Here is a 72089-nt window from a genome sequence, read left to right on the forward strand (position 1 = left end):
CCCGACGGAACCGAGTAATTTGGTGTTCTTCCTCGAGTGCTTAGTGTCTAATGGAAGACGAGCACTACCGTGAGGCATTAGATTAGGCGGTTCTGCCACACCCATCCGATCTCTTATATCTAAAAAGAAGTGCTTTAGGAAATGGAGGTGCAGCAACAAATCTCCTATACATATTATTTTTAAGAGGTCTCCTAAAAAAAGAATGTTTTCTCCTAAATAAAGGAGACAACCCTCTCCCATATTCCTAGAGAAATATAGGAGATAAGTTTTAGATAATCTGTGAAAGTAGTGCTCTCTTATATCTCGGCTGCTTTGTGTTAGTGTGCCACTAATTCGTTTCTTGTTGGTGAGAAGTTACCATTTTTGTTGCCACTGCATATTTGTAAATTGTGATTGCACTCTTCTAGCTGCACATTGTTGGATTGTATGTTTTCCGCCGGAAGATGTGAAATCTGGCTGGCTGGAGTTGCTTGCTAGGATGACTAAACATGTATATGTTTGTTAGTGTAACAGAAACCTTCGCATTCCATTACCGTGTCTGATCTGATAGAATGTTCAGATGAACCATGAACATAAGATGATGATCAGGTTCCACAACACTTCCATAATCTTCATAGTTTTGATTTGTTCTTAGAGTAACATGCATATCTCTTGTCAGGTTCCAAAGCTACACCAAGTATACATATATACTAATATAAAATTAATATGTCCCAGAGGCAATTTTTATGGATCTGTAGATAACGTTCTGTTGCTCGAAAGATACTAATAAGACTTAATTATGGCAATCAACTTACCCAAAGGCACAATCTCAAACAAACATACTCAGAAAAAACTTAACAATAATAATCATCAAATAGTCAGTTAGCACTTACATCCAGAACCCGTCGCGCCGCTCCCCTGAATCTGCTGGCTGATGATGATGCTTATCAGGATCAGCTCAATCACCAGAAACACCATAGGAACGAAGCAAGGTCTTGCTAACATCAATCGTATGAGAATGGGAGCTTCAACTCCTAGTTCTTGTCAATACCTGTCATGAGGGTAAAAAGGCAGGCGCGTTCTCTCATTCTCAGTTATCAATTATGTATTTGACGATAAGGTTCTAATGAAGAAACTCCCGCTGAATGGTCACTTGCTCCTGTTGAATGGTCAAATAAATGCTAAGCACGAGACAAATAAAAAATGGAAGAAGGGAAAAGCAGCTTCTTGGGACTGATAAGATTGGATATGCTATCTGTCACTGTCCTTTATTTGGCCAACAGAGTAACTGATCTCATGCATGATCCACTACACTCTAGAGAGTGTTGGTAAGTATTATTGTTGGGACTGCGTGACTGTTCCTCTCCGTGACTCGATGATAGGAGAAGCCAAGAAGGTGATCGACCAACCCCGCCCCAGCCTCAACCATCTCGAGCACTCATCTCCACAACAGTGCAACCAGCTGACCACCGCTTGCGGCCCACCCGGCCAGCCGCCCCCGGCCCCTCCTCTTCGTGACTGCGCGTGCGCGTGCCCAGTCGACACCTGCTCGCCCGGCTGCGCCTGCTGGATGCTGCCTCTGGCTGCCTGCTGTGGAGCCGCAGCCACCCTCCTCTCACCAGTTGTGTTTGTGTACTAGCACGCACTGCAGAGTTCATTTGGTGAAGAATGAAACAGGATTCATTCAGAAATTTGTTCTGCAAGTTTGCTAGCATGGTAGTGGGGCAGCTCCATCATCTGTGTAGAAATGCTCTTCGCGAAATCTAGCAGTGGTAACCTATCAAATTAGTGGATCATTAATTTGTTCCTAGCCTTCTCGATCTTATTTAAACAACCCCCCCCCCCCCCCCCCCCCCTGCCCGTTTCTAAATCCGCCAGTGAGCGTCGACAACTCCAAATAAAGCCAAAGGCTGACCTTTGAAGAGTAAAGAAGGTCGTCCAATAAAAGAAGAGTGAATAAGGTAATGGTTTCTCTCCAAATATGCAGTGACAGATCGAATATTTATATTATTCAGCTTTAAAATACAAATGCATACAGTATTAGGATATTACCAGAGCTTCTGTAGAAATTCAGATGTGTACCGAATATAATCTAGAGACTGGATCAACTGGGATAGAACGTTGAATTTACAATTAGGCCGATGAGCAACAACCAATAACTTCTTCATGTGTCATTATTTGGCATAAGTTCCTAACATGGCGGACGATGGCACCGCGGTGCCGGAAAAGGTAGTGGGCAAGCAATTGGATTATCTCCGTAGGTACCTGAAGATGGATCCAAAAGCAAATCGTCAAGCATGTGATCTTCATAGTAAAATATACTAGCGGTCCCTAAACTTGGCAGAGGATGTCATCTAGGTCCCCAAACTCTTAAAATGCATATCTAGTTCCTTAAACTTGGCACATGGTAACATCAGTGTTTGCTGACCTGGTGGTCCACGCTGGCACCAGCGATGCCAGACCAGCCCCAAACTTGGCAAAATGTGTCAGATTACGAAAGCTACACCAAGTTTATGTATAAGAATATAAAATCAAGACTGATTACCAAAATCCATTATTAGGTTCCAAAGCTACACCAAGTATCTACGTATGCTAATATAAAATTAACATGTCCCTGAGGCTGTTTTATGGATTATAAATAGATAGTGTTCCGATGCCCGAGAGGTACTATAAATATTATACACTTTCGACACGCTTTGCAGATCCAATTGAAGCGCCATGAAAAAACTAAGACGAATAAGAAACAACTTATCTAAAGCAACAATCTAAAACAAACGTTAAGAAAAAAAAACACACAATAACAATCAAATAGTCGCTTAGAACTTACTACAACTAGGTCGCGGGCTCACCGCCTGAGCCTGGCTGATGATGCTTATCAGGATAAGCTGAATCACTAGAAACACAGCAGGAAGGAAGTAACGCCTTGCTAGCATTGTTCTATGAGAACAGTGAGCTTCAATTCCTAGTTCTGATGGGCGAACTGGGGGTGTATGGTCAATACCAGTTACAAGGGAACCACCGCGTCCATAAAGCATACAGCTCAACCGTATATATATTTGACGATGAAGCTGAAATGACAGAACTGCCCCACATCCAAAAGCTCCCTTGCTTCTGCTGAATGGTCAAATGCATCAATGGCACGAGACAAATAAAATGTGGAGAAGGGAAGCAGCTATATCACTGTCCCTTTGGCAAGAAGTGTAAGGGTTTGTTTAAATACACGGTGTAAAGTTTTGGGATGTCACATCGCGTGTCACATGGAGGTATCGCATGGGGTATTTGGATACTAATAAAAAAATAAATTACAGAATCCGTCAGTAATCCACGAGACGAATTTATTAAGCCTAATTAATCCGTCATTAGCACATGTGTTACTGTAGCGCCACATTATCAAATCATGGACTAATTAAGCTTAAAAGATTCGTCTCGCAAATTAGACGCAAACTGTGCAATTAGTTATTTTTTAGACTATATTTAATACTCCATACATGTATCCAAACATTCGATGTAATAGGGAGTAAACTTTAGGGGGACGAACTAAAAAAAATAATCTGCAAGCTCCTTTCGTCTAATTATGGTGTAGAGAAAATCCGACTCATGAAAGTGGCAGTAGACATATTATATTAGTACATCGCGTAAAAAATTGATCTACATCGCGTAAAAAGTTGCACCACAGAGAGCGTCCCCGTGTCTTCCGCCTATTACCGTGTCCGTGGATGACCGCTTATTGTCGGTACAGCTGCTGCTTGTGGACGGCCTTGTAGACATCGATATCGCGACCAATGCACGGAGACTAGCAGGAGAGAATAAGAGTCCAGTCACATATCCATCACAATATGAAATCACTAACCTAGGCTACAACTGATCCAGACGCACATCAGACTGAGACAGTGGCCGTTCGGCCTGATGATGGCCCCTCAAACACGGTCAAATTGAGTACATCGTCCAGAAGCACGTGTTGAAAATTCATATATAATAATTGCACTGCGTCAACGAGACTGGGGTAGTATCTTCATTAGCCGGAAGGAACTAGCGTAATTCCAAGAACGAACAAGAAAAGCCGTCACTGTTTAGGTAGGAGGATGGATGGATGTGGTCCAATGGCTAAAGCTCTGCCAGCTTCTTGTAGACTGGCGATATGCATATTGATCCATCGATCTCTGCGTCCTGCCAGTTCGCTAAGTAGACTCACTCTACCGAGGGGCAGCTAAGGTTGGTTCCTGCCAATTCCCTCGGCGGAGAATATTGACCAGCGACTCTTTGTAGCAAGATGTTGAATAATGGCTTCCATGTTCCATTGCTGACTTGCTGTAAATGCAGAGGTTGACAGGCTTGTATTTCGTGGAAAAAGCAATAGCACAAGACAAAACCATATATTCTAATTTCTAAACAGTGAAGCTGGATTTGTGCACTGCAATAATTTCTAAACAGGCATGGAGCTCTATATAACATCATCATATACGATTATCCCAAGGCAGAACAATTATCCATGCATAGAGACATGTTTCATACCATTTCCATCCTGCCACTACTTGCATTCATCTCCTTTCTTCACTTCCTGGCCCTGTGTCAATATACATTATTAGCCGCAGCCCTCAATGAGTCCAGTGCTCTCCTCTGTCTCAAGTCTCAGACGCACGACCAATCAGGTGCATTAGCCTCAATGCGGAGCCAGGAATTTGCAGTTGGGTATGCCACATATAAAAAAATTCAAAGCAAATATGCAATATAATGGACCATAAGTTATAATGGCCATAACAAATTCATAATAATAACCAAAGTACAAGTTCTAAACATAGTGCCATTGTCTCTAAAAATTAAGGAATATTACAAAATACTAAAGGCTACTACAATATAACTCTTCGATCCCCTTTTTGGAAGAGATTGATGATATCCTCATCTTTCACTTGACTGAAGAATTCCCTCTCAATAAATGTAACCAAACAATTGTTCAAATATTCATCATCCATTTTGTTCCTTTGCTTGTTCTTCACATAATTCATCGTGGAAAACACTCTTTCAACACTAGCAGTGGCTACAGGAAGAATTAGCACCAACTTAAGAAGCTTGTAAACAACATAATATTGTTCATGTTTTTTTGTCTCCACAAGCTTAACTGAAAGCTCACATAGGTTCTTCAAATTTTTAAATATTTCATCTACGCATATGAGTAATGTACACAGTAAGCTGCCATGGAAGTTTTGATAATTCATCACTTGTGAAATCCTTAGGATAAAACTTTGTAGCAAGTGTAACCAACTTGCCTTGATCATAAGCAGCAAATAAATCAAGTGGACTAAATGCTGCCATGCAAGAAAGTAGTTTTTTGTTTACCTCATGAAATCTGTCATTCAGTTCTCGAAGTTGCCTATCATTGACGCTCACAAACATATCAGCATGAAAGCCATGATAGTTCATTGCACCATTATAGAACCCTCTCTTAGGCCTCCCAACAGGATAATAAGGATCTTCCATGTCACCCATATATGGCCATGCAGCCCGAGCCCATCGGCCCAGCACGAGGCCCGTTTTTTTGGCCTGGCCCAAGCATGGCCCAGTCCGGTGGTGAGCGGGCCTCGCCTGGCACGGCCCAGAGGAGCAGGCCGTGCCTGGGCGTTACCCCAGGCACGTGGGCCGGCATAGCATGGCCCGCTCCACAGCATATGGCCCGGTGGTGGCCCGCTCATGTGGACGATGGCAGCAGCAGCAGCCAACAGGCCGGTAGCACGGCAACAACCCTAACTTCATTTCCCCCTCCCCTCAGCCCCAGTCGTCGTACTCCATTCGCTCTTTGTGCTCGCGTTTGCCTGCGCGCAACCGCCTCCCCCACCCACCTCACGCAGGCGTCGCGCTCAACCCGCTCACCTCGTCCACGTGGCCCGTCCGTGTCGTCCTCCACGCCACCACCGGCCCTGTCTGCGTTGTCCTCCACGCTGCCGGCGGCCCCCTCGGCCTCTTTCTGCGCCCTCGTAGTGGTGGCTTTGAGCGGAGCGGCCTCGAGCACCGACGACCTCCTCGTCTCCTCCACGCTGCCGGCGGCCCCCTCTCTCTCTCCGAATCCACCAGATCTCGCTCCTCCTCCACGACAGTGACCGGTTGCGTGCGGCGGCTTGGCTACGCAGACCGGCAGTGACCATGCCCTGCGCGTGGAGGTCGCGCGTTCGCGCCTGGCTGCGGCTGCGTGGAGCACACCGCTCATCGTCTCCTTCCCCTTCTCTCCTCTCTTCCTCCCTCTCGTCCACGGCCACAGGCTCGCCGCCCTTGGGAGCGACGACCGCGGGGCGTCGGGCCACTGGCCGTGAGGGCTCCTGCTACCGCCGTGGCGCTGCCTCCCCCTGCCAAGCGGGCCTTGGGCCGGCCCGAGAGGCTTCACAAGCCATGCTTACCGGTGACACGAAAACAGCCTAGCAAGGCGTGCCTGGGCTGTCGGCCAGGCACGAAGCCCAGCTCGGCACAGCGTGCCGTGCTGGGCCTGGCATGGGCCCATGCCGTGCTGTGACGGGCCGGCCCGTTGGCCATCTATAATGTCACCATCATCCTGCGCTTGCACAAAAACTACCTGCAGATTGTTCTCAACCTCAACAGGAGGATTTGATGTAGATGTGGAAGCTGTTTTTTTTGCCTTTGCAGCTTTCTCCTATAATGCAAATATGCTGCTAGTACCCTTCTTCTTCATCTACATTACATTTACAAAGAACAGAATGTTAGAAAATTACTAAACAAAGTAGCATGCAGCACAGAAGTAGCAAGATCAAATAAATTAGAGGAGAAAATGAAATCTTTACCTACCTGCCTGCTGCAATTGCGACGACAATGCGCTGCTGCCTGCACGTCACCGGCCGCCCACCACCGTTGAGAAGCAGATCGAGATGTGCCGCCGCCCCTCCGCCGCCGTAGCCGGCAGCCCACAGCAGCAGATCGAGATCCGCTGCCGCCGCCGCCGCCGTCGCGATTTTTTTATTAGAAGAATGGGAGTCGCGACTTGTGAATGGGATGCACCGCTGCAGGCCTTGGATGCCGACGGGAGCAATTCTGGCCGCTTGGGCCTTGGCCAGGTTGGCCTGCTCGCTGCTACCGGTACGTTTTTGACCTTTTGGTCCAATTAAAAAATAGAATATACATGTATACTATATGTATTTTTTTACCTAAATCTTGGGTATTCCAAGGAATACCCAGGCATACCCTTGGCGCCGAGAGACGACTCCCGAGCGTTCTGCGAGTGGCATGGGGTGACATGCGGCAGCAGACATCAGGCATATCGAGTCATTGCACTGGATCTTGAATCCGAGAACATCACTGGTAGCATATTCCCTTGTGTCGCCAACCTCAGCTTCCTTGAAAGGATCCACATGCCCAACAGCCAGCTTGATGGTCAGATTTCTCCTGACATCGGCTGGCTAACCCAGCTTCGTTACCAGAACCTCAGCATGAACTCCCTTCGCGGTGAGATACCAGAGCCACTACCAGAAACAGTAGGTATGCCGAGTGCCTGAGGGTTTACCGAGTGCATTCCATCGGGCACTCGGCAAACCTACTGTATGCCGAGTACCGCCGTGGAAACATTCGGCAAACATATTGCACTCGGCAAAAACCCTCTTTGCCGAGTGCCTTAAAGTAAACACTCGGCAAATAATAATGAAACACTCGGCAAACATCAGGCACTTGGCAAAATAGCAGCACATGCGCCGGCCGTGCAACGGCCGCCAGCTGGAGTGCCCTGCTGTTAGCACTTTGCCGAGTGTCCGTTAGTGACACTCGGCAAAGACATTATTTGCCAAGTGTTTTTTGTTGGCTCTCAGCAAAGACATTATTTGCCGAGTGTTTTTTGTTGGCTCTCGGCAAAGCCTAAACTTTTTTTACCTCCGCTACCCTCAAAAATTTTTCTAATCTCTACATACAGTACGTGGTACTCCATGTTAAAATTTGATATATTTCTCGGTCTGTTTGCTATAATTAATTAATTTATTTCATTTAAAGGATTTTTTTTGTATAACTCAAATTTGAACCGCAAGTGATTCAATTAATGGAATAAAATGAGTGGAAAATGATATTCATGTTCTTGAGTCCAATGTGAGGCCTTATGCGGAAATGAAAGGAAATTTCGAACATCTTATTCACGAAACACGACCACGAACGTGTGGCCAAATGGTTTTTAAATTCTAAAAAAAGCAAACGAAGTCGGAAAAAATTGAGATTTGTCAAGATCTCATGATATCATACGTGGGGGCCATGGTAAAAAATTGAGAAGGTTTTGCACAATCTGTCATGTATGATGTTTACAAACCGAAGTATCTTAGAAGAAGAATCGTAGCGTTGAGAAGGATTCAGTAAGATTTGGAGTCAAAGTTACGGTTGAATTGGGGTTTGACTTCAAAACTTTTTGTATAGGCAATAGAGAACATAGATTGATTCATGTGTAATTTTGGTAAATTTTTTAGATCCATTTGATAATTTTAATCTGTTAAGTGCAATTATTGGATTTTAATTGATATACATTGAATTTGAGCTACAACTGCATGAAATAATAAAGTTTTTTTCTCTCCTGACCTTGAAACATTTTCTACTCTCCACATATAACATGTGGTACTCCATGTTAAGATTTAGTATATTTCTAGATCCGTTTGCTATATTTAATTAATTTATTGCATTTTAAGGAATTTTTTGGTATAAGTCAAATTTGAAATGTAAGTGATTCAACTAATATAATAAAATGAGTATAAAAATGATATTCAAGTTATTGAGTCTGGTGTGAGGCCTTACCTAGGAAATGAAAAGAAATTTCAAACATCTTGTTCAGGAAATACGACCACGAACGTGTGGACGAATGGTTTTTAAATTCTAAAAAAAGCAAACGAAGTCAGAAAATCATGAGATTTGTCAAGATCTCATGATATCATACGTGGAGGCCATGGTAGAAAATAGAGAAAGTGTCGCATAATCTGTCACGTATGATGTTTTCAAACCGAAGTATCTTAGAAGAAGAATCATAGCGTTGAGAAGGATTCGGTAAGATTTGGAGTCAAAGTGACGGTCGAATTGGTGTTTGACTTCAAAACTTTTGGTATAGGCAATAGAGAACATAGATTAATTCATGTGTAATTTTAGTTATTTTTTTGATCCGTTTGATAATTTTAATCTATTAAGTGTAATTATAGGATTTTAATTGATATACATTGAATTTGAGCTACAACTACATGAAATAATAAGTTTTTTTCTCCCCTGACCTTGAAACTTTTTCTACTCTCCACATACAACATGTAGTACTCCATGTTAAGATTTAGTATATTTCTAGATCTGTTTGCTATATTTAATTAATTTATTGCATTTTGAGGAAGTTTTTGGTATAAGTCAAATTTGAACTGTAAGTGATTCAAATAATATAATAAAATGAGTATAAAAATGATATTCAAATTATTGAGTCTGGTGTGAGGCCCTACCTAGGAAATAAAAAGAAATTTCAAACATCTTGTTCAGGAAACACGACCACGAACGTGTGGCCGAATGGTTTTTAAATTCTAAAAAAAGCAAACGAAGTAGGAAAATCATGAGAGTTGTTAAGATCTCATGATATCATACGTGGACGCCATGGAAAAAAATGGAGAAAGTTTCGCACAATCTGTCACATATGATGTTTGTAAACCAAAGTATCTCAGAAGAAGAATCGTAGCGTTGAGAAGGATTCGGTAAGATTTAGAGTCAAAGTGACGGTCGAATTGGGGTTTGACTTCAAAACTTTTGGTATAGACAATAGAGAACATAGATTGATTCATGTACAATTTTGGTAATTTTTTGGATTCATTTGATAATTTTAATCTATTATGTGCAATTATAGGATTTTAATTGATATACATTGAATTTGAGCTACAACTACATGAAATAGTAAGTTTTTTCCTCCCTGAGCTTGAAACTTTTCTACTCTCCACGTACAACATGTGGTACTCCATGTTAAGATTTGGTATATTTCTCGATCCGTTTGCTATATTTAATTAATTTATTGCCTTTAAAGAAATTTTTTGGTATAAGTCAAATTTGAACTGCAAGTGATTCTAATAAAATAATAAAATGAGTAGAAAAATGATATTCATGTTATTGAGTCTAGCGTGATGCCTTATCTGGAAAATGAAAGGAAATTTTGAACATCTTGTTCACGAAACACGACCACGAGCGTGTGGCCGAATGGTTTTTAAATTCTTAAAAAACAAACGAAGTCTAAAAATCATGAGATTTGTCAAGATCTCATGATATCATACATGGAGGACATGGTAAAAATTTTTGAAGGTTTTGCACAATCTGTCACGTATGATGTTTACAAACCAAAGTAAATCAGAAGAAGAATCGTAGCATTGAGAAGGATTCGGTAAGATTTGAAGTCAAAGTGATGGTCGAATTGGGGTTTGACTTCAAAATGTTTTGTATAGGCAATAGAGAACATAGATTGATTCATGTGTAATTTTGGTAATTTTTAGATCTGTTTGGTAATTTTTTTATTATTAAGTGCAATTATAGGATTTTAATTGATATACATTGAATTTGAGCTACAACTGCATGAAATAATAAGTTTTTTTCACTCCTGACGTTGAAAATTTTTCTACTCTCCACATACAACATGTGGTACTCCATATTAAGATTTAATATATTTCTAGATCCATTTGCTATATTTAATTAATTTATTGCCTTTAAAGGATTTTTTTGGTCCCGTGTGAGGCCTTATCCATGTGTAATTTATTACCAAAGTTGCCTTTTAAGGATTTTTTTGGTCCCATTTGACTTCAAAACGTTTTGTATAGGCAATAGAGAACATAGATTGATTCATTTGTAATTTTGGTTATTTTTAGATCCGTTTGATAATTTTAATTTATTAAGTGCAATTATAGAATTTTAATTGATATACATTGAATTTGAGCTACAACTGCATGAAATAATAAGTTTTTTTTCACTCCTAACCTTGAGAATTTTTCTACTCTCCACATACAATATGTGGTACTCCATGTTAACATTTGGTATATTTCTAGATCCGTTTGCTATATTTAATTAATTTATTGCCTTTAAAGGATTTTTTTGGTATATGTCAAATTTGAACTGCAAGTGATTTAAATAATATAATAAAATGAGTAGAAAGATGATATTCATGTTATTGAGTCCCGTGTGAGGCCTTACCCGGGTAATGAAAGAAAATTTTGAACATCTTGTTCACGAAACCCGACCACGAATGTGTGGCCAAAAGGTTTTAAAATTCTTAAAAAACAAACGAAGTCTAAAAATCATGAGATTTGTCAAGATCTCATGATACCATATGTGGAGGCTGTGGTAAAAACTTAAGAAGGTTTCGCATAATAGGTCACGTATGATGTTTACAAACCGAAGTATCTCAGAAGAAGAATCATAGCGTTGTGAAGGATTCGGTAAGATTTGGAGTCAACGTGACGGTCGAATTGGGGTTTGACTTCAAAAGTTTTTGTATAGGCAATAGAGAACATAGATTGATTCATGTGTAATTTTGGTAATTTTTTGGATCTGTTTGATAATTTTATTTTATTAAGTGCAGTTCTAGAATTTTAATTGATATACATTGAATTTGAGCTACAACTGCATGAAATAATAAGTTTTTTCACTCCTGACCTTGAAACTTTTTCTAGAAAAATCAAATATATATTGTTCAGTGAATTTGAGAAGGTATTTTCAAAGTATATCGGAACAAATTGAGGAAAACACGTTATGAAAAAGAAGGAAAATGAAAAAAAATAAGTTTGCGAACTTTGCCGAGTGTTAGACCTGGGACACTTGGCAAATAGCTTCATGAACCCCACACACGTGCAGTAGTTTACGATTTGGAAATTAGAAAAAAAATAAAATGGGTTTGCCGAGTGCTCACGATCTAGCACTCGGCAAACCTGTAGTTTGCCGAGTGTCAGAACTAGGACACTCGGCAAACAGGTTTACGGGCCCCACACACGCATAGTCATTTAGGTTTTGAAAATGAAAAAAACAAAACTGGGGTTTGTGGGGCACTCGACAAACCTCCCTTGTAACCACCCCAAGTCCCACACCCGGCCGCACACACACGCACACACTCAAACACTTTGCCGCGCCCAAGCGAGACCACGCCGTCGCCCCCGCCGCCGATCCCACGCCCGCGCTCGCCCACACCAGCCCCTGGCGCTCGGCGTCCCGCACCCGATGCCTGCCCCCACGCGCCGACGACGCAGGCTACCGACGCCCCGCGCCCGGCCCCCGGCGCCCGCCCCATGCGCGTCGACGTCGTCGGCTCCCCGTGCCCCGTGTCCGGCCCCTAGCGTCCCGCACCCGACGCCTGCCCCGCGCGCCGACGACGCAGTCTCCCGACGCCCGCCCCCATGCGCCGACGATGCACGCTCCCCGCGCCCTGCGCCCGGCCCACGGCGTCCCGCACCCGGCGCCCACCCCCGCGCTCCAACGACGCAGTCTCCTGGTGCCCCCCGTGTCGACGACGTAGGCTCCCCGCGCCCCGCGCCCGGCCCCTGGCGTACCGCACCCGACGCCTGCCCCCACGCGCCGACGACGCAGTCTCCCAGCACCCCGCGCCCGGCCCCCAGCGTCCTGCACCCAGGCGAGCGAGCCCTGGTCTCTCTCTCTCTCTGCTTGTGAGTGTTTTCTCGCTCCGTCGTTCTCGAAGCTCTCAGTTCTGTAACGAATCGCTGATAAAGTATTTGGAGCTCTTGCCCACTTTTAACTCGCTTCCCTTGTTTCTCTTGAATTGATGCTAGCTCTCTCCGTGCGCGCTTGCTTGCTTTGGCTGGGATTCCATTCTGATTAATTGTTTAGGCGATTTCGTGAAATTAACTTCTCCAATATCATTTCGGCATCTTTCTATACCCGTGCCTTGTAGACATCAAAATTCGGGTTCTAATATGTTGGAAATTGGGAATTCAGGGTTGACTCTAGAGATTTTGGGACCACCTCAGGGCTAGCTAACTGGTTGGTTGGGTTAGACTGGGGGAACTGAGGGGGTGGGGCTTCTCTTGTTCAGTACCTGAAATGGATGCATATTTCTTTTTTGTCCTGTACTAGTATCTTGTTTAGAAATAAACTATGCTTGTTTTACTGCTTCACTTATGCATTATAAAATCTGTTTTGGCTAATTTCTTAAACAGATGTATGCCCTGGTCTGAGTTCAGGACAACACTTGCATTTCTTCCATGATATGCTGATCAGATGTGGATACTAATTTTCTTTCAGTTCAAACAAGTGCAGAGCATTTGTATTTGACAACTTGCCATGTCTGTGCCTTACTTCTTCATTTATTGTGTGCTCTGTATTCCACTACGAACTGATTTTGTTGGTTAACGAGGTCAGGCTTTGGGGAACTGAGGGGGTGGGGCTTCTCTTGTTCAGTTGCCTGATTAATCTAGCTACTTCCAGATTGAAAGCAGTTGCCTGATTAATCTAGATAATTTAGCAACATTTGTGGGGAGTAAGATGCCATCTAGTCTGGGGCTTATGAAACTCAAGCTTTGTGGAACAGATAGTGAAAGTGAAATACTCATGTGCTACTTAATTTAAGTATGTTGCTGGAGTGGTGAATGCATATTAGCTGGAAAATTTATGGTTCAAATATCGTGTCTATTTCACTTCTTTCCAAATCGGATATAATTCCTTGTGCTGCTACTTGGGTAACCACATATAGTACTTGATTGGTTTGCATAGTGTCTAAATTTGATTTATGTCAACATTGCCAGTAACGCGGGATGTCGAAATATGGCGCAGAGCTTTCTTGCACATGCTAGAATTACCAGTGGCCTATTTTCATTCATTCTGAGTGTGTCATCCTGCCAATTGACACCCTGTTCACTTGATCGTCTCAGCCATGCTTATCAGCCTATTGACAAGTTGTTTCAGCATTATTTCTTGGACTCTGTATGTGGTTGTCGGCCATCGTGCCGTTGGTTTGTTGCAGGTGTTGGTTACCTCACCGTGCAGGGGAGGTGCTGCCAAAATTTATAATTGACACTATTATGTTGGTTTGTTGCAAGAGAGGCTATTGCAAGGATCATTCCCCACCGTCCTCGACTCATCACTTTGCAGGATAGCAAGGTGAGGCATCCTACACCCCTCTTTCCATATCATGTTCGTATATCACGTAACCTAGCTAGGCATCTTCCGTTCGAAAGAGATACGGTTGGAAATATGCAAATCTTTAACCGTATCTGTTTTGAATTGTCCACGTTTTTTGGATAGCCCGAGGATGTGTAGATGGAGTTAGTTTCCATGCTCTACTTGGATCCGAGACAGAGTTTCAGTAGCATCTCCCTGTTGTTCTCCATATACACAATCTCCCTGTCAGGACGTGTATTTGGAGAACAACGAAGAGGTGCTGCCGAAATTCTATCTCGGATAGGAGTTGAGCATGGAAACTAACCCCATCTATACATCCTCGGATGGGATTAGGACCTATCTTCACCTATTAGACAGTATAGGAACCTATAGATGCAATTGATTTTTATATTACTTGCTGATATGTTAGAGGATGGATGACCGTGACTGGATGTACACGGGTGCTCTAGTCAGGGTTTGTTCACCGATGAATGGATTGAGAAGACCGATGCTTTCTTGGAACTAGCATTTGCAAGGGTTAAAGGAGCGCGTGGCACTTGGTGTCCCTGTAGCATTTGTGCAAACACGTGTCGACAAACAAAGGTGGTCATGGGTAAACATCTTTGCAAGAATGGATTTACGGCGACTATACCTGGTGGATCTACCATGGTGAATCCGATCGTGTGAGAGACGAGGTCGTGAGACAACGCATCGAGGATTATGATGCTGATGCCGGGGTAGGAGACATGTTAAATGACTATCATGAAGGACACTTCGATGAAGGACGTAGGGAGGAGGAGCCAGAGCCAACCACAAAGGTGTATTACGATATATTGTCTGCGGCACAGCAACCCCTTCACGGGCATGCCAAGGTTTCTCAACTGGATGCCATTGCACATCTAATGGTCATAAAGTCCCAATTTAGCTTGAGTCGAGAAGCCTTCGATGTTATGCTCACAGTTGTTGGTTGCCTGCTCCCAGATGGTCATATCTTGCCAAAGAGTATGTATGAGGCACATAAACTCCTTCGTGCACTTAAGATGCCATATGAGCAGATACATGCTTGTCCGAAGGGATGCATCTTATTTTAATGTTATGTTATATGTTTGTTACCAACTAGTACTTAATCAATCATACTAGAGCACAATGCAATTGAGAAGATATTGCTGATAGTTAAAGGGTTATACTACTTAGGCAGCAGAGAGACCATACATGTTGTTCAATCTTGTCTCACACATGCAATCTCTTCTCCTTTGTGCAACATCAATTGGCGGCATCGAATGAGCCTCATGGCCCAGCGTGGTCGTAGTGGAACTCGTGGCCTAAGTGACTACTTGTGATTTTATTTGTATTTGCATTTGTGGACTACCTGTGACTACTTGTGACTATTTGTGGTTGTGAATGAACCTACTTGTGATTCTAAAGTTTATTTGCATTTATGTGTAGTCGATATATCTATATGAACTGCCTATGATGCCTATTGTGAACTATCTATGATGGATGTGATGTTTATTTGAATGTGGTACGTGGCTATGACCGAACCATATAAAGTGATTATATGTGACAGCTTTGCTGAGTGTTACATCGGCAAAAGCCCTATTTGCCGAGTGCCATGAAAATACACTCGACAAAGAGAGACACATGGCAGTAATCTGTGCTTTCTGGGACTAAAATGGCTTCTTTGCCGAGTGTCTGTGCTGTGACACGACAAAGATGGCATGTTTGCTGAGTGTCCAGTATTTGGCACACAGCAAAGAGGGTAGGTTAGCCGAGTGCCTGTAATTTGACACACGGCAAAAGGAGGAAGCTTTGCTGAGTGTCTGGGAGTTGACACTCAGCAAAGGAGGAAGGTTTGCCGAGTGCCTGGAATTTGACACACGGCAAAATGAGGAAGCTTTGCTGAGTGTCTAGGAGTTGACACTCGGCAAAGGATGCAGGTTTGCCGAGTGTCTGGGAGTTGACACTCGGCAAAGGCGGCGTGACTGTCTCCACGCCGTCGCTTTAGTTTTTTTAGCTGAGCGTCGGTTTCAGCTCTCGGCAAAGTGTTTGCCGAGTGTCCGATAGAAAACACTCGGCAAAGAGGCGTTTGCTGACACTATAGATGTCATGTGTTGTTTGCCGAGTGTTACACTCGGCAAATCTTTTGCCGAGTGTTTTTTGGTCTTTGCCGACTGCCTATGGCACATGGCAAACTCACTGTTTCAGGTAGTGAGCCAATATCCGCAAGTTCACGTCTTGAGAAAATTGACCTTGATAGCAATTCCCTCCAAGGTGAGATCCCTCCAAGTCTTGCTCGGTGCTCATCCCTTCAGACGGTTATTCTTGGCTACAACAATCTTCAGGGAAGCATCCCTCCACGGCTTGGCCTGCTTCCCAGTCTCTACACACTATTTCTCCCCAGCAATAATCTCATAGGAAGCATTCCTGAATTTCTTGGACAGCAAAAACCTGGCCTGGGTGAATCTTCATAATAACAGCCTTACTGGTGGGATACCCCTGCTCTGTTCAACTTCACGTCTCTTTATTACATAGATCTCTCACACAATGCTCTTTCCGGGTCTGTCCCACCTTTCTCGCAGGCATCTTCCTCGGCACTGAATTACCTTAGCTTATACCAAAATAATCTCTCTAGAGAGATTCCTAGCTCACATGGAAATCTTTCTTCCTTGGCTTGCTTACTGCTTTCTCATAATAGTTTAGGAGGAAGGATTCCAGAGAGCGTAGGTAAGCTTAAAACCCTACAAGCACTAGACCTCAGCTATAACAACTTGTCAGGCACCGTTGCACCTGCAATTTATAACATCTCCTCTCTTACTTTTCTTGGACTTGGGACCAACAAACTTGTCGGTAGGCTTCCCACCAATATCGGCAACACCCTTACAAGCATCACACGATTGATATTGGAAGGGAGCAGGTTTGAAGGTCCAATTCCAGCTTCACTGGCCAATGCCACAAATTTGCAATATCTAGATCTCTGTAGCAATGCATTCACATGTGTTATTCGTTCACTGGGATCCCTGACCTTGTTGAGTTACCTAGATAATCTAGGTGCAAATAGGCTTGAAGCTGGAGATTGGTCCTTCATGTCCTCTCTAGTCAACTGCACACAGTTAAAGAATTTATGGTTAGATAGAAACAACCTCGAAGGTATAATATTTACTTGTATCACTAATATCCCAAAAAGCTTAGAGATCATGGTTCTAAAAATAATCAATTCACAGGTTCTATACCATTAGAGATAGGAAAGTTCACGAATCTCATGGTAATTCAGTTAGATAATAATTTTCTTTTAGGGAAAAATTCCAGACACGCTAGGGAACCATCAAAATTTGTGCATTCTGACCATATCCAAAAACCAACTTTCTAGAGAAATCCCAAGATCAATTGGGAAGTTAGAGCGGCTTACTAAACTTCTTTTCGAGGAAAATAATTTGACCAGGTCCATACCTTCTAGTTTAGAGGACTGCAAATTCCACGTGAACTGTTTTCGATATCTACACTTTCTGTTGGCTTAGACTTGTCCAATAACAAACTCACTGGAGACATACCGTTTAAGATTGGTGGATTGATCAATCTGAATTCACTTAGTCTTTCCAACAATCGATTATTAGGTGAGATCCCCTCCACACTTGGTCAGTGCCTTCTTTTGGAGTCACTCCACTTAGAAGCAAATAATCTGCAAGGAAGCATCCCAGATTCTTTTGTCAACATAAAAGGCATCACTGTGATGGATCTTTCCCAGAATAAATTGTCTGGTAGAATTCCTGAATTTTTGGAGTCACTTAGCTCTTTACAGATTCTAAATCTATCCTTCAATGACCTTGAGGGCCCTGTCCTTGGAGGCAGCATCTTTGCTAAACCAAATGATGTGTATGTCTAAGGAAACAATAAGTTGTGTGCAACGTCTCTAGATCTACAAGTACCACAGTGCTTGACATCAAGACCCCAAAGAAAGGAGCATTCCTACATTTTAGCTGTTCTTGTTTCACTTGCAAGTGTAGCTACAGTCACAGTGGCATGTGTTGCTGTCATTATTTTGAAGAAGAGAAGGAAAGGAAAGCAACTAACCAACCAATCATTAAAGAAGCTAAAGAATTTCTCGTATGTTGTCTCAACATAGGAGGTCCCAAGCCTTGGTAAAGGAGGAGGGTTGTGATAGGCATGGTGAGCCAACGTTAAGGACGCGTTTGGCAGCGCTCCGGTCGGCTCCGGCTCCGACCACTGTAGCAGGGTGTCGGCCGCTGGGCGGCCGACAGGAGGCAGGAGCAGGAGCCGCGGAGCCACGAAAACGAGCTTCTCCGGCTCCGGCTGTCGACATGAGCGTCTGTGAGAGAGGAAAAGGAGGGGAGAGAAAAGCGGCTCCGGTGAACAGTGCCGGGTGTCGGCCGCCCAGCGGCCGACAGGCAGGAGCCGAAGCCGCCGAAGCCCAGCCAAACGCGTCCTAAATTTAGCCATTCTAATGGAGATGAAACCCAAAGGGCTTTGGACAAACATAAAGTCCCAACGAAGTATGTCGGGCTCATTAAGGACATGTACAGCAATGTTGTGACTAGTGTTCGAACAAGTGATGGAGACACGGATGACTTCCCGATTAGGATCGGACAACATCAAGGGTCAGCTTTGAGCCCATATCTGTTTGCCTTAGTGATGGATGAGGTCACAAGGGACATACATGGGGACATCCCCTGGTGTTTGCTTTTCGCGGACGATGTAGTGCTAGTTGATGAAAGTTGGACAGGAGTGAATCAGAAACCGGAGTTATGGCCGGAGACTTTGGAGTCCAAAGGTTTTAGACTCAGTAGAACTAAAACTGAGTATATGAGATGTGACTTTGGCACTACTACTCGGGAGGAGGAAGATATTAGTTTGGAAGGTCAAGTAGTGCCTAGGAAGGATACCTTTCGATATTTAGGATCAATACTATAGAGAGACGGGGATATTGATGAAGATGTTAGCCATAGAATCGAAGCAGGGTGGATGAAGTGGTGCCAAGCATCTGGTGTCCTATCAAAAGGGTACCACAGAAGCTAAAAGGCAAGTTTTATAGGACGGTGATTGGACTTGCTATGTTGTATGGTGCATAATGTTGGCCTACGAAAAGACGACATGTTCAACAGATAAGTGTCGTGGAAATGCGTATGTTGTGTTGGATTTGCAGTCATACAAGAAGGGATCGAATTCGGAAAGATGATATACATGATAGAATAGGGGTAGCACCAATTGAAGAAAAGCTTGTCCAACACAGGTTGAGATGGTTTTGACATGTCCAACAGAGACCTCCAGAGGCACTGGTGCATAGTGAAATCCTAAGCCAGGATAGTAATGTGAAGAGAGGCAGAGGAAGACTGAAGTTGACTTGGGTAGAGGCAATAAAAGGAGACTTGAAAGGATGGAATATACCCAAAGACTTAGCTTTAGATAGGAGTGCTTGGAAAACAGCTATTCACGTGCCTGAACCTTGATTGCTTCTACTGGGTTTCAACTCTAGCCTACCCCAACTTGTTTGGGACTTAAAGGCTTTGTTGTTGTTGGTGGTGGTGGTGATTTATTCAAAGCAACAGATGGTTTCTCTCCTAACAGTCTTGTTGGATCCGGAAGATTTGGAATGGTGTACAAAGGTCAATTAAAGGTTGAAGAATGTGCAGCTACCATAAAGGTATTTAGGCTCGACCAATTTGGAGCACCAAGTAACTTCCTTTCTGAATGTGTGGTATTGAGAAATATTTGCCAACGGAATCTTATAAGAGTTATTAGTGTATGTTTACAGATAAGCCTAGTGCTCGGCATTTGTATCTTACTTATCCTGCAAGTTTACTTTTGCATTAGGAATATGCTCAGCATCCACTTTAGTGGCTAGGATATGCTTGAGCAAGTAGAAAAGTAGAAGATGCTCTCTGCCCCTTGCCCATAAAAGCATGGGCAGTGCTATTGTACAAGCGGGGGGGCTATTGCATTTCCAATTCCAACAAGCGGCCAAGGCCAAGCTGCCCTCTGGCTTTCCTTGATCCGATCTGAATCTGAGATCCATCTTGTGGTTCCAAGGGCCAACAACTGGTATCAGAGCCGGGTTCTTGAGAGTCTGGTGAGCAGCCATGTCCACCATCAGCCAGATCGAGAGAGTGCGCGTCGTTGCTGCCACTGCTAGTGCGGTGAGGAACCCCGACGGTGCAGCAGTAGTAGGAGCCAATGATCGCACGACATGCCTTGCTACTGCAGAGGAAGCGGCAGCGGTCGAGACGGCCAGGCAGGGGGCAGCTGCGACTATAGCGCTATGCGTCGAGATGGAGCGTTAGCTAGTCGGTAGGTCACGAAGCCCAGCATGGCATCATCTTTAGTCTCTATCACCAGAGCGGCGCCGTGGACGCCGTGGCCGCTCACTGGTGGCACAGCCGGTGGTGCAGACTGTCTACAATGACTCCGGAGCGGGGATGCCATGGCTGATGCTCACGAGGACCAACTACCATGAGGGTAGTCTACTAATGAAGGTCAAGACGTAGGCACGATAGATCTGGGACACAGTCAAGTTCGGAGATGTCGAGGTCCACAACGATCGTAGAGCGCTGGAGGCGTTGTGCACCACCGTGCCACCAGAGATCGATGCCTCCCTCGCCAACAGGGCATCGACAAAGGAGGCCTGATACTCCATCGCCACCGCGAGCCTCGATGATCACCTGATACGTCGAGCGATGCGGCAGCGGCTGCGACATGAGTGGGAAGGCCTCGCCTTTAACCCCAGTGAGCAAATCGAGGACTTTGCCTTTCGCCTTTCTAGCCTGAAGGAGCAGATGCCACTCAACGGCGACACCGACATCACTGATGCTCACACGGTGGAGAAGCTCCTGCACTGCATCCCACAGAAGTACTCCTAGATCATGCTAGCGATCAAGACGCTTCTCAATTTCGAGGAGCTCTCCATCAAGATCATCGGGAGGATTAAGACAGTGCAAGATCATGAGGAGGCACCCCACAATGTGCTGAGCACCGCCGGAGGCAAGCTGTTCTACACTACCAAGCAATGGCGGGCCTTTGAGAAGAAGAAGAAGGACAAGGCTTCTGGCTCTAGTCCGCCCAGGGAGCGTTGTCGGTGACCACACGGTGGCAAGAAGGAGGAGAAAGGACCTCGGGCTTAGGCTGGTGCTGATGGCAGTGCCGCCACCGAGAGCAAGGCGACCCGAGATGATGCCTGTCTCAACTACGGCAAGACCGGCCATTAAGCCAAGGACTGCCGCCTTCCTCCATGCCATAGTGGGCAGGCTCATGTCATGCAAGTAGAGGAGGGGGACAAGAAGAGCTATGGCAAGAAATAGGGGAGGAGGAGAAAGATTCAAACTTTCCCCTTCCCTCATCGATCGACTCCACCCTGCTCCACCTCAAAGAGCCACGCGCCCACACCTTCCTTGACACCGGCCCCAGCGACGACAAGATCGACGGTTGGTACCTTGACACCGGTGCCACCCACCATATGACTAGTCGGCGTGAGTTCTTCTCTGACTTGGACTCCGGTGTGCCAGGCTCCATCTAGTTCGGTGATGCCTCCGCCATGGAGCTCAAGGGTGTCGACTCTGTTGTCTTCATCGCCAAGACTGGCGAGCATTGGTTGCTCACTAGTGTCTACTACATCTCTGTGTTGAGGAACTCCATCATCAGCTTGGTACAGCTGAATGAGAATGGCTCGCGTGTGGAGATCGAGCATGGGATACTGTGCATCTAGGATCGCTATCATCGACTTCTCACCAAGGTGAACAGAGGCACAAATCGCCTTTATGTTTTCCATGTGTAGGTGGCACAACCCATGTGCCTTGCATCCCGCCGTGATGACCACACTTGGCGGTGGCATGAGCGCTTTGGGCACCTCAACTTTGAGGCTCTGAAGCTGCTCGGCAACAAGGTGATGGTGCGGGGCATGCCGTGTGTCGACTATGTGGAGCAGTTCTACGACACTAGCATCCTCGCTAAGCAGTGGCGGCTCCCCTTTCCCCGCTAGGCGAGCTTCCACACCAAGAAGAAGCTAGAGCTCGTACACGGTGACCTCTATGGCCCTGTGACACCGGCTACACCTAGATGAGGGTGCTACTTCCTCCTCCTTGTCGACGACATGTCCTGCTACATGTAGGTGGACCTGCTTGACACTAAGGCGGTAGTAGCGGACGCCATCAAGTGCCACCAAGCAGCTGCCGAGAAGGAATATGGCCGTAAGCTCCAGGTGCTACGCATGGTCAATGATGGCAAGTTCATGGCATACTACGCTGATGAGGGGATTCAGCGCCACTTCTCTGCCCCATACACCCCGTAGCAGAACGACATCATCGAGCATCGCAACTAGATGGTGGTGGCTACCACCCGTGCCCTCATCAAGGAGAGAGCGATGCTGATGATCTATTGGGGGGAGGCGGTGATGACCGTTGTGCATCTACTCAAGTGCTCGCCAACCAAGACGCTCAACAACAAGATGCCATATGAGGCCGGGCATGGTTGCAAGCCGGCGGTTGGCTACCTACGGGTGTTCAGCTGCATGGTATTCATCAAGGAGCTCAACCATGTTGGCAAGCTCGACGCTCGAAGTTCACCGGGGGTCTTCATCAGCTACGCAGAGGAGACTAAAGCCTACCGTGTGTTAGACCCAGTGATGTGGTGTGTCCAACTGGCTCGTGATGTCATGTTCGACGAAGGCCACGACTGGGCGTGGGATAAGATGGCTGATGATGGATCGGTGGTAGCTCTACGTGACTTCACCGTCGAGTACACGTGGGCTAGAGCGCAGAGTGCACCTCCATTGATGTCTTCGACCACATCACCAGCCTCTTCGACCACATCAACAACTCCGTCGCGCTTACCATCACCAAATCTGGAGGAGCTCAGAAACTGGTTGGCGGCGGTCGAAAGCTCGTCAGCAACCCAACCGACCATTCCAGCATCGTAGCGGACCACATCGGTACCACAGCAGACCACACCAGCACCCTCTCCAACCACCGAAAATTGGTTGACGTCCGCAGGAACTCCACCAGCAGCCGATCTGACCAAACCATCTTCATCTCCGACTGTGGCATCTCCTGCCTCGCCTACTAGTCGACAGTCTAAGATCGAGTTCATGACTCTGCTGGAGGATGATGAAGACCGCCTAGATGCCTACTACGATGATGAGCCTCTGCGGTACCGCATGATGGTGAACATCCTCGGTGACTAGTCTGCTTCGGAGCAGGCAGAGCGGTTCTTCACCCAGCTTCATCTGACGCACATCGGTGAGCCGACCACTTATGCTGAGGCGCAGGGTGATCCAACATGGCGGGCGGCGATGGAGCAGGAGCTCAAGTCCATTGAGCGGAACCACACCTGGGAGTTGGTGCCACTACCCAACGACCACCGCCCATCACCCTCAAATGGGTGCTCAAGCTCAAGAAGGATGAGCAGGGCATGGTGATCAAGCACAAGGCGCGGCTGGTGGCGCGCGACTTCGTTCAATAAGAAGGGATCGACTATGACAACGCCTCTGCCCTTGTGGTGTGCATGAAGTCACTACGGGTCCTCCTCGTTCTAGCGGCTTAGGAGGGGTGGAAGGTCTACCACATGGACGTCAAGTCCACCTTCCTCAACGGCGACCTCAAAGAGAAGGTGTACGTGCGCCAGCCATGGGGCTTCACCATCACCGAAGAAGAAGGAAAGGTGTACCGCCTGCACAAGGCCCTCTACGGCCAGCGATAGGCCCAGCGAGCCTGGAACGCAAAGCTCAACGTCACGCTCAAGAAGATGGGCTTCCAGTAGAGCGTACATGAGGGGCGGTGTACCGGCGGGGTAGCGGGTGCTCTGTCCTGCTCGTCGGTGTCTACGTCGATGACCTCATCATCACCGGCGCTGAAGGAGACAGAGTGGAGGCATTCAAGGCGCAGATGAAGGAGTTCAGCATGAGCGACCTCGGCCTCCTTTGCTCCTACCTTGGCGTCGAAGTGCGCCAAGATACCAGCGGCATTACCCTCCGCCAAACCCACTATGCCAAGCGCATCCTCGAGCACGGTGGCATGATGGGCTGCAATCCAGCCCACACCCCGATGGAGGAGCTGCTTAAGCTCAGTTAGGATAGCACGGTGGAGGAGGTCGACCCCACACACTACCGGCGGTTGATTGGGAGCTTGCGCTACCTAGTCCATACTCGGCCAGACCTCGCTTTCGCCGTCGGGTACGTGAGCCGGTTCATGGAGCGGCCCACGATGGAGCATCTGTAGGCCATCAAGCGCATCCTTCGCTACATGGCGGGCACCCTTGACTACTGTCTTCACTATGGTAGGGCCCCTGACATAGCGTGCTTCATCGGCTACTGCGACAACGACCTCGCCGGCAACATGGACACTAGCAAGAGCACAATCGAGACCATGTTCTTCCTCGGTGGTTGCTTGGTCAGCTAGCAGTCCCTCAAGTAGAAGGTGGTGGCCCTCTCGAGCTATGAAGCAGAGTACATCGCCACCACCACTACAACAACTCAAGCACTATGGCTGTCAAGGATGCTGGCAGAGCTCCTTGGCAGGAATGTGGATGTGGTTGAGTTGAAGGTGGACAGCAAGTCTGCTCTAGCTCTGGCCAAGAATCCTGTCTTTCATGAAAGAAGCAAGCACATTCGCATCAAGTACCACTTCATCAGGGATTGCTTAGAGGACGGGAGCATCAAGGTCAGCCACATTGCCACCACTGATCAGCTGGCTGATATCCTCACCAAGTCGTTGGGAAAGTCCAAGTTCCAAGAGATGAGGGGGAGGATTGGGCTACAGCAGATCACTTCTAGTGCTCGGCACAGGGCTTAGGGGGAGAATGACAGATAAGCCTAGTGCTCGGCACTTGTATCTTACTTTTCCTGCAAGTTTACTGTTGCATTAGGTATATGCTCAGCATCCATTTTAGTGGCTAGGATATGCTTGAGCAAGTAGAAAAGTAGAAGATGCTCTCTGCCCCTTTTCCATAAAAGTAGGGGCAGTGCTATTGTACAAACGGGGGACTATTGCATTTCCAATTCCAACAAGCGCCCAAGGCCAAGCTGCCCTCTGGCTTTTATAGATCCAATCTGAATCTGAGCTCCATCTCGTGGTTCCAAGGGCCAACATATGTTGAACGTTTGATCCAACCGGAATTGTATTCAAAACACTAATTCTTGAGTACATGGTAAATGGTAACCTAGAAAGCTGGCTCCATCAGAAAGAGTATATGAAAAGACCATTGAGTTTAGGCACACCAATAGCACTAGCTGTGGATATTGCTGCTGCATTGGACTATCTTCATAATCGATGCACACCTCCTTTGGTACATCGTGATCTGAAACCAAGAAATGTCCTTTTGAATGATGAAATGGTTGCTTCTCTCAGTGATTTCGGTCTTGCAAAGTTTCTTTCTGTTGACTTTTCAACAGGATTCAATAATTCATCATGTTCTGTAGGACCGAGAGGATCTATCGGATACATTGCACCAGGTGAATACATGTTTCACTCTTTTTTTTAATCAGAATGAATTGTACATATGTATATATGATATTTGTCATGTAAATGATGCTTTGGCATCTTATCTATATTTTTCCCAATTTTCTGAAAAAGCTGAGTGGAGGATTCTTTTATTAAGTTTTGCACTACATTGCAGAGTATGGCGTGGGCTGCAAAATCTCAGTTGAGGGTGACATCTATAGCTATGGAATTATTCTGCTAGAGATTATTACAGGAAGGCGACCAACTGATGACATGTTTAAGGATGGTGTAAACATCCGCAACTTTGTGGAGTCATTACTTCCACTGAATATCCATAACATCTTAGAACCAAATCTCACTGGATATGATGAAGGTGAAGACGGAGGAGAAGAAATGGTTGAAATGCAGCACTGTGCCATGCAACTTGCAAATCTTGGTCTAAAATGTTCTGACATGTCACCCAAGGACCGGCCAAGAAAAGAGGAGGTTTATGTTGAAATCTTGGCCATCAAAGAAGAATTTTCAATATTGTGCTCATTGGGAAGTGTATCTATGTTACTGTAATTCACATAGTACCTCTGTAGCAGTCGCACTTCGCGTATGGATAAAGATATGTACATGGCAGTTATCAAATAAATATGTAGCCAGGGACAAATAAGAATTAGTACTTTTCCTAGTATAAGAAACTGGTGCAGTACTTGGAATTGGTACTAAGTGTCAACCCTGGCTATAGTACTAAATGTGATACTGGGAAACAAAGTCTTAGTTAGAAACTGCAAATCATGATGCACTTTTATTTTTTTTTCGAGCAATAACTCCAATGTATGATGATGAAATAAACTGAATACTCTAGGCATCTATATAACCTATGTTTGAATCATGTGTTCCTGGCCTCCCACTTTGCATTTCATAGCGCATTACCTATCTTTCAGTATGCAAAAAAGCAAGATGACTAACCTTCTCTGAATTTTAGAAATTTGAAGAACAGAACAAAATTTCACATAACTGAACAACACCATGCTATTTTCACTAAACAACAGCCTCTGAACTACAATGTCAATTCCAATAAATAACAAAATCATTCATATGATTGCTTTACTATATCCTTTTAATTAAAACCCTATTTGAAAGACATGTAATGAAAATTAGTATGCGCATGGGGGCCATAAAAAATACTATGCTCCAATGTTGATCTTTGTAGACTGCTTTCTTTTCTGTCTATCTGACTTTACTTTCAATTCATTTCACTGTGATTGTGGGGTATGAGCTCCTTTTTCTTTGGAAAAAAATGGCAAAGTAGTGGACAATCTCAAAATCTTTATAATGGTACTAGTGCTTAGACCTCTAGTTGTAAGGACTGACAACACACAGCAGAAACCGTTTTACTGGGAATGGGCCATGTAAACAGCGTTGTGTAAACCTGAAGCAATGTGAACCCGTACACTCTCCTCACTCGACAGGTCTGCCTGGCAGCGCTCCCCTCATACTGAAAGGTAGCAGCAGACCCTGTACACAGTAGGTATATGCAGGCAGGCATGGACCAGCCAACACCTTTCTCAACCAATATTACACCAAACAAAGAGGATTAGACATAAACATTGTCATCAAACAAAAAATAGAAATTGCAGGCCACTGACAAGACTAAAATGCTGAATACCACTCCTATCAAAAAACCATGTTGTCATCATTCTACTAGAAAAAAAAAAGCAACAGGGCTGATGTAAGATGTGAAACATCACTATATATGCACCTACTTTCTCCAGTGCTACAAGCCATACATTGATTTTAGATTGAAATATAACTAAAAATGTTTAAAACTGTGTAGTATTGAACTTTTTATAAACACCTGCAGCCCTTGCTGCTTAGAAGCCAGCACACACTTCTCAACATGAGTACATTCTCCAAAAAAAAAAAGCTAGCTTAATTGATTTTCCCTGCTAATTAAGCTGCGTTCTCTTCCCCATGTAGTTTCAGAAACAAATAGTATGGTCCTAGCTAGTTCTCACGGAGCAAAGCAAATTCAACACAGCAGCAAGCTAGCTAGTCGTCAGTTCAAATCTCAAAAGCAAAGGAAAATCTGAAGGCCACTGACCTCGGGGCGGCCGCCGACGGCGTGTCGGAGGCACACACAGCAGGGGAGCCAGCACTACCGGAAATAGCAGTTTTGCCGAGTGCCAAACGCTTTGCCGAGTGCATTCCTTTGGGCACTCGGCAAAAAAGCTGTTTGCCGAGTGCATCAAAAACCACACTCGGCATACCAATATCTTTGCGAGTGCTGAAAAAAAACACTCGGCAAACTAGGAAAAAACACTCGGCAAAACAGAGACACTCGGCAAAAAACCGCCACGTGGACATCCGTCAGCTAGTGTGCCGGCCGTTAGGAGTTTGCCAAGTGTCTGTTAGTGGCACTCGGCAAAGCAGTAAGTTTGCCGAGTGTTTTTCTTTAGCACTCGAGAAAGAAATAATTTTGCCGAGTGTTTTTCTTTAGCACTCGGCAAAGAAATAATTTTGCCGAGTGTTTTTTTGCACTCGGCAAATAAATAAGTTTTTTTCTCTTCTAGCCGTGAAACTTTTTCTACTCTCCACATACAACATGTGGTACTCTATGTTAAGATTTGGTATATTTCTGGATCTATTTGCTATATTTAATTAACTTGTTGTATTTCAAGGAATTTTTTGGTATAAGTACAATTTGAACCACAAGTGATTCAAATAATAGAATAAAATGAGTAGAAAATTGATATTCTTGAGTCCGGTGTGAGGCCTTACCCAGGAAATGAAAAGAAATTTCGAACATCTTGTTCAGGAAACACGACCACGAACATGTGGCCGAATGATTTTTAAATTCTAAAAAAGCAAACGAAGTCTGAAAATCGTGAGATTTGTCAAGATCTCGTGATATCATACGTGGATGCCGTGGTAAAAATTTGAGAAGGTTTCGCACAATCTGTCACGTACGATGTTTGCAAATCGAAGTATCTCAAATGAAGAATCGTAGTGTTGAGAAGGATTCGGTAAGATTTGGAGTCAAAGTGACGGTCGAATTGGGGTTTGCCGACAAAACTTTTTGTATAGGCAATAGAGAACATAGATTGATTCATGTGTAATTTAGATAATTTTTTTTATCCGTTTGATAATTTTAATTTATTAAGTGCAATTATAGAATTTTAATTGATACACATTGAATTTGAGCTACAACTGCATGAAATAATAAGTTTTTTTCTCTTATGGCCTTGAAACTTTTTCTACTATCCACATACAACATGTGGTACTCTATGTTAAGATTTGGTATATTTCTGGATCCGTTTGCTATGTTTAATTAATTTATTGCATTTCAAGGAATTTTTGGTATAAGTCAAATTTGAACTACAAGTGATTCAAATAATAGAATAAAATGAGTAGAAAAATGATATTCATGTTATTGAGTCCGGTGTGAGGCCTTTCCCAGGAAATAAAAAGAAATTTCGAACATCTTGTTCAGGAAACACGACCACGAACGAGTGGCCGAATGGTTTTTAAATTCTAAAAAAAGGCAAACGAAGTCTGAAAATCATGAGATTTGTCAGGATCTCATGATATCATACGTGGACGCCATGGTAAAAATTTGAGAAGGTTTCGCACAATCTCTCACGTACGATGTTTGCAAGCCTAAGTATCTCACATGAAGAATCGCATCGTTGAGAAGGATTCGGTAAAATTTGGAGTCAAAGTGACGTCGAATTGGGGTTGTCGACAAAACTTTTTGTATAAGCAACAAAGAACGTAGATTGATTTATGTGTAATTTTCGTAATTTTTTGGATCCGTTTGATAATTTTAATTTATTAAGTGCAATTATAGAATTTTAATTGATACACATTGAATTTGAGCTACAAGTACATGAAATAATAAGTTTTTTTTTCTCTTTTGGCCTTAAAACTTTTTCTAATCTCCACATACAACATGTGGTACTCTATGTTATGATTTGGTATATTTCTGGATCCGTTGGCTATATTTAATTAATTTATTGTATTTCAAGGAATTTTTTGGTATAAGTCAAATTTGAACCGCAAGTGATTCAAATAATAGATTAAATTAGTAGAAAAATGATATTCATGTTATTGAGTCCGGTGTAAGGCCTTACCCAGGAAATGAAAAGAAATTTCAAACATCTTGTCTAGGAAACACGACCACGAACGTGTGGCCGAATGGTTTTTAAATTCTAAAAAAAGCAAACAAAGTTTGAAAATCATGAGATTTGTCAAGATCTTGTGATATCATACGTGAAGGCCGTGGTAAAAAATGGAGAAGGTTTCGCACAATCTGTCATGTACGATGTTTACAAAACAAAGTATCTCAGAAGAAGAATCGTAGCATTGAGAAGGATTTGGTAAGATTTGGGGTGAAAGTGACGATCGAATTGGGATCTGACTTCAAAACTTTTATATAGGCAAGAGAGAACATAGATTGATTCATGTGTAATTTTGGTAATTTTTTGGATCTGTTTGATAATTTTAATTTATTAAGTGCGATTATAGAATTTTAATTGATATAAATTGAATTTGAGCCATAACTGCATGAAATAATAAGTTTTTTTTCTCTTCTGGCCTTGAAACTTTTTCTACACTCCACATACAACATGTGGTACTCCATGTTAGGATTTGGTATATTTCTGGATATGTTTGCTATGTGAATTAGATTATGGAAAAGGAGAAGAAATATGCATGAAATATGAATTAGGTTTGTCGAGTGCCCTAGGTCTGGCACTCGGCAAACAGTATAGTTGCCGAGTGTCATATAAGGGACACTCGGCAAAGTCCCTTATCGGCCCCACCACGCATAGTTTCTAGCGTATGCCGAGTGCCCACGATTTAGCACTTGGCAAAGTATAGGTTTGTCAAGTGCTAGATCGCTGGTACTCGGCAAACCATTTCGATTTATTGTGGGATGACCACCCCCGTGCCTCACTCACATGCACACTACACACACCGCCGCCCGTGCGCCCACCGCCACCCCAGAAGCCCGACGTCGCCTCCCGTGTGCCCGCACCACAGCCCTAGAAGCCCGACGCCGCCGCCCCGGAAGCCCGACACCGCCTCTCGTGCGCCCGCACCGCTACTCCAGAAGCCCACCGCCGCTGCCCGTGCACCCACTGCCACCCTAGAAGCCCGATGTCGTCGCATGTGCATCGCCTCCCGTGCGCCCACCGCCGCCCCGAAAGCCCGCCGCCGCCACCCGTGCGCCCACCATCACCCCAAAAGCCTGACGCTGCCTCCTGTGTGCCTGCACAGTTGGCCCGAAAGCCCGATGCTGCCACCCGTGCGCCCACCGCCACCCCAAAAGCCCATGGACGCTGCCGATAGGGCCGCTGATCCGTGATGCCAGGTCTCTGCGACACCGCCCGACTCCACCCGGACACCACGACGCCAAGCGCTCGGGTCTCCGCCGCCACTGCAACCCAGGTGATCCTCGACAAGCAACCAACAAGTATGCCCACCACTTCTCTTCCCTTTATGGTGTGCCAATTTGTATTCAGATCTGATCAAATTAATTAGTGGTAGTAACTATGATCCCTTACAAATATTATCTTCCGTATATGTGCATACCCATAATCCTTCAGTGGATCCATATCTGTAGTTCGGTGTGCTTTGATCTGCTTTGGTTCGAATTTTGGGTGACCTTGTCCTTCCCTTTGTGTTGTGTGAAATCGTGGAGATGGATATGGCCCGAAACTATGAATGTGGTGCTGATGAACATTTTCTGAATTGCATGTCATTCAGCAGTCGACAGCAACTACAACCACCTAATTAGCTTTATCCTCTACCCTCCTGGAGCCTATTTATTCTCTGCTTATTTTAGATTTTGAGCCATCAACCAACAAGCTTAAATATGGTTAAGCTACCAGTTATACACCATACCGATGAACAACTAACGTTTCTCTAAGTATGTTGATTTAGCTAACTAAATTTGTTGCAGAGGCATGTATTCTGTTTGATAGAAAACGGTTTCTTTGGGTTATGGATAAGTTAATTTGAATATATGGGATGTGTTCGGATTCTCCAACTTATACTGAATGTTGTCTTGAAGCAGTGGGTTTTACTGAATTTGATGAAGCTTGCACGATTAGGTAATAGGTATCAAACATTCATACAAGAAAGATGACACCATTAACCATGCACAAGCAAATAATGAATGCACCATCAAATAGGAACTGACCTTTTTGAGAGCACCTGATCACAAATTGGACATGCACCATCATTATTGAATATTTTGTTGGCATCCTCTGCACCTACTAAATAAGCAATTACCAGCTACATTAAATTGTGTATTCTGTAATAATTAGAGAGTAGCTTATTTAGAATCGAGATCTAATTCATCAGAGATAAGGTACTAGAGTGGAACCATACATAAAAGATGACCACAGGTGGTTGATATAGCTTGCCTCGATATAATCCAGGAAGCATCTTATGCTAAAAATAACATGAATGACTACTTCACTGTCCTAAAATACAAGCCATCTTGTTGCAGCGAGGGAGGTGTCCTGATATATGATGAGAAGAAGGCTTTCAAATTTTTTTCTTATTAGATGGGTCTTGTAGTGATGTCTGATCAACTCTGTTAGCTCTGCAACAAGTTGTTTCAGCATTATTTCTTGGACTCAGTATGTGGTTGTCAGCCATCGTGCATTTGGTTTGTTCCAGGTTTTGGTTACCTCATCGTGCAGGGGAGGTGCTGCCAAAATTTACAATTGACACTATTATGTTCGTTTGTTGCAGCAGAGGCTATTGCAAGGATCATTCCCCACTGTCCTCGACTTGTCACTTTGTAGGACAGCAAGGTGAGGCATCCTGCACCCCTCTTTCCATATCATGTTCGTATATCATGTAACCTAACTAGGCGTCTCCCATTCGAAAGAGATACGGTTGGAAATATGCAGATCTTTGCATATCTATAACCGCATCTGTTTCGAATTGTCCACATTTTTTGGACAGCCCGAGGATGTGTAGATGGAGTTAGTTTCCATGCTCTACTCGGATCCGAGATAGAGTTTTGGTAGTATCTCCCTGTTGTTCTCTAGATACACAATCTTCCTGCCAGGAGTGTATTTGGAGAATAGCGGGGAGGTGCTGCCGAAATTCTATCTCGGATAGGAGTAGAGCATGGAAACTAAGCCCATCTATACATCCTCCAGTGGGATTAGGACCTATCTTCATAGTTGCAAACCTCTTAATCCTGTTATATTCAAATGTCATTGGTTTGATCCTGAAGTAGTGAGGCGGACCCCTAATCTTGGGCTAGTAGAAATTCGACAATCATCAGTCTTACTAGGAGACGATGTCTGTATTGTGGCTCAACAGGCCACGCAAGTTTATTATCTCTTGTACCTGTGCCAAACTATAGACCGTCTTAAGGGGTGGGATGTTGTGTACAAGGTATCGCCACACGGTAAACTACCTATCCCAAACAATCAAGATTACAACATAGACCCCAACACATATGACGGAGAGTTCTTTCAAGAAGATGGGCTTGAAGGGAGTTTTGAGATAGACTTAACCGAAGCTCAGGGTATGGAAGTAGACAATGAAAGTAGTGCTGACAAGGACACCGGAGATGAGGTTCAGAATGTGAAGGGCTTAGAATTACTTCAGCAATTAGATCTAAGAAACGACGGTGATGACGACATTCCTCATTCGGAACACGGGGATGATTATATCGACAGGCGTGATAGTGATGATGAGACTTATGATCCACCTAATCCCGATGATGATTATTATTTCTAATACATGTATGATCTGTGCTAATTGATTTATTATTTGTCATACCATGTTATTTTTTAAGTATGTTTTGTTTATTTTGCATCTATTTTGATGTATTATCTGTCCTAATTGGTTTACTCTTTTTAATTGCAGGTGATGGAACAATGGTGGGTGGTATGAGGAGGATAACGTCGCTTTACTCAAAAGTGACAGCGACGCGTAAAGGGTCTGATGTAGCTGAGGGGTCCGGGAAGAGACCTCAGGGTAGACCCAAGGGTCGAGGGAAGGGTGGAGGCAAGACGAGGCCACCGTCGCCTGTACCTTCGTCGTCGTCTGAGTTACCTTCCGCTCACTCATCCTTTGAGGAGGAGGAGGTACAGGTGGAGGAGGATGCAAGGGTGGAGGAGGAGGAGGCAGGGGTGGAGGAGGAAGCATGGATGGAGGAGGAGATAGGGTGTACCTCTTCCTCTACTTCATTGCGTGTGTGGTTGCGAGGTCCCTCGACCCTCCTGAGGCGACCGATACCTCTTGAGAGACGCCCGTTGATTCGACCCGATCGAGACAAGTAAGTAACTTTATATGTTATCACTAATTTTTCGTTTGATATGTTCAAAATTACAATAGAAACAAATAATCTATCTTAATCACTTGGGTAGGGGTTGCTGGAAGGTTGGTGGGGGTGATCACGCACGCCATGTGAACAGCATCCTTAGTCTTTTGATCAAGGAAAAGTTCCCTGGCCTGGTGCAGTTTGGCGGAACTATCGAGCCAGCCTACATGTGGGCCCACTATGCCACCGTCCCCATCACCCCTAATCGGGATGGCAGGGTATTCGCTGACAAGGCGCAGCATGTCAAGGCCAAGCTTTAGGTAAGTCTTTCTCGCACTACATTGCTCAATACATCGCATTGATTGGACATTCTTAATATAATGACTGGATACATCGCGTCTATATGCAGGATTTCTTTAGATGTGAGGAGGGATACGAGGCCAAGGCGGATGTTGTGGCTGACAAAGCCGCCAAGAAACTCATCAAGGACATGCACTACGAGACGCGCATACAGGCCGTGATCCAATACCATGCAGAAATTCTTAGAGAGAGGATCCCTAAAAGTGTGGCAAGAACCATGAGCCTGACCTCGGAACAATACCTAAAGGTAAATATAGAACATTAATACTTATTTTTTCTAAGATTAATTACGCTTAATTTCATCTTCTTATGTCATATATACTTTATGACGTAGGTGCTTCCGTGGTGGTGCGCCTACGATCTGCAGTGCTGGGCCCGGATGGTGGACAGGTGGTGCGACCCCGCATGGGAGGAGAATCACAGCGCTTGCTGGGAGTGGCGTTTGCTGATGTCGGGTGCACCACACCATCAAGGCAACCTCAACCTCTCAGAATACGCGGCTAGATGGGTACACGAATTTATTTCTTTATTATAACGCTCAACTTTGCATAATTTCTATTCATATTGCTTTTTTTTGCAGTCGGCGACACATGGTGGCGAGCCTTGCTCTGAGTTCCTGGCATATGCTTTGGCCCACAAGGGCAAGGCGACATCCAACATCGCCTACAACTCGGAGGAGCCGCCCTCGGTGTACAACAACGAGTCCATCCATAGCCGCCTCGATGGATACACATCGATGGCAAGGGTGGTCCATGGCCCAGAGTATGATTCGAGCGCCCATCACCTTGATGGAGAAGCGGTCTTGAGGGCGGGAGGAGGCAAGAAGCATGGCCGGTTCTGGATTGGCGAGGGCACAATCGACACGGCCATTACTCCCACTCTCTCCTAGATTTGAGCATGGAGCACGAGTTCCAGCCCGGCGATACGCCCACGGCCAGACTCCATACGGTTCCAGATGAACGCACTCTAGGTTATTTCTATTTTATTCATTGTTCATTGATTTTTACATACTTTTGCAATGCAATGTAACATTGGAATGAAATATTGTAGGCTCAGTTGGAACAAGAAATGAGGCACCGGGAGGAGCTAGAGGCAAAGATGGAGGCAGAGCGGTAGAGGATGGAGGCAGAGCAACAGAGGATGGAGCTGCAGATGTTTGATTATATGAGGGGTGTTTATGCTGCAATCAGTCAACCTCCGCCACCGATGCCAGTCCCTCCTCCTCAACCTGCTCCAAATACTATTTCAGGCACTGAGTCGCTTTACAACCTTATAATCACCGTTTCTAGTTTATGCAGAATCAATCTTACAAAGATGCCCAGACACTAGAAACTTAGTGAGTAATGCTATATGTTTGTTACCAACTAGTTTCTACGTGTTGTTCAATCTTGACTCACACATGCAATCTCTTCTCCTTTGTGCAGCATCAATCGGCGGCATTGAATGAGCATCATGACCAGCGTGGTCGCAGTGGAACTCGTGGCCTAAGTGACTACTTGTGATTTTATTTGCATTTGCATTTGTGGATTACCTGTGACTATTTGTGGTTGTGAATGAACCTACTAGTGAGTCTGAAGTTTATTTGCATTAATGTGTTGTCGATATATCTATATGAACTGCCTGTGATGCCTATTGTGAACTATATGTGATGGATGTGATGTTTATTTGAATGTGGTATGTGGGTGTGACCGAAACAAATAAATTGATTATATGTGGCAGCTTTGCCGAGTGTTACACTCGGCAAAAGGACTATTTGCCGAGTGCCATGAAAAATACACTTGGCAAAGAGGGACATGTGGCAAAAATCTATGCATTCTGGGACTAAAATGGCTTCTTTGCCGAGTGTCTGCGCTGTGACACTCCACAAAGCAGCCAACATTTGTACAATGTGGGCCAGTCTTTGCCGAGTGTTCGGTATTTGACACTCGGCAAAGAAGACAGGTTTGCCGAGTGTCAGGTATTTGACACTCGGCAAAGAAGGCAGATTTGCCGAGTGTCCTGGAGTTTGACACTTAGCAAATAAGGCAGGTTTGCCGAGTGTCAGGTCCTGGACACTCGGCAAACGCGCCGTGACTGTCTTCGCGCCGTCACATTAGTTTTTTTCGCTGAGCGTCGGTTTCAGCTCTCGGCAAAGTACTTGTCGAGTGCCCGATAGAAAACACTCGGCAAAGAGACGTTTGCCAACACTATAGATGTTGTGTGCTGTATGTCGAGTGTTACACTCGGCAAATTCTTTGCCGAGTGTTTTTAGCGCTTTGCCGAGTGCTTGTGGCACATGACAAAGCCACTGTTTCTGGTAGTGCAGGGATTCATCAGGGCCACCGGCGCCTTCCTCTCTGGGCTCGAGTGCGCTGGCCTGTGGCCCCCTCTGGGCGTGGGCTCAGGATCCGCTCTAAGGAAGTTGGCCAGAACTCGGCCTGCTCTAAGGAAGTTGGCCAGAACTCGGCCTTCTTCGCCGGCGTGGCTCTTCGTGGGCGATGCAGAGCCTAGCTCCAACAATGCACCATCCCTTAGCCTGGCTTACCGAAAACAAGGTGGGTGGCCGTTTCCATGGAGCCAGGCTTGGCTAAGTGCTCACCTCCCGCGCCGCCGAGCCCCTCACTGCAGCACCCTTGCCGCCTCACCTCCCACCCCACCAAGTTCCTTGCTGGAGCACCTGCACCGCCTCACCTCCCACCCCTCTGTCATTGCCGTGGCAGAGCTCGCTGTGACAACCTACTTCTTCTCCTTAGGTGCATCTAGCATCATCGTCTTCCTCGCCCACGAGATCTTGCTCGATTCCTTCCCATCGCTGCAGTTGCATGCTATACGCGCGCACTCATGGACGGCCTAGGCGCGGGCGCTTTGTCCCCAAGGTGTGTGCGGCGGAGGTGCCCGCCAGTGAGGGGGCAGAGGAGCTGGCGTCAGTGCGGGTGCTTCGTCCCCAAGCGCTGGTGCGGCGGAGGGACTCGCCAACGAGGGGGCAGAGGAGCTGGCGTCCGTGCTCACCACTTTATTCGATGAAATGCCTCGAGGAGGTAACCTTACCAGCACAAAGACAAGGTGATTCCATACACGACAAAACAGGCAACCAAACAAACCAATACTTATGCAGGCTAAGCTAGCCAGTGCAACCAAACAAGTCCATCTTGCATTATCTTGGCCAGGCTTTAGCTGCCCAGGAATAGTTGGCTAGTCAGGCCAGAACCAAAACGTGAACCAAACACACCCATTATATCTATATTATCACTAGCGTTACGACCACCAGTATTACACCATTGTTTCTCAAAAAGAAAAAAAACAAGCAGTAATACACCATTGACAGTTGTAAACAAAAAGCAATAGTGATATACCGGCTGTTGGTGATTGGAACCGGCAATGACCTGTTTTTACTGTCGGTTATCATCTCTATCAATCATTATCTAGCTGGTAGCAATTAGGACCGCAGTGATAGCTGATAAGCTTTCACCGTCTGTTTTTTTAACCGACAATGTCTTGCTTGTTTTGTAACAGTGAGATGAAGGAGATGGCTCACTGTTTAATTGACTAGATGAGCAAGGAGGCGACGAAGGAGCAGCTGATATATCTTTTTTTTTTGCGAAAAGAGCAGCTGATATATCTGTAATAGGCGAAGCCTTTTGTTTGATGCTGTTCGGAGCTGGAAGCTCCTTTTGTTTTGAGCGTGTAAGACTCCTTGCTAGATTTCTTAAAAGCTAAGATAATTTTCTTTTTTTAAAAAAAGAAGACACAAAGAAGTGAAGAAATACTATGCTATAAAATACTTTGGTTTTTAAAAGCTATTGTGTATTTGGATACACCAAATTTTATAGTCTCTAAAATCATGATTTGATCAAAGCTGTAGTATCTTTTTTTTCTAAACCACATATTTTTATCTCTATGGCTTATAAAACTATAATTTTGTGATACTACAATTTTTTAAAACCACGACATCCGACCAGGCCATAAGGGCGCCCGCAACGGGTTGTTGAAATCGACAGCTGACGTGTAGTGTAGCAGTACTGTGGAGGAGCCGCTGGAGCACCAAATCCCTGGCTCCTCCGGCTCCTCTTGTTTTCACGTTGCTTTTTGTTTTGGCTCCTCCCGGCTCCTTGCTACAGTAAGAACAGCGCTGCACAGTGCTGCTGCGTAGGGAGCCGGTGCCAAACACTGCCTTACATCTAAAGAGTAAAGAAGGTTATCCACGAAAAGAAGAGTAAATAAGGTAATCGTTTCTCTACAAAATGGACGTTTATATATGCAGGGACAGAATATTTATATATTCAGCTTTAAAATAGAAATCCATACCGTATTAGGATATTAGCACTTTATCAGAGCTTATAGAGATTAGGATGTGTACCGAATATAATCTAGATATTTACACCAGATTTTGGGATAATACGTGGGAATCCGAGACTTCGATCTACTGTGAAAGCCGCGTCGTATGAGGAATCGGTTAAACTGGATCAGCGTCGGAATCGGCTAATGGGCCATCACATCAATATTTATTCTGATTTAGACGATGCCAACACAGGAAGTAAGGATGGTTGAAGCTAAAAACGTGTCGGACTCTAGATAGAGGGAAAAATAGAGTCCAATGTATCTTAAATTAGGACGTTTTCTTCTGTTCCAAGTTTTGTAATGGTCTTATTCGACTAGGACTCGTGTTTAGGCCTTGGGTATAAATATTACACCCCGGCTATTGTAAAAGATATCAATCAATCAATACAATCTTTTCGGCTTTCGCCATTAGTAGTAGGAGTACTGTAGATTCCGGCGAGTTCTTCAATAAGTAGGGCTGTATCGGTTAGGTCCGACCTCCGGTTTGTTGTAAGTACCATCACAACTTATATCTATCCTTGTATGGCTGTATCTTTTGATCCCCACTGCGAGTATTGATATAAGTTAGTTATCAATTTATCTAGATTAAAGCATAGCTGTATCCTCGTGACCTCACTGCTTGATTTGGATTAAATCACCAGTTATCGAATCTATTAGAGATTAGTAAGGCTTCCTTGCTGTTTTTAGTAGATTCATCAGTTATCGATCTTTCTATTATTGATATCTTTATTAATTTTAGCAACATCACCAATTTACCCGATCGAGGTCAAGATAGATCAACAACATATTATGTCAATCAGTCGTCTTTTTACCATATCATGCTTAAATTCTATTTTGACGATTGATTCTGCCAGATCGGTTGCTCTATCTTGATCTTGATCAAACATAGCGCGCGTTCAAGACATATTTGATCTTAAATAAGTTCATTGATTAATGAAAACTGATATATCGTTCTTTACCATAGTTGTATCGCTTTGATCCTCACTGGTGGAGCTTTAAATTGGAATTTATTGATCATTGAGTTTATTTAATGTTAGATATGATCTTGTTCGTTCGCTATGTCTGTATCGGCTATTTAGTCGATTGCTTGCGCTCTCACATTTATAGCATTCTTTCGTGATTCTGTTAAAGTATAAATAAATCTATCGACTTATAAGCTTTAATATGCTATCTTTATCATAGCTACATAGTCTCGAACCTCACTGATAATGATAATAGATAAAATCTGATTGGTTTATAGATTTATTTATATTAAACAGTCGATTGTCTATATGCTATGCCATTAATTTATCTGAATCGGCTATATAGCCGATAGTATTCAACTTGATTATTTATGAACCTGGTGGATATCGACTCTTTAGTCGATGGCCTTCATTCAGCGGCTCTTTAGCCATACATTGGAACTATTTGGAGCAACACCGATATATTCCGCCTTAAATTACTGATTATCTTTTCTCTCCTTGTTAATTGTAGGTTCAAATTGACTGGCACGCCGACGGTCTGCGAATCGACTCATCCCGCTATTGAAGCCAAGCGGATCTGCAGATCTCCCGGCTTCCCTGAGTGTGTTGTCTCGCATCGATCCACGTTTTTGCGTTAACACTAGATTCTGGATCAATTGGGATAGAACGTTCAATTTATTATTAGGCTGATGAGCAACAACCAGTAACCTCTTCATGTCATTATTTGGCATAGGTTCCTAACATGGCGGACGATGGCAAGGCGATGCCTGAAAAGGTGGTGGGCTGTCTTTGTAGCATCTCCACCAAAGCCGGCTGCACATGGATGCAAAAGCAAACCATCATGTGATCTTCATCTTGCTAATAGCTGTGAAGTAGTTCATCTCGGTCAGCAACAAAAAAAAAAGCTTTAAAGTAAAGTTTAGAACCATTAAAACTGAATAAAGCCTATCAGTTGGAATCGTCTAAGATTTAAAATTTAATATACAGAAATCTGCACATTCTATTATTGTGTCTGATCTAATAGAATGTTCAGGATGGACCATATAAGATGACAATCATGCGATGCATTCTTTGTAATCCAAGCATTTTTGTGGTTTACACGAGTGGCTGCTTCTTCGGATTTGCTAAAAAAATGGTCTTGTGTCTGCGTCTCTTATATGGTTAAATGTTTTTTCCACGTTTCCCTGCCTTCTCAGCTCATGGTATTGAATCCGAGTATACGCTTTTTCCCCGAACCCTTCAATAATCTTCCATAGTCCATCATACTATATCTTCTGCTAAACATTATTATCCATCTATAGAAAGTTTCATATCTCTTCTTATTGGCACAGCAACGTGTGGGGTACCACCTAAGCTAGTATACAAACATTTATGTCTATTTAAATACGAAAGCCAAGCGTGAATATTATTTATATATATAGGTAGACTATATATTACTGCCTATCGAAATGGCATAAGAAAAATCAAGTCCGGTTACGAAAATCCATTGTTAGGCTCCAAAGCTACACCAAGTATATACCCACGTATACTAATATATAAAATTAACATAACCCAGAGGCTGTTTTATGGATTATAATAAATAGATAGTGTTCCGATTTCCGAGAGGTACTATCTCCCACAACTAATAACAAGACTAAAAAGTGGACGGTGCGACCATCCAACTTCGGCTCGTCGGTCTGCCTGCGTGCGATCCCATCCCCTTGGCGACTCCCTACCCTGTCCGTGAAATACAATCGGCTCCTGCGACTTCCTCCGCGCCACCCTAGCCTCCCCCAGCGCGACTCCCTGCCGCCACCAGGCCCTGCTGCCCTTCCCCACTAGGACTCCCTCCGTGCCGCCCAGACGTCGACCAGCGCGCCGCCCGGGCGTGGCTTCGTGGTGTCCTGCGTGCAGCCGTGCCCGCTGCATCGCCTCCTCCCGTCCTCCATTCCGGCGGTGTCCGGCGCTCAGCCGCTTGGTCACTGTAGTCGCCGTGCGGCGGTGCCGCCGCCTCCCTCTAGCCGCAACCGAAGAGGGGCTCCTTCGCCTCTACCAGTGGCAGGCGCGGTGGCCACGGGGGCGCCACGCTCGGCCGTGCCGCGGTGCCCGGGGCCCGTCTCTGATCCCGGCACCGCCGGCCCACCTTACCGTCCCCATCCCTACCACTAGTAGAGAACAGACCTTTGATCCTCGGTCAAAATGGACTCTAGTCCCGGAATTTTTTGCCCCCGGGACTAGAAATACCTTTAGTCCCGGTTGGTGGATCCAACCGGGACTAAAGGCCCCTGCCCAACGGCTACTGCGCCAGACAGAGGTGGCAGGGACCTTTAGTCCCGGTTGGAGCCACCAACCGGGACTAAAGGTAGACTTCTACTCCCGGTTGGTGGCTCCAACCGGGAGTAAAGGTCTACTCCCGGGCCGTGGCTGCGCCCGGGGTTGGAAAGTTACCTTTAGTCCCGGTTGGATCTATCAACCGGGACTAAATGTTCTCCCTTTATAAATCGGCCGTCTCCTCCTTCCTCCCCGAGCCCGAGCTCAGCACATTTTGAAGCTCACTGCAGTAGTGTTCTTGCTTCCTCCCTCCCTCCATTGTTCCTCCATCCATTCTTCGATTCCTCCGTCGATTCTTCAGTTGTAAAGGTTACCAATCTCATACTCTCATTTTTTACCATTTTCTTATGCCATTTTATTCACTATATATATTTATGGTTCTTTATTATGGTTTTTTTTCATTTGTAAGCAATTTGAGCTCAAAATCACTTTAAGCTTGCATATTTACATGAAAGAAGGTTAAAGTATATATAAATATAAAGTTAGAAAATAGTTAGAAAATTATAGCAAATCCTTACTAGTTGAACTTGCGGACCGTGTTCAGGTCGGCGAGGATGTTCTCTGCCGAGCGGTAACGGACGTCAAGGAGGAGCTTTGATTCTACGAGGGAGAGCGATAACGGTCGTGGAAGACCGTGTTCCCTTCCTCGTAGAATCGGAGCTCTTCCTTGACCAAGTACGGTGCCGTCCGGTGGAGAAATCCTCGCCAAGCTGATCACGTAAGCAAGGTCAACTAGTACGGATGGTTATTTATTCACATGTCCCGATATCGTCGTAGTAGTCTGTCAATCACCGTACCTAAACGTAGTATATATAAATAAAAACTTAGAAAATAGTTAGAAAATTATAGAAAATCCGTATTAGTTGAACTTGCGGACCGTGTTCAGCTCGGCAAGCATGTTCTCTGTCGAGCGGTAACGGACATCAAGGAGGAGCTTTGATTCTACGAGGGAGAGCGACAACGGTCGTGGGAGACCGTGTTCCCTTCCTCATAGAATCGGAGCTCTTCCTTGACCAAGTACGGTGCTGTCCGGTGGAGAAATGCTCGCCGAGATGATCACGTAAGCAAGGTCAACTAGTACGGATGGTTATTTATTCACACGTCCCGATATCGTCGTAGTAGTCTGTTATGTGTGTACATTCCCATTCTTCTGTTAATTTGCGGAAATATCATATGAATTACTTACCTGCCGCAGTAAAAGACGAGAACACAATGACCATTAAAAATATCATTGTTTAGAGATCTAGATAATTTTATAGTTTGTTAATTTTATTTGTTTATAAAAGAAGAAATTTATAGTGTATTAAAAAATGAGTATAGAGAGTAGATGGCAACTGCTTCCGGGTCCTCAGCCTCTCATGGGTTTCCAAAGCGACTTAGGCCGGGCCTTCCTCTCATTCCATGCGGCAAGTGTCGTGATGAGATGAAGATTGTGATGGAGTACCGAGTGAAGAAGGAGGGTCCCAACAAGGATCGTATCTTCTACAAGTGTCCGGATCGCAATGTGAGTTATTTTATCGTATTTAATGATTATGGTTAGTTTATACCTATTTTCATGATGGTTGTGATTAAAGTTCTAATTTTTTGTTTTAATTTCAGTGGGATGGCAGTGGACGATGTTCAGGCTTCTACTGGGAGGAAGAGTATGTTGAACTCGTGCAAAAATATCTTGCACAACAGGCAGATACGGCGGCTAATGAGGCAGTGATCCAGCCGAAGAAGCCCAAAGATGTTGCACAATCGGGGGATCTGTCTGTTTTAGTTGAGATTGGTCGCGAAATCCTTGTGCTCCTGAAATGTATTTTAGCTTTAGTTCTTTTAGTGGTAGTTGGGATTGTCTACATTGTAGCGATGCTTTCATAAATTTGTATCTTTTGTGGTGGCACGCATGTTGTATAAATAATTAATTATGATCTAGGTTTTAATATGATATTTATGTCATGTAATGCAGATGAGCCGTCATTGGATGTATAATGCTGATCGCCGCTCACAAGAGTTCATTGACGGCGTGCATTCTTTATTACGTGCAGCCGAGACAAACAAACGCGACGGTTTCATGTGCTGCCCATGTGCCATATGTAAGAATACGGTGGAATATCCTTGCTCAAGGACTCTTCATTCACACTTGTTCAAGTCGGGTTTCATGCCAAACTATATTTGTTGGACAAAGCACGGAGAAACCGGTGTTGTAATGGAAGAAGATGAAGAAGAACAATGGGACGACAATGATATTATTCCTGATGGTGCGTGCTTCAATGATACTGCAATGGGAGAAGCTGAAGAAGAGGTAGTCGCAGAAGATGAGCTGGCTGATGATCTTTGTCAGGTCATTCGTGATGCACAAAGAGAATGTGAAAGTGAAAAGGAGAAGATCAAGTTCGAGCGGATGCTAGAAGATCACAAGAAATTGTTGTACCCAACTTGTGATGCAGGGCAGAAAAAGTTGGGAACCACACTAGAATTGCTGCAATGGAAGGCAAAGAATGGTGTATCTGACAAGGGATTTGGAGAGTTACTAAAAATCCAAAAGAAGATGCTTCCGAAGTACAATGAATTGCCCGCCACTACCTACGAAGCAAAACAAGTTGTCTGTCCTATGGGGCTAGAAATAGAGAAGATACATGCATGTCCTAATGACTGCATCCTATACCGTGGCAAAGAGTACGAGAAATTGGATGCATGCCCGGTATGCCATGCGTCGCGGTATAAGATCAGGCGAGATGACCCTGGTGATGTTGAGGGCGAACGTCCACGTAAGAAAATCCCTGCCAAGGTTATGTGGTATGCTCCTATAATACCACGCTTGAAACGTCTGTTCAGAAACAAAGAACATGCAAAATTGTTACGATGGCACAAAGAAGACCGTAAGGTAGACAATATGTTGAGACACCCTGCTGATGGGTCCCAGTGGAGAGCAATCGACAGAGAATTCCCGGAGTTTGCAAATGACGCAAGAAACTTAAGGTTTGCTTTAAGTACAGATGGTATCAATCCTTTTGGAGAGCAGAACAGTAGTCATAGCACTTGGCCTGTTACTCTAAGTATCTACAACATTCCTCCTTGGTTATGCATGAAGCGGAAGTTCATTATGATGCCTGTGCTCATCCAAGGCCCGAAGCAACCTGGCAATGACATCGATGTGTACCTGAGACCACTTATTGATGAACTTCTCATTTTGTGGAATAAAGAAGGTGTACGTGTGTGGGATGAGTACAAACAGGAACACTTTGATCTGCGAGCATTGTTGTTCGTAACAATCAATGATTGGCCTGCTCTAAGTAATCTTTCAGGACAGTCAAACAAGGGATATAATGCATGCACACACTGCTTCGGTGATATTAGAGGTGTATTCTTGAAAAAATGTCGAAAGGTCGTGTACCTTGGCCATCGTCGATTTCTTCCTGCAAATCACCCCGTAAGAAAGAAAGGTAAGCATTTTAAAGGGAAATCAGACCACCTGACCAAGCCTCGCAACCGAACCAGTGAGGATGTACTCGATATGGTCAATGATGTGAAAGTCGTCTTTGGAAAAGGACATGGAAGCCAACCTATTCCGAAAGACGCTACCGGTCACGCACCCATGTGGAAGAAAAAGTCCATATTTTGGGACCTACCCTATTGGCAAGTCCTGGAGGTCCGTAGCTCGATCGACGTGATGCACCTGACGAAGAATCTTTGTGTGAACCTGCTAGGCTTTATGGGTGTGTATGGAAAGCCTAAGGACACATTTGAAGCACGACAGGACCTGCGTTGTTTGAGAGAAAGAGACAACCTACATCCAGAGAAGACAGATGATGGACGCCATTACTTACGTCCTGCTAGCTACACTCTAAGCAAAGAGGAGAAGGAAATCATGTTTGAATGCTTAAACAACATCAAGGTACCATCTGGATTCTCCTCGAATATAAAGGGTATTATAAATGTGCCAGAGAAGAAATTCTGTAACTTAAAGTCCCATGACTGTCACGTTCTCATGACGCAATTACTTCCAGTTGCATTAAGAGGAATTCTACCTCCAAATGTACGTCTAGCCACCATAAAGCTATGTGCATTCCTCAATGCAATTTCTCAGAAGGCAATTGATCCAACTGATCTAGCTAAACTACAGAATGATGTGGTTCAATGTCTCGTCAGCTTTGAGTTAGTGTTCCCTCCTTCCTTCTTTGATATTATGACACACCTCCTAGTTCACCTAGTCAAGGAGATTTTCACTCTCGGTCCTGTGTTCCTACACAACATGTTCCCCTTAGAGAGATTCATGGGAGTCCTAAAGAAATATGTTCACAACCGTGCTCGCCCAGAAGGAAGCATCGCCAAGGGCTATGGAACAGAAGAGGTCATTGAGTTCTGTGTTGACTTTATTCCCGACCTTGACTCGATTGGTGTTCCTGAATCGAGACATGAGGGGAGACTAAGCGGAAAGGGGACACTAGGGAGGAAAACATATATTGGTACGGATGATGATTATTTCAATAAAGCGCACTACACAGTTCTACAGAACTCCTCTTTGGTAGATCCGTATATTGAGACACACAAGGATCTCTTACGATCCGAGTTTCCTGGGAAGACTGAAGCTTGGATTACGCATAAGCACATGGAAACTTTCGGCGGTTGGTTGCGAAAAAAATGTCAAGGTGATGAGAGCATCCATGAGCAACTGTATTTATTGGCTATGCAACCATCATGGCATATCGTCACATACAAAGGGTACGAGATAAATGGGAACATATTCTACACAGTAGCCCAAGATAAAAGGAGTACCAACCAAAACAGTGGTGTCCGCATAGATGCCACAGACCCGAATGGGAATAAGCAGACATATTATGGACGCATAGATGAAATATGGGAACTAGAATATGCACCTACTTTGAAGATCCCATTGTTCAAGTGCCAATGGGTCAAGGTGACCGGAGGCGGAGTAACAGTAGACAACGAGTATGGAATGACAACAGTAGACCTTAGTAATATTGGGTACAAAGACGAACCATTCGTCCTTGCCAAGGATGTGAATCAGGTGTTCTATGTCAATGATATGTCTACCAAACCAAAAAGAGGGAAAAATGATAATGACTCAACCAAAGAGCCAAAGCGCCACATAGTTCTTTCAGGGAAAAGAGTCATCGTGGGAATTGAGGACAAGTCGGACATGTCAGAAGAATATGAAAAGGATGACCGAATTCCGCCCTTCAAAGTGAACAAAGACCCTAGCATCTTGGTAAATGATGAGGACACTCCATGGTTACGAAGCGATCATAACCAAGGGACATACATAAAGAAGAAGTTCACTGCTGTGCCCACTTGATGATATAGTGATTTAATATAGTGTGTGTTTGAGATATTATGTAATAATTGTGAATTCAGATGTTTATTATGTCATGTTTTAAATTAAATCAATGTTTGATTTGGTGGGATTTCTCTCTCAAAAAGGTAAATTATTAGGATACTGAGTGATGAAAAATTAAAATATTAACGTTAAAATGATATGAAAACAAATTTCCTGTCCAAAACCAATAATTTTAATAATTTTAATTAAACACTACATTTTTGCATTAACGAAATAATAAATATTAGTTACATTATGTTTTATAATTCTAACAAAAAATAAAAAAAGTTAGGTTATCGATTTTTCCTATGTGCAATAAACAAAAATAAAATTCATATTTTTAACAAAATAATTTTATGCCTTTTATTTAATTTACTATGTATTTAATAAAAACTATTGCATTTCTATTGTATGTAACAAGACTATTGCTTAAAACAGGCGGGAAACGAAACTGCAGGCCACCTTTACTCCCGGGTGGGAAGCCCACCCGGGAGTAAAGGTGGGCTGCAGTTTCGCGGCCCGCCAAAAAAAATCCTTTACTCCCGGTGCGTGTTACCAACCGGGAGTAAAGGTATACCTTTACTCCCGGTTGGTAACACGCACCGGGAGTAAAGGTACCTTTACTCCCGGTTGGTAACACGCACCGGGAGTAAAGGGTTTTTACTCCCGGTTGGTGGATGGCACCGGGAGTAATTCTCCTCTGCTATATAACCTCCAGCGCCTGGCAGATCGATCCGCTCGTCTTCTTCCTCGTCGAACACCGCCGCCCTCTTCTTCCTCGCGCCGCGTCTGTTCGCCTTCCGTGACACCGGCGTCGCCGTCTTCTTCCTCGTGCGGCCTCCACCGCGCGCGCCCGTGCCCCTCCTCCGCGCTTGCCCGTGGCCCTCCACCGCGCCCTCCTCCGCGCCCGACACGCCCTCCACCGCGCGTTGCCCCACCGCGCCGGCCCGAGGCCCTCCAGTAGGTACACTGCCGATATTTGGAACTCTAAATGATTTTAAATAAAAACATATCTTAAGGCAAGTTTTGAATATTTGGAACTCTAAATGACAAGTATAATTAAGGATCACCAATAAAATTACTTTAGAAATTAATTGGATCGATATAAATCCATGGCTTGTATAATAAACACGCTATATATTATTCGGAAACAACGCTACGAACCATCCGCTTGCTGTTAAGATATGTTTGTTAATAAACACGCTATATATTATTCGGAAACAACGCTACATTAATAGAAGAATTTTTTCTATCTTCATAGATCAATGTTTGTTAACGAAATTTTATCCAAATATATTCATGTAGGGTCTTTTTTTTGAAGGATTTGTTGTAGGATATATAATGGTCAAATAGGAACTCAATTTTGATACCCAGTTTATAAACTAAGCGTTTTTTAGTTTATCAAAAATATCACATGTTTCTTCATTTGTGAACTTTGAATATACAGATATAATATATTAATGTTGCTAAAGTAATATGAGCATTACATATTTTTTCCGGGAAGACTATCTTCAAACTTTATATCATAGCATCAGAGATCGCCTGTAAAAGAAGAAAATAAATTCTTATCATTTCGGAAATAGTAATGGTTATATGAGCAATAAGACACATATACTTACATTTCATAATGACTTATACTTATATTATTAACATAGAATTTTCTCATATGATGAATGACTACATGGTTGATCACATGGTACATAGGATCACAACATCACGCACCGACACCGCCCCGGCCCGCCTCACGTCGTCGTCGTCGTCGTCAGCACGCCGGCCCGCCTCACGTCATCGTCGTCAGCACACCGGCCACCGCGCCGACACGTATATATACGTCATTTGTATTCATATGCATTTCGTCCATGCGTTTCTATGTATACGGCGGAGCACCGCCGCCCTCGTTCACCCATGTGTACAGACATATATACGGCGGAGTGGAGCACCGCCACTCTTGTCACACCGCCCTTTCTCGTGCCCTAATTCGCCCTAGTACCGACGTAGTTCGTCCTAGTGTGGCGAATTGCGTCCGTGATCGAGGGGCAAGATTTAATAATGCATATTGTTTGTAGATTTTACGCATGTAATAAGCAAAGATTTGACGTACTATATATTGGTTTTGTTTTTTGAAGCTAGATGGCCGACCCGAGAAATATGGATGAGGAGGAGTTGATGATGAATTTGATCAACACTGGCACTCAAGTTGCCGGCGATGATGGTGCTAAAAATAACATGCAAGAGGATGTAGATGACGGGAGTCAGTACTTAGCTCTTGAACAAAATGAGCAACAACATATTGGCCAAGTATATATTTTTTATTATTAGCTATATATATATATTATCATATGTCCTATGTGTGCTCATGACATTAAAAATAATGTTTATGTTTTGTAGCCCTCTGGATCGACATCAACAACTACAACGAAGAGTAAAAATGTTCGAGGTCCCAAAAAGCCATTGGAGGGTCGCTTCATCATCTCAGAGTTCAATGTGGATACAGGAGAACCGGGGGGGCCGAATAAAATGAAATTTGTGCACCACTGTGGTTACCTTGTACGGGACCGACTCCCGATTAGTACCCGTGAATGGAAGAAGAAGACCAATGCTCCTCATATCAGTTTTGTCTCCGATCGTGACAAGGCGTTAATTTGGAATGATGTCTTGGTACATTTCACGCTCCAAACAGATGATTATGATGATATAATAGATGGTGATGAATTGAAGGAGCGAGTTAGGGATTGGGCAATGAAGAAGATGGCCACCCAGTTTCAGACTTGGAAGAAACACCTATACACGACGTATGTCAAGAAGAACATAGCACCAGATTTTACTGTCCCAGGCCCGATCTCAAAGCAGAGGCCCTATTGGGATGAGTTTGTACAGTACAAGACTTCGGAAGAGGGTGTGAGTCGGGTGATAAAGAACCAACATAATGCCCAACAGAAGACATACCACCATACCTTGGGATCAGGTGGCTACCCGACTGCCATTAAGAAGTGGAACAAAATGGAAGCAGACCTTCTTGCCAAGGGTATCAGACCAGAATCACTCGAGTGGGGAGAACGTGCAAAGAATTGGTTTTTCGCTCATGGGGGAACACTAGACCAGGAGACAGGGAAGTGCGTTTATGGCGCAAGACTGCAAGAAGCAGCAGAAAGATTGTTTTATGCTCAGAGAGCTACTGCTAGTGGTGCGTTCAGGCCCAACAGAGAGAAGGATGAGCTGACATACGCCATCGGGACTATTGAACATGGTGGCCGAACTAGAGGCAAAGGAAGTGTCTCGTGGGAGCATGGATTCCCTCAGGACAGACCTTCCTACAGAAGTCGCCAGAGAAAGAAGGAAGAAGAGGCACACCGGCTCCAGAGGTTGGAGGAAGCGGTGCGTGAAGCACAGGAGCGGGAAAAAAACCTTGAAGCGAGAATGCAGGAGGAAATCAAAAGGCAAGTGCAAATAGCAGTGAGTGCAAGCAAGCAGGCATCAGAGCCAGGAATCAACATTAGCCAATCTGTTCAGTTGAAAAGCAGCTGCGCTTCCACGGAGATACCAAATCAAGGGGACACAGGACTGCGCTTCCCTGTGGATGACGTCACTGAACCTTGTACAACGTGTGAGCTACACATTCCGAAGGAGAATTCCACAATCAAGGTGGCTATCGGTCTTGTTAATCCTATCGACCGAACCAAGACACCAAGGATTCATGGGAATATAATCCAAGAAGGATATGCCACCATCTCGGTAGATAAAGCTAAAAAAGGTTTTAGTGATTTGCCTCTTGACATTCCTGGAGGTGATGGCGAGAAGACTCTAGGAGAAGCGGAGAAGACATTCATTCTATGGCGCAAGCGCTACATCATCATTCCAGGGATGTCGGCTCCACCTCCTCCTGAACTACCTCACCATAGGTATGTGCGGATGAAAACACTACATCATTAATTTGTATTGGCTTAAATAATTAACAATCTGCTCATAATAATATGTCATTCCTTTTTTTGTAGCAGATCCTCCCCCAATCTAAATCCAATTGTTCAATCGCCAGATCATCATAGTGCTCTGTACGATGACATTGTGTTGGAAGACGAGGCTGCATCCACACCCTCTCCAAGGAGGTCTCCAACGCCGCAGCCGCCACCTCCAAGGAGGTCTCCAACGCCGCTGCCAACACCTCCAAGGAGGTCTCCAACGCCGCTGCCAACACCTCCAAGGAGGTCTCCAACGCCTCCCCCGCCCCCACCTACCAAGAAGCCTAGCAAGAGGCCAGCCCCTCAAACGAAGAACCAGTCCCCGCCTGCAAAGAAAGCCACCGTGAAACCAAGGGTTATTCCCAAAATAATATCTGAAGAGAAGGAAGAAGGAACTGATGCATATAAAAAAGACATGTCTAGATTCTATGACAAACTTAAAATGAATCAAGAAGCAAGGAGAAACCCAGAGAAACCGTACTTCTTCGTAGCTCCGGATATTTTAAGAAAAAAGGTGATTTCTTACCAGCATCAACAGCGGGAATCTCGTAAGCCGTCCAAATCAACGTTATCAGACTATGACCGCACTCTCACCAAGTCAATTGAGGCGGCACAGAAAAAGAAGCGGGCAGGGAAAGGAGTTGCCCAACTCGGACAACAAGCGCACCAATCAATCCCCCCGCTAGTTGTTGGTAATGAATATGGTTCGAATTTAGGATTAATGCATCAGGCAAACATACCTCCGGATGTCGATTTGGATCACCTTGGTGAATTTCTTGATGAGACTGGTCTCGACCTTTACCAGATGTTTGGTGATGGAAACATTGAGAGTGCGGCGGAGGTTGATATTTGGAAGAAAAAATTTGTACTAGGCCAGAGTCTATACAACCCTCAAGCCTTATCTGATCTGGGGACGCAAATGTACCTGCTAAACAAGTGGTACATGCAGGCGTCTACCAGTGGAGACTTCTGCGTTGGTGTCAGAATTAGAGACGAACATTGGTTCCGTGGCGATGATGTTATGTATGTTGACTTTGCAGAATTTCATCAACTATGCCACCTGACCTCTCTGGACAAAGTTATCATTAGCTGCTATTGCCTGTAAGTAATAATTCTTTCGATCTATTATTAAACTCATCATATGTGTGTATATGCATATAAATTATCCTAACAAGTACTATATATATGCAGATTTACAATGACAGAGCTCAGAAAGGAAGGCTGCAATGAAATTGGTTTTGTTGATCCCCATATAGTATTCAAAGACCCAATTACTCCAATGACTAATTGGAAGTCTGAGTCAGAGAGTAACCTCATGAACTTCTTAGTGAACCAACGCCACAAGAAGGATATACTCTTTCCCTATAACTTCAAGTGAGTGTTAATCATGTCGATCATAGCCTTAATGGCTCATATGTTGATTCTAGTTAATTAATGAGTGTTATGCGTTATATCCTATAAACACATGCAGCAATCACTGGATATTGATGGACATCGATCTGGTGAAAAGTCACTTGATAATCTATGACTCGATGAGAAAACCACAACAAGACTACCAAGATATGATAGATATTATCCAGAGGTAATTTCGAGATCTCTAGCAACTATATATACACACAAACATGATGATTAACTATATCTGATGACGTGGCAAATTTTTTATTGGGCAGTGTTTGGAAAACCTTTATTGAGAAGCAACACATGGAAAAATGCAAAGCGCCACTGAATGTAATCCCATTGAAAGTAAGTCCCCTGAATCGCATCATCTTTATTAATTAAACATATAGCTTTCACCGGATCACCAGATTGGATGACAAATCTTTTTCTCGTAAAGTGGTGTCTGAGGCAGGAACAGGGGAACAACTACTGTGGTTACTATGTTTGCAAGTTTATCAAGGTGGTCTCCCAAAGAACTCCTACAGAGAGACTCAAAGTACGTTAAAAATACACTATATATTCATTTAATTATTATTATTGATTGTGTTACTATGTCTTTATATATATATATGTACATATATTAATTTATTTTCCTTTAATTCAAACCTGTAGACTCGATGGTTGGAGGAAAAGGTCATACGGCAAGACCAAATCAAAGCAATTCAAGAGTCTATAGCCGGATTTTTTAATGAGCAGGTCATCGATTCCAAGGGCGAGTTCTACTTCGACCCAACACTGCCATTGAAGCCAAGCTAGAGGATGAGAAGAAACTTGTTATGTCACAACAACTATAATGCAATCTTTTGTAATATATGCACATGAAATAATATAATGTAAAATACACATATGCATGCATGCATGTAAATATATATATGATGCATGCATGCATATATATATATATATATATATATATATATTTCTATGATTGAATTGTGTGATTTAATACGTTCATTGTGCTTGAACCGAAACATACTATATGCGCGTATAAATGTATAATTAGCAGCGTACAATACGACTTCGAAAACCTATTTTGAAAAGAAAACAAAAAAATGAAAAGAAAAGAAAAAAGAAAAAAACCTTTAGTCCCGGTTCGTATTACCAACCGGGACTAAAGGTGCCGGCCATCGTGGCATGTCAGGAGGCACCTTTAGTCCCGGTTGGTGTTACCCACCGGGACTAAAGGTCCTCCTTTAGTCCCGGTTCCTGACCCGGGACTAAAGGACCCCCCTTTAGTCCCGGATGCTTGCTCCCGGGTGGGGAACCGGGACTAGAGGGGGTTCCCCACCGGGAGTAAAGCTCGGTTCTGTACTAGTGTACTCGCCTGTTGTACCCCGCAGATATATGCGGCATCTGTGGTTCGCTACCTCATCACGGGAACAGATGATTCCTTCTCATATCCAGCGATCCAATCCGATCAATCCATCCTCCTCCCGGCTAAGCAACCAGCGCACAGATATATCCCGCCCCGCCGCCGCCTCAGGTGCCCCTGCCCGCCGCAGTTCCCTCGAGATCGGACGCCATGGAGAACGATGACCATGGAGGGCGGAGGCCATCGAGGAAGCCCGCCGCTTCAACTTCCTTCCGCCAGCAATTTATTTATTGCTTCGCTTATTTGCTGCTCTTCGTTCCTCCGCCTAGCGGGATCCAACGTCGACTACGCCAAGGCGCGCAGATGGGGCTGCGGCAAGAGCTCACTACCTTCACCGCGCGGGCGCCGGACGCCGCCACCGCTGCAGGTATACCTACACCATATGCATCCTAGCTAGCCTGCATTGTCATGTGATTTATTGACAAACCGTGTAGTACCCCGTATCCAAATTTGCTTGACGGCGGCCTCGGCCTGCAGCAGTAGAGGAACCACCACCGAGGGAAGGGGACGAAGGAGCCTGGTCTGAAGAAGAGGACGAAGAACGAGGAGCAGGAACCCACACCGCCGGTAGTGGACGCCACCGGTGCCACCGTCGGAGCTGATAAACATGATGCATCAGATCAACCGACTGTATTATCAGAGCCTGTTGCTGCTGGAGGTGGTGGTGGTGAGGCCCGCTCATCTTTTTATTTATCTCAACCGATCTGTCTAATGATCGGTGAAACCATGCATGCTTCCTTATCTCAAGTCGTTTTCTGGCTTCTGCAGCCGAGGCCTGTACACTGGGTAAGCATGTAGCTGATGCTTCAAGCTCCGATAACGACAGGAAGGACGGCTCGAAGAAGACGAATATGAGGAAGACGGATCAAGTGACTGCTGATGGAGAAGAGGCACGCTTGTTCTTGGTGGATAATACTGCCAGCTGCACGGTGGTGGATTCCAATGATCATGGTGCTTCCATTGATTACAAGAAGGAAGCCGGGAGCAGGGTCGTTCAGGACATGGGCTCACCAAGGAAGAGACTCCGCAATGATGAGTTTAGCAGAAGGAGGAAGAAGAAGCTACTTATGTTGGATCTTAATGGCCTGCTTGCCGATATCAACCAAGGCAAGCACAACGCTCACTTGTCACATGGAAAATTCCAAGGCAAGCTAGGTAAAGCGACCGACAACTCTGTCCCTCCTAAAATCATTTTTTGTTGTCTCTGTACTGTTACTATACGCCTGAATCAGATTGGTAGCTAGCTTGAAAAATAATTTGTCATGGTGATGAATTTGTTTCATCCAGCAAGTTTTAAGTTGATAGGTAGCATGGTTTATATTTCTGAAGAAACTTAGATAGCGCACTTGAATATTTATAAATACTATTTCTGTGTGCTGCCAGTCTGCATCTACCAATGCTGGTTGTTGCTCTCTTGCTGTCTTGTTTATTCTGAATAAATGAACCTTTATGAACTCAGCCAATCCTACGTTGTCAATTTAATTGTCATCTCTGGTACTAATGTAATCTTAGTCTAGTCTTTGGCTTACTTTTTGTTCTCTCTTCTTGGAACATTTTTTGCCAAGAATACCGACACCGCTAGAGTACATTTTTGGGTCTATTTTCTGGTAACTGGATCATGTTCACTTTCTCCAGATTCTTATGTGTTTCCGCTCTTGTTCAGGAAAAAATAACTGCATGTATGATTGAGTTTTTCACCAGGCCTTTATGCTTTTGACAGCTTGCCCTGCTTGCTTTTCCTCATCTGCTTGAGAGATACATTTAAACCAGACAAGAGAAAATTTAAAGATCCAACAAGATTGTATGCTCCTGGGCGAATGTATCATATAGTTGTTGTCAAGTCTACCATTTTGATATTGTTGCTAAATAAATTGTCAATGTATTTTTTTTACGGCCTACTTAGACTGTAATATTTTTTATATTGTTGCTAAATAAATTGTTAAATGTATTGTTTATCCAGCCTACTTAGACTGTCACATTTTATCAGTTCATATATCTCTCTTAGCCAGGAGAGTGTGAGATTGAAGCAACCACTAAATTCAGTAGGGGTGAGTCCAGCTTGTTTTTGCTATCTTTGACAAATTGTTGATACACGAGAAGCTGACATGCACCTTTTCTTTTTGGTGTCATTTCAGATCTCATAACTACAAGGCAATTCATCTGAACTAATATCTCAAAGGATGAAAAGGTGAACATAAATTATGTTATTTTCTCTTTTATTTTTTTCCTGGAAAGTCCCTTGTCCATCAATAATGCCATGATCAAATTACATGACACTCAGATTGTAGTCACATGAAGAACGCTACCTGGCCATGTAGATTATGGTTTTATAATCTGATCGGTGCAAGAACATTTGTAGGATTGTTTTATTACATGACGTGTTTCCTTGATGTAGTAGTTATAATTGATCCTAGGTTTATTTGCCAATCTTGAAATTAAGAAGCAATTTAAATTTTTTGTATGATATGATAAGTTCTGAAATGAAATTTATTTTTTATCCTACAAATATGTCTTGCATTTAGCACAAAGGGATTCCCATCGGAGTTAAATGCATCTATTTTCTCATTGGAGTTTTATGAAGAATGAGCCTTTAGCACTTAGCAAGGCTAGATGCATCTCAAGCAATTGTTTAGAACATCGTCAAGCAAACCACAAGTTTCCATAGCTATCGGCTTCTTTGTCCAACAAAAATTAAAGAAGACCACCAGATGGCATTGTCAAGCGGATGGCGGTCCTCTGATAAAATAATAGGACCTGCGACGCTGTGCTTTCCGCGCTTGTTGTGAGAGATGTCACTTTAACGTTTGTATTTAATTGCACAGTATTGTTCTGTTATCGTGCGATCCGTGTGTTGTTAGTTCAAAAATTTAGCTGTCCCATAGCAACGCACGGGCACGAACATAGTAAATAAATATTATACACTTTCGACATGCTTTGCAGATCCATTTCAAGCCCCATGAGAAAACTAAGATGAATAAGAATCAACTTATCCAAAGCCACAATCTAAAACTTATCCAAAGCCACAATCTAAAACAAACGTTCAGAAAAAATACACACGATAACAATCTAATAGCCGCTTAGCACTTACTACAAGTAGGCCCGCCCCCCTGAGCCTGCTGGCTGATGATGCTTATCAGGATCAGCTGAATCACCAGAAACAAGGTACGAAGGAAGTAACGCCTTGATAGCATTGTCATGAGAGCAGGAACAGGGACCTTCAATTCCTAGTTGTTATGAGAGCAGGAACAGGGATCTTCAATTCCTAGTTGTCACGAGGGAAGTGCCGTTCAAACATATATATTTGACGACCAAGCTGAAATAACAGAACTGCCCCTCGTCCATAGAGCTCACTTGCTCCTGTTGAATGGCATGAATGGCACGAGACAAATCAACAGTGGAAGAAGGGAAGCCGTTTCTTGGGACTATAACATCACCTGAAAGACATGTTTGGCTGCTGTCACTGTCCTTTTGGGAAGAAGAGTAACTCATCGGCTGATGCATGACCCACTACAACTGGAGTGTTTTCTGTCTACTAGTATATTGCCCGTACTAACGCTACGGTAAAAGCCAAAAGACAGTATTTGACATTTTGCACACTGTCAATATGCCCTCGTCGCACCACCCCCAAAGTGTGACGCTGCCCTGTCCTGCTCTGTCTCGTCATCAGCGTGCTCCGACATTGCCACCCTCGCTAGTCCAACATCCCCTGTGCGTTCTTAGAGGGCGTCACTTCAGTTTCGCAAGGCAGGGGTGCGGAGGAAGTTTTGCTTTAGTTTTTTTTTCTAGAGAAATCGAGATGGAGGAGAGCTGCCACTATCTTGCACTCTTTTTAGTGTTTTAATAAGTCCCAGTAGGGGGCAGCCCCTCCTGTTTCCCTTAAAAAAAAGAGAGAGAATTGCTATCACAAGGATTACTAAAACAAAATCCTAACTGGCACGGGCGCATTTGCATCTTCTGAAAGCAGCAAAAAAGGATGTAATCAGAACAATGAGTGAGCTGAGATCAGTTTCCACGATTCACTTTAGCAAAAAAAAAAGGCCTTTCAATCCCCGTGCATTGCAACGGGGTCCAAAAATCTGGTTAAATCCTTACGGTTGGAGCATTATGATCGTTGTTGTTCATCTGGCTGGCATTATGATGTGCTGGTACAGGGCTGGTCCTACGCTTTGCATCCATTGTTGACTCAAAACCATTGTTAGCCCTCTCTGAAGCTGCACCATCTAAAATTACAGAAACAAAAGAGCATACCTCAATAAGTACATTTTTACTGCATAGTCAACAATGAAGGTGTCTTCGTTACATAGTCAGCAATCAATAAAGAAAAGGTAAACGTACAGGCTCAGAGGTGTCACCATAGACAATAGCTACTGTCACTACTAGAGAACAGACTTTAGAACGATGTCCCAATTTGGCATTAGCCTCGGCATTTTCTGCCCCCAGGACTAAAGGTCTCTTTAGTCCCGGTTGGTAATACCAACCGGGACTAAAGGTCCCTGCCCAACGGTCGTCCGCGGGGCAGGGATCTTTAGTCCCGGCTGGTATTACCAACCGGGACTAAAGGTTTACCTTTAGTCCCGATTGGTAATACCAACCGGGACTAAAGCTTTTAGTCCCGGTTTGGGTGATGCCCCGGAAATATAGATTAATCTTTAGTCTCGGTTTGGCCCCCTAACCGGGACTAATTATCCCGGCCTATAATTCAGCTCATTTTTTCCTCCCCAAGCCCGAGCCATTCCATTCAAACTCACTGCCTCTGTTCTTCAGCTTGCTGTTGTTCTTGCTCTCTCCCCCTCCATTGGTGTTGCTCTTCGATTTTGGAGGTAACAAACTTAATCCTCTTATGTTTTATCAGTAGCTTATCTCATTTTGCGATGTAGATGCATGTGTAACTTTATATGATGGACTTTATTATGATTTTATATGTCATTTTTAGCTCAAAATCACATGATGATTTGCATATATGTTTAGATAAACAAAAGTTAAATTAGTTCATCAAAATCATGCCTCGCTCGTCCTCGCTGGAGCACGCGCCAGCCTCGTCCCCGGTGGCTTACGTGATCTTATAATTAATTTTTCCATGAAATGAAAAACTTAGAAAATTGTTAGAAAATTGTAGAAAATCCGTACTAGTTGAACTTGCGGACCGTGTTCAGCTCGGCAAGCATGTTCTCTGCCGAGCGGTAACGGATGTCAAGGAGGAGCTTTGATTCTACGAGGGAGAGCGGCAACGGTCGTGGAAGACCGTGTTCCCTTTCTCGTAGAATCGGAGCTCTTCCTTGGCCAAGTACGGTGCCGTCCGGTGGAGAAATGCTCGCCGAGATGATCACGTAAGCAAGGTCAACTAGTACGGATGGTTATTTATTGAAACATGTTTTTGAGCTATAATTTGATGGATATTTGATAACTTCAGACCTACAAATGTCATCTACAAATGTTACTATCCTCGGCAACCTAAACGCCCGCGAGCTCGCCGATATCGAGCAGGTCACTTAGAATTATTTTTTCCATGAAATGAAATACTTAGAAATCATGCCTTTTATTTTTTAGAATTAAATTTTCCATGAAATGAAAAACTTAGAAAATAGTTAGAAAATTGTAGAAAATCCGTACTAGTTGAACTTGCGGACCATGTTTAGGTCGGCGAGCATGTTCTCTGTCGAGCGGTAACGGACGTCAAGGAGGAGCTTTGATTCTACGAGGGAGAGCGGCAACGGTCGTGGAAGACCGTGTTCCCTTTCTCATAGAATCGGAGCTCTTCCTTGGCCAAGTACGGTGCCGTCCGGTGGAGAAATGCTCGCCGAGATGATCACGTAAGCAAGGTCAACTAGTACGGATGGTTATTTATTGAAACATGTTTTTGAGCTATAATTTGATGGATATTTGATAACTTCAGACCTACAAATGTCATCTACAAATCTTACTATCCTCGACAACCTAAACGTCCGCGAGCTCGCCGATATCGAGCAGGTCACTTAGAATTATTTTTTCCATGAAATGAACTACTTAGAAATCATGCCTTTTATTTTTTAGAATTAAAATTTCCATGAAATGAAAAACTTAGTAAATAGTTAGAAAATTATAGAAAATCCGTACTAGTTGAACTTGCGGACCGTGTTCAGCTCGGCCAACATGTTCTCTGCCGAGCGGTAACGGACGTCAAGGAGGAACTTTGATTCTATGAGGGAGAGCTGCAATGGTCGTGGAAGACCGTGTTCCCTTTCTCGTAGAATCGGAGCTCTTCCTTGGCCAAGTACGGTACCGTCCGGTGGAGAAATGCTGGCCGAGATGATCACGTAAGCAAGGTCAACTAGTACGGATGGTTATTTATTGAAACATGTGAAATCCGTACTAGTTTTGTTTAAATATATCATTTTAGAAAATATGAAATTTACACTAGTTTGCAAAAATAAGTATAGAAAGTAGATGACAACTGGTACCGGATCCTCGGCCTCTCGTTCGATTGCGAAACGACTGAGGCCAGAACTCCCTCTCATTATCTGCGGCAAGTGTAAGCAGAAGATTGTGATGGAGTACCGAGTCAAGAGACAGGGACCCAACAAGGGTCGTGTTTTCTACAAGTGCCCGGATCACGATGTGAGTTTCTTACGTATTTTATAATTATGGCTAATTGACCTGCTTTTCTTGAATATTTTTGACTAAATATTTTTTGCTTTAATTTCAGTGGGAGGGCAATGGATGCGATGGTTGGTATTGGGAGGAAGATTATGCTACATATGTGCAGAATTTGGGTGCGCTTGAGGTAGCGGCTGCTGATGATGAGGCAGTGAGCCAGCAGGAGAAGCTTATTGATATTCAACAGAAGAATGATTTGTCTGTTTTAGTTGCGTACGATCACGAAATAATTATGTTACTGAAGTGCATTGTAGTTTTAGTTTGTTTAGTGATAGTTGGGATTGCTTACGTTGTAGCCAGGCTTAGTTAATTAATCAACCGTGTGTGTGTCATCTATGTTGTGTAATAAAATACTTAATTATGTTCAAGGTTTTCATAATTTGTCGTGTAATGCAGATTATGTCATGCCATTGGATGTATAATGCCGATCGCCGCTCCCAAGACTTTATTGAGGACGTGCACTATTTCTTAGGTGTGGCCGAGGCAAATAAGCGGGATGGTTTCATGTGCTGTCCATGTGCCATATGTAAGAATTTAAAGGAATATTCAAGCTCAATGAGTCTTCATTCACATTTGCTTAAGTCAGGTTTCATGTCAAACTATATATGTTGGACTAAGCATGGAGAAAGCGGGGTCATGATGGAAGAAGGTGAAGGAGAAGATTTAGACATTGATGACATTATTGCTCAGTATGCTGCCTTTGATGATACTACAATGGGGAGAGATGAAGAAGAGGTAGCGGCAGAAGATGATCTCGGTGATGCTCTTAGCGATGCCATTCGTGATGCACAACAAGAATGCGAAAGTGAAAAAGAGAAAGTTAAGTTCGAGCGCATGCTTGAGGATCATAGGAAGTTGCTATACCCGACGGCCGAAGAGGGGCAAAAAAACTGGGTACAACACTGGAATTGCTACAGTGGAAGGCAAAGAATGGTATATCCAACAAGGCATTTAGGAATTTATTGAACCTCATAAAGAAGATGCTTCCGAAGCCAAATGAATTGCCCACCACTACGTACGAAGCAAAAAAGGTTGTCTGCCCTTTGGGATTAAAAATCCAGAAGATACATGCATGTCCTAATGACTGCATCCTCTACCATGGCAATGAATACGAGAATTTGGATGAATGCCCGGTATGTAAAGCAACGTGGTATAAGATCAGGCACGATGATCCTGGTGACGTCGAGGGTGAACAACGTCCTAGAAAGAAAATCCCTGCCAAGGTTATGTGGTATGCTCCTATAATACCATGCTTAAAATGTTTGTTCAGAAATAAAGACCATGCAAAGTTGTTGCGGTGGCATAAAGAAGACCATAAGGTAGACAATATGCTGAGACACCCAGCTGATGGGTCCCAGTGGAGAGCGATAGACAGGGAATTTCCAGAGTTTGTAAATGAGGCTAGAAACTTAAGGTTCGCCTTAAGTACAGATGGTATGAATCCTTTTGGGGGAGCAGAGCACTAGTCATAGCACTTGGCCAGTTACTCTATGTATCTACAACCTTCCTCCATGGTTATGCATGAAGCGGAAGTTCATTATGATGCCGATCCTCATCCAAGGTCCGAGGCAACCTGGCAACGACATTGATGTCTATCTGAAGCCATTAGTTGAAGAACTTCTAGTTTTATGGAACAAACCATGTGTACGTGTCTGGGATGAGTACAAACAAGAACACTTTGACCTACGAGCAATGTTGTTCGTAACAATCAATGATTGGCCTGCTTTAAGTAATCTTTCAGGTCAGACAAACAAAGGATATAATGCATGCACACATTGTTTTGATGACCTTGACAGTATATATTTGAAAAGATGTCGAAAGGTCGTGTACCTTAGCCATCGTCGATTCCTTCCTTTGAATCACCAAGTAAGAAAGAAAGGTAAGCATTTTAAAGGTAAGCTAGACCACCGGAAGAAGCCTCATAACCGAACCGGAGAAGATGTACTCGCAATGGTCAAGGATGTGAAAGTAGTATTTGGAAAGAGACAAGGCAGCAAATCTGTTCCCAAAGATTCTAAGGGACACGCACCCATGTGGAAGAAGTCCATCTTTTGGGAGCTACCCTATTGGCAAGTCCTAGAGGTCCGCAACGCAATCGACGTGATGCACCTGACAAAGAATCTTTGTGTGAACCTGTTAGGATTCATGGGTGTGTACGAGAAGCCAAAGGATTCACTTGAAGCACGCCAGGACTTGCAGGGCATGAAAGAACGAGACAACCTTCATGCAGAGAAGACAGATGATGGACGCCATTACTTAAGTCCTGCTAGCTACACGCTTAGCAAAGAAGAGAGGGACAACATGTTCGAATGTCTAAGCAGCATCAAGGTCCCATTGGGATTCTCCTCCAATATAAAGGGTATAATAAATGTGCCAGAAAAGAAATTCCTAAACTTAAAGTCCCACGACTGCCACGTGCTTATGACGCAATTGCTTCTAGTTGCTTTAAGAGGAATTCTACCTCCACATGTACATCTAGCCACCATGAAGCTATGTGCATTCCTCAATGCAATTTCTCAGAAGGCAATCAATCCAGTGGAACTAGCTACTCTATAGAATGATGTGGTTCAATGTCTTGTCAGCTTTGAGTTGGTGTTCCCTCCATCCTTCTTTAATATCATGACACACCTCCTAGTTCATTTGGTGAAGGAGATTAGTATTCTTGGACCTGTGTTCTTACATAACATGTTCCCCTTCGAGAGGTTTATGGGAGTCTTGAAGAAATATGTGAAAGTCCATTCTAAGCCTGAAGGAAGCATCGCCCAGGGCTATGGAACAGAGGAGGTCATTGAGTTCTGTGTTGACTTTATTCCTGACCTTGCCCCGATTGGCATTCCCGAATCACGACACGAGGGGAGACTCAGTGGTAAAGGAACTTTAGGGAAGAAAACATATATTGGCATGGAAGACGATTATTTCAATAAAGCACACTACATAGTTCTTCAGAACTCGTCATTGGTGCATCCGTACATCAAGATACATAAGGAGTTCTTACGATCCAAGTTTCCAGGGAAGACTGAAGCTTGGATTAGGCGTCAGCACATGGAAAGTTTCAGTGGTTGGTTGCGAAAAGAATGTCAAGGCGATGACAATATTGATGAGCAACTATATTTGTTGGCTAGGCAACCATCATGGCATATCCTCACATACCAAGGGTATGAGATAAATGGGAATACATTTTACACAGTTGCCCAAGATAAAAGGAGCACCAATCAAAATAGTGGTGTTCGCATAGATGGCACAGATCTAAATGGGAATATACAAACATATTATGGCCGCATAGAAGATATATGGGAACTAGACTACGCACCTAATTTTAAAGTCCCTTTGTTCCGGTACCAATGGGTGAAGCTGACCGGAGGAGGGGTAACAGTCGACAAAGAGTATGGAATGACAACAGTGGACCTCAACAATATTGGGTACAAAGATGAACCATTCATCCTTGCTGCCAATGTGAGTCAGATGTTCTATGTGAAAGACATGTCTACAAAATCAAAGAGAGGAAAAAACGAAGACATCAACTCAATGATCAATGAGCCAAAGCACCACATAGTTCTTTCTAGGAAAATAAATATAGTGGAAATTGAAGACAAGTCAGACATGTCAGAAGATTATGAAAGAAATATCCGAATTCCACCCTTCATAGTGAAGAAAGATCCAAGCATCATGTTAAATGATGAAGACACTCCATGGTTACGACAAGATCATAACCAAGGGTCATACGTCAAGAAAAAATTCACTGTTGTGCCCGCATGATACAACGATGCAAATCCTAGATTGTCTCCAATTGAAAAGTTTTAAATACCAAGTTTGTTCAGCTCATCAATATATACAATCCTTATATAGGCCATTTTTTCATTTGAGAAAGTTTGAACAAAATGTAGTTCAAATTTCACAAGTGTGTGACATAGTTTTAGAAAGTCTATATGAGAATCAAGGATTTGTGACTAGTGTTTGATAAAACTTTCTCAAATGGAAAAATGAGCTATGTAACAATTGTAGATCTTGCTGAGATGATCAAACTTGGTATTCAGAGATTTTTCATCTGAGGTCATTTAGTGTCGCATTTGAGCAAGTTTGACCAAGTCAAATTTGGTCAAATGAAAAAACAACACTTTGACTCTAGTATTCTGAACTCTAAATGACTTCAAATTAAAAAGTTTTGAGTACCAAGTTTGTTAAAATCATCAAGATCTACAATTGTTGTTTTGGTCAACTTTCCATTTGAGATAGTTTGGACAGTTCAAATTTGTGATTTTTAAATTTCGACGCCTACAAACTAGTTTTCGGAACCCTAGATTGTCTCCAATTGAAAAGTTTTGAATACCAAGTTTGTTCAGCTCATCAAGATATACAATCCTTATATAGGTCATTTTTTCATTTGAGAAAGTTTGAACAAAATATTGTTCAAATTTCACAAGTGTGTGATATAGTTTTAGAAAGTCTATGAGAATCAAGAATTTATGACTAGTGTTTGATAAAACTTTCTCAAATGGAAAAATGAGCTATGTAACAATTGTAGATCTTGCTGAGATGATCAAACTTGGTATTCAGAGATTTTTCATCTGAGGTCATTTAGTGTCTCATTTGAGCAAGTTTGACCAAGTCAAATTTGGTCAAATGAAAAAACAACACTTTGACTCTAGTATTCTGAACTCTAAATGACTTCAAATTGAAAAGTTTTGAGTATCAAGTTTGTTAAAATCATCAAGATCTACAATTGTTGTTTTGGTCAACTTTCCATTTGAGATAGTTTGGATGGTTCAAATTTGTGATTTTTAAATTTCAACGCCTACAAACTAGTTTTCGGAACCCTAGATTGTCTCCAATTGAAAAGTTTTGGATACCAAGTTTGTTCAGCTCATCAAGATATACAATCCTTATATAGGCCATTTTTTCATTTGAGAAAGTTGAACAAAATGTAGTTCAAATTTCACAAGTGTGTGACATAGTTTTAGAAAGTCTATGAGAATCAAGGATTTATGACTAGTGTTTGATAAAACTTTCTCAAATGGAAAAATGAGCTATGTAACAATTATAGATCTTGCTGAGATGATCAAACTTGGTATTCAGAGATTTTTCATCTGAGGTCATTTAGTGTCTCATTTGAGCAGCTCATCAAGATCTACAATCCTTAATGAAAAAACAACACTTTAGCGGGCTGCAAAAATTTCAGGCCTTCAGTCCTGGCCCAGGCCAGGAACCGGGACTAAAGGGTGGGCGGAATTGCCCACCCAAAAATACCTTTAGTCCCGGTTGGTGTTATCAGCCGGGACTAAAGGGTCATGGCCTATATATATCAACCGGTTCATCTTCTACTTTTCGATATAGAATCGATCTCGTCGTCTCTGCAGCACCCACGCGCGCCGCCGTCGTCGTCTACCCCCGCCCGGCTTCGATCGTCGTCTCTGCCGCGCCCGCGCCGCCGTCGTCGTCGAGCCCCGCCCGGCGGCCGTCGATTCTCCGCCATACGTCGTCCTCGCGCGGCTCTGCTCAGCCCCGTGGCTGGCCAGCACGCCCAGCCGCCATGCATGCATCCATAGCCTGTTTTATTTAGATAGTTTTTTAGATACTTTTTAGATAGTTTTTTTAGGTAGTGTTTGATATATATGTTAGATTTAAATGTATTAAAATTTAATTAGTAGTTTATTCTTAGTTTTTAGATAGTTTTTTATATATGTTAATTAAATTTAAATGTATTAAAATTTAATTATTACTTTATTTAGATAGTTTTTTAGATAGTTTTTATTATAGTTTTTGATATATTTAGTAATTATTATTCTATCTCTCTCTATATGTGTTAGATTTAATTTTGATTTAGTAAAATTCTATCTATGTATATATGTTAGGTTTAATTAGATTTAGTAATTAATTCTATCTAGAGATTCTATATGTATACATATATATATGTACTTAATTATTTCTATGTGTATATATACATGTACTTAATTATTTGCATGTGTTGAGAGAGAGAGAGAAAATTGTATCTAGAGAGACATTCTATGTGTTATCACATGCATATCTAGAGATATATACATATGCACTTATTCTATGTGTTGAGAGAGAGAGAGAAAATTGTATCATTCTATATGTATATATACATGTACTTATTTCCATGTTTTTTGGATCGAAAGTGTTTTTTATTCGATTCCAAAGCCTATACCTTATTATTGTTTATCCTTATGAAATATTATGTGTTATTATATTTAATTGGATTTAGTAATTCTATATGTGTTATCACATGTACTTATGTTATGTGCCATTGTAATTCTATATATCTATGTGTTATCTTGAAGATACAAATGGCTGCTCCGGATGATAACTTGAATGATGACATAATGGCGAATATTATCAACGCCGGCACCAATGTGGATGACACGAGTCAGTACTTTACTGATTATGATGATATCCTGAATATGCCGGTGGTTGAAGATCAACAAATTGTCGCGCAAGAAAATACTGGCGAGGTATATTCGATTATCTATCATCTCTTATAGATGCATGCGTATGTATATTTGTTGTTAATCGTTGTGTTTCTACTCATGTAGCCGATCTCTGGATCTACATCAACCATCGGAAAGAGTAGGAAAGTCCGAGGGCCAAAAAAGCCATTAGAGGGCCGTTTCATAATATCAGAATTCAACACCGACACCGGCAAACCATTGGGACCACATGCTCAGACATATGTCAATCAATGTGGGTTCATTGTAAGGGATAGGATCCCAGTTAGTGCTCGTGAATGGAAGGAGAAGATATCCGCTCCTAATGTTAGTTTTGTATCTGATCGTGACAAGAACCTAGCTTGGAGAGATATCACTCAGCATTTCACATTACAAGCAGATGATGCTTTGAAGGAGCTAGTGAGGGATTGGACAATGAAGAAGATGGCAACATTGTTCCAGAGTTGGAAGAAGACATTGTATAAAAAGTTTATCTTGAAGAATGAAACGCCGAATTTCAATGCTAAGGCGTTTGTCAAGTTGGAGTCCCATTGGGATGACTTCGTACAATACAAGACATCTCAAGAGAGTGAGGAACGTGTGATGAGGAATCAGCAGAATGCCTGACAGAAGCAATACCATCATCGCATGGGATCAGGTGGTTATAGGAGTGCTATTCCCAAGTGGCAGAACCTAGAAGCAGAGATTACTGCCAAGGGAATCATACCTGAAACAATAGAGAAGAACTGGCCTCAACGTGCGAAGAATTGGTTCTACGCTCATGGGGGAAGCCTAGACCCAGACACTGGCAAGCTAATTTTTGGCCAAAAAATTGAGAGAGCAACACAGAGACTAGCTCGTGCTAGGGAAGAAGCTGATAGTGGTGTTTTCAAACCCAACAGAGAAAAGGATGAATTGACATATGCCCTAGAGAATCCCGAACACGGTGGTCGAACAAGAGGCTATGGGGCGGTTCCGTGGCTACAAGCATTCCCAGCAGACAGGGATACCTACAGAAGCCGCCAGAGAAAGAAGGATGAGGAGGCAGACCGAATCCGTGTATTGGAGCAATTTGTTAATGAGTCACGACAAGCATTGCTTGAATCACGTGAACGAGAAAAATCTCTTGAGGCAAGAATGCAGGAGGAGATCAAGAGGCAAGTGCAGCTAGCAATGAGTCAAATGCAATCGACGCCGGGAGTCACCATTAGCCCCGTTGGTCAGATGAAAAGCAGTTGTGCTTCCACGGAGCTGCCAGTTATTCAAGGTGATGCTGGGTTGCGCTTCCCTGTTGATGACATTACCGAGCCTCTAACAACATGTGAGCTGCACATTCCAGATGGTAATAATGCATCAATCATGGTGGCTGTCGGGGTTGTATCTCCAATAGACCGAACGAAGACACCAAGAATCCATGGGTCAGTTATTCAACCTAGATATGCTAGCGTCTCAGTCAATAGAGTGCTCAAAGGTTACAGCAATGTTCCTCTTGACATTGAAGGTGGTGATGGGGAGAAGACACTAGGAGAAGCAGAGAAGACATTTATTCAATGGCGCAAACGCTTCATCATCATTCCTGGGGTGCCACCGCTTCCCCTACCTCACCCTAGGTACGAATGATAGTGAATGAAATATTATTTTTCCATTAATTTTATATTGGCTTAAAAAATAATTGACCACAACTTGTTTTTGTAGCAGGGTCTCCCCCCAGCCTAGCCCAATCATTCATTCCCTATCTCATCACAGCATCGCGGGGGGCGAGACGACTTCATCCCCACAGCGATCTCCAACTCCTACACCAGCCCCATCGCCTCCACAACGATCTCCAACTCCTACACCGGCCCCACCGCCTCCACAACGATCTCCAACGCCTCCACGCCGGACTCCAACACCGGCCTCATCGCCTCCACGCCGGTCACCAACACCGCCCCCACCACCTCCACAGCGACACACTACAAAGACGTCTAAGGTCCCGGCGGCAAAGAAGACCCCAAAAAAAAGAGTTATTTCTCAAGAAATACTTCCTAAAAAGACTGATGAGCAAATAGCAGCTGAAGAAGGCAAAAAAGTGAAAGATTTTTTTATAGATATCCAAAAGCATAGACAAGCGAAGCTTAAGGAGAAGTCGTACTTTTACATACCACGAGATCAGCTGAGGCAGAAGGTCGAAGCTCACAAGAAAAAGATGCTTGAAGTTCGTAAGCCACCGCCACTATCAGACTATGACCGCTCCCTCGTGAAGTCACATGATGCACATAAGAAAAAAAAGAGCATCAGGGAAGGATGTCCCACAGCTCGGACAACAGAAGCAACCAATGCAAAATCTTGTTGTTGCTAATCAATATGGTTCCAACATAGAAGTCTATCGACCAGACAACTCTGGAGAAGTGTCGGTTCAAGACCTTAATGATTTTTTTGAACAAACTGGTTTAACCTTGGATCAAGTGACGGGCAAAGCTCTAATCCAGAACCTGGAAGTTGATACCTGGAAGACTTATAAATTTGGCAAAAGTCTGTACAACCCTGCGGCTCTAAATGAATTGGGTATGCAAATGTACTTGCTTAACAAGTGGTACATGCAGGCGTGTGGCAGGGGTGAGCAGTGGATCTTTGTCAGATTTAGAGACCATCATTACTTCCGTGGAGATGGCATCTTACATATTAGTTTGGAAGAATTACATCAACTATTCCACTTGGATGCTCTGGACAAATCAATCATTAGCTCCTTTTGTTTGTAAGTGATTCTTACTTTTATTTAATAAACTCACTTCCATGCGTACGTGTATATAATTATCCTCACATATAACTTATATTTATATACAGATTCCAGATGTCAGAGCTCCAAAGAATACAAGACACCAGTGTTGGCTTCATTGATCCTTATATCGTATTCAAAACCGATATTATTATCAAGGACCACTAGGTATCTGAAGCACAGACGAATATCATGAAGTTCTTCGTGAAGCAGCACGACAAGACAACAATACTTTTCCCGTACAACTTTGAGTAAGTGTTAATAATAATGTAGTCTACACATTTTATGTAATATCAATACAACTTATATGCATGTATGTGTGTGTATAAACCAATGCAGGTTTCACTGGATACTCATTGTCATTGAGTTAAACTCAAGTTAGTTAGTAATCTTGGACTCATTGAGAAAAGAGCGAGCACAATACTAAGATATGATAGACATTATCCAGGGGTAATTTCGATCTCTCGCGCACAACTATTATTGAATAGACTTTGCCATAATTTATTAACGATCGTACATTATTGGTCGCACAGGGTTTGGAAAGAGTTTATTCGGCAACACCGCAAGGATTGCAAGGCACCACTTAATGTAGTTGAAATACCAGTAAGTAGTACTATATATACTTCCCCATGTGTTTAATTACTATATCGTACTTCAATTTACGTGTGAGATGATGAGAATAATCTTCTTCTCGTACAGTGGTGTTTGCGGTAGGAACCAGGTAATAACTTGTGTGGATACTACGTTTGTGAATTTATCACTGCATACATAAGAAGAACTCCTGAAGATGTCCTCAGAGTACGTATATATCAATTTTTTATTTATTTTTAAATGAATATATATATATATATGTATTAATACTTTTCCTTTTATTTCAAATGCAAGACTGAATGATTGAAACGAAGGGTCATGCAAAAAGACCATCTGAAAGCAGTTCAAGAGTCAATAGCAGGATATCTTCTAGAAAAAGTGCTAAATCCGAATGGCGAGTTCTACTTTCATCTAAGAAACTAATGATGTAAATTAAATGTTTATTGATATCATTATTTTCGAGAACAAGATTATGAAAGTGTTGTATATATACATATATATATCTATAATATATATAGTTTCATACTTTATTCGAATATAATAATGCTCGAGATGAGAATTAGATGTAATTATATGCGTGCGTGTATTTATATTAGCAGCGTAGAATACGTACATAAAAACATATTATATATTAAACAAATATGTGTAACTGAACTGAAAACAAATTAAACAAAAAAAAGAAAAAGAAAAGGAACCAATCGGGACTAAAGGGTGCGGCCAGGTTTGCTCGGCTGGAGGACCTTTAGTCCTGGTTGGTAACACCAACCGGGGCTAAAGGTCCCTCTTTAGTCCTAGCTCGATGACCCGGGACTGAAGGTTCCACCTTTAGTCCCGGGATCGTTGTCCCGGCGCGGTAATCGGGACTAAAGGCCGTTACCGCCCGGGACAACAAGTCCATTCTGTAGTAGTGTGTCATTGCACAATCTGTTATATGTTACTGCTAGTAGTTTACTCAGCATGAGAAAAGCATGGATAATCGCCCTTTTAAGAGCTGTGATCGTTTGGCAAACTAATAGGGGAATAACGATGCTTCATACAAGAAGGAAGCTTTCTACAGACAGGGGAATCACTAAAAAAGCTTGAGGTGTACTTATTCAGAGCAACCTCTAAGCAAGAAAAGTTACCCGAGGGCTTTGGTGGCTCCTGCCTTGGATTTTATCTGGGGAGTCACCATCAGCTGCTGTCATCAAAGCAACCGATTTCCAACCATCAGGATTATCAAGAACAGTGAGGATTACCAAGAACATGATAATAAAACGATATCTCTAAAAAATCTTGAGGCAAGGAGATTGTAAAACTCTTCACGGTGACATACTCATAATCAAGGCGTTGCCGTCACCACCGGAATTGTCTAGGCAGACCCAGCGTCCACTATCTCCTTCCACTTCCTTCAAGTTGCAAGCAACACCAGGTTCCACAAAAGAGGATAATTAGGCAGCATATTCGAAACAGAAAATCATCTGTCCAGTTTAACAGTGATCGTGTCCATGTTCATCACCTGATAAGCTGCTTCACCAGTCCCCTGACATCGGCAGAAGAGTGCTTGTGCAGACCATTTACCTGCCGCCCATTGTCAGTCTCCTGCACGAACACGAACATAAGCTTCAAAACTTTACCCTTCCCATGGCAGTTGCTGCTTGTCATCTCAAACAAGCAAGCAAACCGATTGGCCCACCCATTGTGTAAACCAAATAACAAAAGTGAAAGAACAGATTGGCAAAAAGGACTTGACAGTCTCCTGCATCAATAAATTTCCATAATTATAGTAGCCCTTGGTTATTTTGATTTAATCCATGATATGATACAAGTAATATTTGCTACTAATTATTTTTTCCAACTCAAGTGCAATTTCTCAGGTTGATTTA

General features: G+C 43.5%; 1 protein-coding gene and 1 pseudogene across 2 annotated transcripts; both read left to right on the forward strand.

The window, feature by feature from the left end:
* Positions 1–6848: 6848 nt before the first annotated feature.
* LOC136480982 (receptor kinase-like protein Xa21) lies at positions 6849–26051 on the forward strand (annotated as a pseudogene).
* A 15613-nt stretch (positions 26052–41664) lies between these two features.
* Positions 41665–44328, forward strand: LOC136482982 (uncharacterized). 2 transcript variants are annotated; one of them, XM_066480122.1, is made up of 3 exons: positions 43131–43224; positions 43320–43518; positions 43672–44328. In XM_066480122.1, exons 1-3 carry the CDS (start codon positions 43144–43146, stop codon positions 43692–43694), a joined length of 303 nt encoding a protein of 100 aa, XP_066336219.1. In that variant the 5' UTR covers positions 43131–43143; the 3' UTR covers positions 43695–44328. The 2 variants fall into 2 exon arrangements, 1 of the variants encoding a protein (XP_066336219.1); XR_010765269.1 differs by lacking the exons at positions 43131–43224; positions 43320–43518 and adding an exon at positions 41665–42029.
* The last annotated feature ends 27761 nt before the right edge of the window (positions 44329–72089 follow it).

This window comes from Miscanthus floridulus, chromosome 9 (genome assembly GCF_019320115.1).
Source record: "Miscanthus floridulus cultivar M001 chromosome 9, ASM1932011v1, whole genome shotgun sequence".
Taxonomy (NCBI): Eukaryota; Viridiplantae; Streptophyta; class Magnoliopsida; order Poales; family Poaceae; genus Miscanthus; species Miscanthus floridulus.

Excerpts from the sequence above, each read along its gene's own strand:
- LOC136482982 (XM_066480122.1), top strand. The coding sequence starts at position 43,144 with ATGAAGATTGTGATGGAGTACCGAGTGAAGAAGGAGGGTCCCAACAAG. Across the intron at positions 43,225-43,319 it reads ACAAGTGTCCGGATCGCAAT|TGGGATGGCAGTGGACGATG; the intron begins GTGAGTTATTTT and ends TTTTAATTTCAG. Across the intron at positions 43,519-43,671 it reads AATCCTTGTGCTCCTGAAAT|ATGAGCCGTCATTGGATGTA; the intron begins GTATTTTAGCTT and ends CATGTAATGCAG.